Source organism: Diadema antillarum, unplaced genomic scaffold (assembly GCF_040938485.1).
Source record: "Diadema antillarum isolate AM-2024a unplaced genomic scaffold, OU_Dant_1.0 seq00000523_RagTag, whole genome shotgun sequence".
Classification (NCBI taxonomy): domain Eukaryota; kingdom Metazoa; phylum Echinodermata; class Echinoidea; order Diadematoida; family Diadematidae; genus Diadema; species Diadema antillarum.
Window position 1 is genome coordinate 1032775 of NW_027271475.1, and position 60948 is coordinate 1093722.

A 60948-nucleotide genomic window follows, 5' to 3' on the forward strand; every position below is an offset into this window, starting at 1 on the left:
AGTTGGCGAAACCTGAAATATAGGCTAAGGCGTTGGCCAAGAGATTAACCCTCCGCATGCCAAATTGATTTCTTGCCCATAGGTAAGGGAATGAAATTTGGGCACATTTGACTCATTGAAAAAGAAATGGTTAATAAGCTTTTAAGATTAAAGGGTTCTAGCTATACCTTTCATGTCGCCATTAGCAATAAGGTAAACAAAACCAAAAAATATAAGTTTAAGAAACAAACACAATTAGACACATGTATGGAAGACACGTGGCATGCTAGTGACAGAACAGATACGATTTTGATGCCTTTATTTTGCTATTTTTTTTTTATACCTGTATAGCAGGCATAAATAAAAACGAACATGACAGACATGAATGCCTAACCTACCTGGAATAGAAAACTGCAACTTTCCATCATTCAGTTTCACCATAAAGAATTTGATCACATACTTTGGTAAGGTGGGCAGAATTGAAACATAAACTGATGTTAAAGGGATGGTACAGTATTGGTGGATACGAGAATTGGGCTTTTAACTTTTTGTGAGATACCAAGAAAATATTTATGAAATACAGTAGTACCGAGCATACCATTCTAAGAGGAAATACAAATTGTAGCTTATTTGATGAAAATCTGGTTTGGAGTGGCTGAAGCATCCAAAAACAAGGTAAAATAAAGCAATCTCAGTAATATGTGGGTCCCACACTTAATTAGAATTTCTCTGTTTTGGATATCTTGGCCATTTCAAAACCATTTTTTTTTTTTTTTTTTTTGGGGGGGGGGGGGGGTCAAATGTTGAATTCCTCACGAAATGACATGCTCTTTCATACAATATTGTATATCAAAGAAAGACAAAAGAGGTTTATCATTTTCTCACCGAAAAGTGTTAGAAACATGAAATTAGGTCACAACCAAAACTATATGATCCTTTTAAACTGTTTTGAATATCTGTGAACACTCGCCATCATTTTAGCGATCGTTGCTTCATTCGTAGCACATTGACATAAATAAAAAGTTATGACACCTTTGTTGTACATCATATACAGCTTGTATATAGGTGTTTCAAAAAACATTTCCCACTTTTGATCATTAATACATGTAGTTCAATTACTATTCATCTGATGAAACTGTCGTTGATATGAATAATAGCTGAATAGTGTGCAAACTTGTTGGAGGTGATTTGAATGTGAAAGCATAAATCAGTTTTTATTAAATCTAAGATTGATTTTGAAGTAAGGTTTCAGATTTTGGTCAAATTAAACCCTCTGTACAAAATGGCCTCTGACAATGGCCCTGAACAATGGACATGCCTGAACCACCTGCTGACTAGGCGTCAGTCTCGCGCTCCCAGGCACATAAATGCTTAAAGGACAAGTTCACCTTCATAAACATAAGGATTGAGAGAATGTAGCAATATTAGTAGAACACATCATTGAAAGTTTGAGGAAAATCAGACAATCCGTTAAAAAGTTATGAATTTTTGAAGTTTTTGTGCAGTACCCGCTGGATGAGAAGACTACTGCAGTGTATGAATAACTTAGATGTCACATGCGTACAACAATATAAGGAAAATATAAAGAGAATTTCACAAAATTCCATCTTTTGAAAAAAGTACACATTCCCCTGACTCGTTACCGACAAATGTTATGGGTAATATTATTCCCCCTGCCTTTAGAAAGAGGCAAGTCAAGTGCTCTTTTATTATGCGAAAAAAGTGAAAATATGTTGAATTTTCTTTTACATTTTCTTTATACTGTTGTACGCATATGACTCACAAGCTGTAGTAGTCTCCTCATCCAGCGGTTCCAACACAAAAATTTAAAAAATTCATAACTTCTGCATCGATTGTCCAATTTTCCTCAAACTTTCACTGATGTGTTCTACTAATATTGTTGCATTTTCTCAATCCTTATGTTTATGAAGGTGAACTTGTCCTTTAATCAATAATTCATGTGGATTGCCCTGGGCACTGCTAGTCTGAATTCATGCACCGTAGAGGGTAAAATGCATGCACATGGAAAAAGTAAGCACATGTTTCCATGTGCTTGCAAACACCACATTTCATTCCAGCTGGCAATCATTTTCAAATTTTGTATCACTAAATTTGGGATATAAATCAGCATAATTGATCTATTAAAAGTTCTTCATTTTACAACAACTGTCTACTAATAATCTGACAAATTTGTTGCTTTTTCGTTGAAAAGAGATAATTTTTGGTAAAGAGTTCAGCAGAATTTTTAATACATTTTTCATTGGGGCGATTTGTTTCACAGTAGATTTATTTAAGGCTCCATATTATACACAAGTGTATACTCTAATTGATTTTCTTTGCTTCCTGTCACCATGTTTACGATAGAACAGAAGGTATTCATTGTAATTTTGTTTTTCAGAAGTAGGGAGAGCACTGTCGCGACTCACCGACAGTATCGGCAGGCATTTGACTTTACACAGATACTGCCAGAGGCTGAATAAAGACTAGTTGTGATAGTGGAAAAACTCATGAGTAAATAATTAAGCACTCAAACCCTGGCCATAGTTTAGGACCATTATCAAGGTGTTAACCACACACTCCCATACACACCCATTGACCCCTGTTGAAAGTTTTGTACAGAGGGTTGAAAACAGCAAAATCTGGAACTTAACTGTGATATTAATCAGCATGGATATCATGAAACTGATTTATACTTTCATATTCAAACCATCTCCAACAAAATTGTACATTATTCAGCTATCATTCATGTCAATGACAGTGGTAGCTGATATATAGTTTTTGAATTATTAAGAATCGAAAGTGGGAAATATTTTTGAAACACCTAATAATCATACTTTATATATATATATGTATATATATATATATATATATATATATATATATATATAATACTTAATAGCAATTGATATGATTTATATAGCGCCAAATCCACTCTGCAGAGTGCTCTAGGCGCGGAAGGAAGAGAAAGTGAAGGAGATAAAGAACATACAAATATCAAAATACATGTAATGAGTAATCAAATAAAGGCCTTTAACAGGTGAGTTTTTAGACTGCTTTTAAAGGAGTCTGATGAAGAACAATTTTTATGGCTGAAGGTAAGTTATTCCATAAGGTGGGAGCAGCATGGCCAAAGGCACGTGTGCCCCATGTTGTAGTGAATCTTGGAATTATAAGAGAACCGGAGTTGGATGAGCGTAGAGATCTAGCAGGGATGTACTTATGGAGTAAGTCAATGTTATACTGAGGATCAGCGCCCTGAATACAATGGAAAGTCAGAAGTAAAATCTTAAAAATAATGCGATCTTTAACTGGTAACCAATGAAGTGATCTCAAAATAGGGGTGATGTGAGTGTGCTTCTTGGATAGTGTAATGATGCGTGCTGCCGCATTTTGAAGCCTCTGTAGCATGGAGAGCTGAGTTTGTGGTAAGTTAATAAGCAAGACGGAGTTTCCAAAATCGAGCCTAGAGGATATATCAAAGCATGGACTAATTTTTAAGTAGAAGAACAGTTCAATGATATATATATATATATATATATATATATATATATATATATATATATATATACACACATTTGTCAAGTACATAATTTCATTGACTTCAGTGAAAATCTACCTCTATATAGTTCTTGACGGTATGATACACATAAGCTTGATCTATGTACAGTACCTTTTTTCGGGATCGGACTGTAAAAAAAGGTTTTGTTTTGGGGGTTTCTGTGCAATCAGCAGAGCTTACGTATAGGTCGCATAAAAAATGTTGGGGTCTACAATTGTATTACCATTTTGGTCGCAGTGGATTTTTTTTTTTCATGTGGAATTATGAGATAAGCCGAAGTAATGTCTTAAAAAAAACACACACACAAAGCAAAATAATGCTTCGGACTAGCATCAGCATTTTCCACTAAGTTATACGATTTTCATCATTTTTTTCCCTCCAAGACACCACCGGTTGATCACTTTGACTCCAGGCAGGTTGTATCTATGTGATTACAATAATAATGATAGTGATGATGATAATAATGATGATGATAATAATGATGATAATAATAGTAATAAATGTGCAATCAAAATGCGCTGTACCTATCATTAGGGTACCTACTTACTCTCGGAGAATGAGAGCCTGTAAGATGCCACACATTCAGTGTACACATAAACAGATAAAAATCAATAGTAAAAGTACAACCCTTCGAATCCAATCCATATGCATAAAGATAATTCCCAAGATTCTCGTCTGCACATACTATAGTTTGTCATATCAAAATTGTCCAAACAGTACAAAGCAACGCGCTGAATTTCTACAACTTCCTTATACCGGGGGACTAGTCCTTTCTTTCAGGCTGTAATCAGATAATCAGTAATGTATAGTGAGGATCGAGCTACCTAGCGTCCCTCTCTGAGACCCCGTTTAGGCCTACAGTGCGAGGCTCGGCCGCGGCCGAGCCCACCTTCATTTCAGTGTAAACGTGCAAAAGGCCAAATGCGAGGCCTCGCATTTTGCCACGCTGTGTGTAGTACATTTCATCACAGGTCTGTGTAGTACATTTTGTACACTATGTCATGAATTGTTTGTGTCTTGTATGCGATGATATTGTTCATTTGTCAAGATCATTTTACTTTTTTCATTTCCTATTCTTCTTGCAACAAGTATAAAATGCAGAAACACATGGAGAGAGAAATATTTTCTGAAATAAACAGTATTTTTTTCTTACTTAAGGTTTCAGCAAATTAACTATTGTACTTAAGATGTTTCACTTTCATTTTCTAGAGCATGATAATAAAAACATCAACACATATACAATATGACTCTAATAGTGGAGGAGGTATGCAAATATCAACAGATGTCTCGGCCGCGGCCGCAGAGCCCGGCCTTTCCTCAGTGTAAACGCAAACTGGGCCAAATGCGCGGCCAATTTTAGTCTGGCTTCCAAACCCTCTGCCTGTACAATTTGATCGCTATTCAGGATATTAACCCTCTCAACGTCGAAAACTAGTATAGTTTAAGGTGGTTTTGTCCTGCAAAGGATTTTTTCCTTCGGCAAAGGCCTTTGCCCGAACGGCGACTTCGTCGCCACGGAATTCAGTTGGCAAAGAGTATCTCAAAACCAGACAATACCAAATTGCGTTTGTTAATACAAGCAGAGCGCCACTACGACAAAATGCTGTATTGAAAGGTTTGAATCAAAAGCGCGGCCGCCGAGCCCGACAGTGTATAAACGGACAAAATTTGCGGGGCTCGGCCCAGCACTGTAAACGGGGTCATACATGTATGATACTAGGAATACAGATTCCAAATCAACGTTGCCAAATCTGGCATGATTATGCTTTCTGGTATAATTTGTGACGCGTCAGCATTATGCCAGGCACAAATACGTTTTTTGTTTTTGTTTTTGTTTTTGTTTTTGTTTTTGTTTTTTAGCATAGAGCCAACATAATTTGCACAGAAATGGAATCAGTCGGTCTGCGCTATATAGGTCTACTGTACTGTTTCGTTTTTTCCCATAGTTTAGGTTGTCAACTATAGCGTACAGCAGGGTGGTGGTCTTTTTGTTTCATGTGCCGTCCGATTTGGCGAGATAATTGGAGTTAGAAAATGTTAGGAGAAAAGGACTCCCTTTTTAGGTGTGTGTGGCTTGTCAGCCGAATTGGCAATGGAATTTGGAGGATAAAAATACAGGGACCCCCGCTCCCCTTTTTTTCTTGGAGGGGGGGGGGGGGGGGGGGGCTTGTCTGCGCATTTGCCGGGAACTAAACTAAGAAATCGCAATTTTTCCGTTTTACTTTATTATGATGTAGCATATTTTCATGCCTATTTAGCATAATTTAGGGCCACCTAAACCAGAAATCAGATTTTTCACGCTGGCCACACTCAAACAGCAACTACAGTTTGGAGGTTGTGTACATGAACTAAATGCCCTACCTTTATTAGATTTGCTTTGTTGGGAAAGTATCTCTTTGATTGAAAAATTAAACATTACAAAGTGGGCAAAACTGGGACAACCTCTTGCCAGACTTGAGATTGGTACGAACGACAGACTGCCTTTTGCCTTTAATATTTGACATTAATATTAAGATGCGGGCACCAAGCAGGGCTATCATAGTTATATGTCGTTAGGGTCTGTATTCGCAGACGTACCCATACTGGTCTGAACAATATATATTATGTAATCCGCCTTGAACGATGCCAACACAGCGTTCGCCATAAATATCATCAGGCTGACCCGGTGTCCACAGCGGGCTATTCCATGGCAATGTACCGCCAAATCCATCCCACACGTAGGTCTCAACGACGGCCTCATCGTTGAGTCCAGTCCAAATTCGTGGCATGCTTGTAAGGCCGGACTGATAAGAAATGAAATTTAGCACGGTGGCAAGTTCGGCTGTCGTCTCGGTGGCTACCAAATGTGCACCCTCTCCAACACAACCGTCTCGTGCAGTCCACCAAGAGACCATCTCGGAGCGATAAAGGTAGCACGAATCGTCTGCGGATTCCCGCATTGGCCAGCTGCTTGGGCAGGCGGCTGGTTGCGGAGAATGTTAGAGGTTAAGATATTATGAATGTCATTCAACAGACAAAACGTAAGTCTGCAACTGCCCTTCTTTCATAAAATATACAGTGTGTTCCTGGAAAAAAAAAGAAGGTAACCGAAGTTCAAAGGTCAGCTATGTAAAAAATACACGGTTTATTCTTGTGAAATGTTTACTAAAATATAAAGTTCAAATTCATGACTTTTTTTTTCCATTGAGGTGTTTTCATTGCAACTGATTGATAAATTGCCCTACATCGACGTAAATTTTGCAATTGGCAAATTTGTAAATTCCAAATCTACAAATATGATTTGTAATAGATACATTTTTATGCTGAACGATACATAAACCGATGTAGGGCCTAACGTATGCCCCGCTTGCCCCTGTACGCATTGTATGTATAAGATGTATATACAGTAAACCTCGGATAAGTCGACGTCGAGTGAGTCGAAAATCACTTAACTCGAAGCAAAATAAAAAGTCCCGATTTTTCCCTATGCATTTTCTCTAAGAAATATTTGGATAAGCCGAAGTACGAGAGTCGAATTTCGGCTGTGTCGAAGTAAAACATTCAGTCCCTTTTGTACAAAATACACGTAGTTTACATCACTTGAGCCGAAGAAGATTTGTCTGGCATTCTCATGACATTTAGAGGAGAACAAAAAAATCGGCATGTCGCAGAACCCCGTCCCTGGCCTGCATGCTGCAGGTAAGCATGCACACTCACCGTACCGGTATGCACGCATGTCGAATACGTACACATGTATACATGTAGGGTATACACACAGCACATCGATCCATATACTTTATCCATACACACAGCACATCCATACTTTATCCATGTCAAGCCAGAACTCCTTGGTCAACCAATCGCTGCTTTAATATTTTAGTGACAGGCCAAGTGGGCGGAGCTTGTTTGTGCGTGCCCGGCTGGCTGTATAGTTTTGTTCAGTGGAGGTGGGATGGGCCTGGGAGAGTGTTTGTCTCAGGGTAGGTTGACAGAGATGGCTACCTACATTGTATGTTGCACCATAGACATAGCATATGCACATTGCCACATTAGCGCAGACATTCTCAGAACTACGTTTAACTACTAGTATTGATACAAATTCCATGTTCAATTTAGAACAAAATAAGAACATTTTCTTCAAGAACATACAAATTTGAATGCAAACACACACACGCACGCACACACACACACACACACACACACACACGTGCATGCAAATGTACTATAATACATGTACATAACTGTGAGTCGAAAAAAAATCGACTCTCGCGAGAGTCGAATTTCACTTAAGTCGACGCATTTTTGCCAGTCCCGAGAGCTTCGACTCATGCGAGGTTTACTGTAATTGATTATTGTGATTATCATGATAAAGTGGATCCGATGATTTAGAAGCAATGACAATCGAATAATCTTGTACAATGATTAAAATGCACACACGCACAAAGGTATACTGTGCGCGGAGGATGATAAACCCGATTAAATCCATAAGAGCCATTGGTTATTTGACAGCAAAATATAATAAGCATTTCAGTGGTACACTGTGTTTACTAACCAAAAATATAAACAAAGGTCATTTTGCATGCGATGCCCATGCACGTCTTTATGGAGCATATTCACATTCATTCGATTTCAAGGAAACAAACTCAATTACAAGTAAAAATATATCGCTTACATGTTTCGCATATTTTTCCAACAAAGGCAACCGGACATTGACATTCGAAGTCTTCAAGAGTTTCCGAACAGATTCCTCCATTCACACACGGGTCGGGTGTACATGCTGCTTTCAGAAATATGAATATAAAGTGAATGGAATTGATAAAAATGAATATCATGAGAGAACGATAAAGAGATGGACACAGATAATAAATTCAATTATACTCCACACGATAAGAATCTTGCTAGAGGATTGGTCAAGAGCTGATCACGTGATAAAGCGTATAGTTTTGCACGTCACATCACCTGAGAAGAAAAGTTCGTTACACTCTATGATGAAGTCATTTTGTTTCGCTGATCTCTCTTAGTCCACACAGTCCTAACGCGTGATATACTTAGTAATTTACAATTTTAAATATGCGCGAAATAAAAGTGTGTTGCACTGTCGTCTATCATTATTGACCTGGGTCAAGTAACAGTACAACGCACTTTTATTTCGGTGCCACGCACGGGGCCCGGAGCAAATTCGTTGTTTGTCATCGACGCGCATGTCTACAGTAAACTACGTAGCTAAGCCCTGAGGATACAAAACAGTTTCAAATGTGGAATAAAATGGGAATATCTAGGACCCTAGATGTGGAATATAAAGCAAATAATCAACTTTTAGTTTCAGGCAATGAGACAAACTATCACTTCCTCGGCGATCTGAATGTGTACGCTTTCTTTCCTCAGCTGCGCTTCGGAAAGATAGCTACATCCAGATCGCCTCGGAAGTGATTGTTTGTCTCATCACCTTCACCAACGTTGATTATTTGCTTACTATCATTAATTTTCTCTCTCCCTCTTTGCCTATACTGTAAGTAATGCGGCTTGGAGGAAAAGAAAAACATGATGAGCATTGTATTTTATATTAATGTTTCTATGTATTTTTAATAGATACGTTAGAATGATCTTTTGTAAGGTGTGGGTTTTTTTTTATTACCAGCAACATATTGTAAATTTGTCATGAAATGCTCTAACTGTATATAAAATTGATAAATCAAGATATTGCACATGATTTTGGCATTTTGCTTTTCCAAGTGACCTTTACAAGCTCCGCTTTTCACTAGGTCACGCTTTTTCATCAGTTTATTTACCTTTTTTTTTCTGCAACCACTGCATGCAAACTATATAGGCATTGTTTGTTCATAATATATATATATATATATATATATATATATATATATATATATAATTATATAAATATATATATATATAATTATATATATATATATATATATATTATATGTGTGTATATGTGTATATATGTATATATACAGCTGTATGATGTTTATAACATTTATATGGCATATAAAAATTATGATTTGTAATGCTTACAATATTTATATCAATTATATATATCAATTAAATGATTCATACATGTATACTTTGGGTTTTTTTTTTTACCTTTCTGGTGGATATCAATTAATGCTCAATTGAATTATAAGAGAAAAACAGACAGCAGGCGATAAGTGCTATATCAAAATAACAACCATAAGGTAAGGGAGGGACAGCTAAACGATCTTTCAGAAAAACCTCTATTCCTCCCAGTAATTGGTTTGGCTGAAATTAGCTACCGAAGATTTTCTTCCTTGAATTTTCCAACTGGGTCCAGGGATATTATGAACATGTCGAAATGTTGGCAAGATGCAATAATCAGGGCCTACTTTGCGTTTAAAATGCATAACATGCCAAATGGATCAATGCGATGATCAAAGTCATATCGAAAAATTATTCAATTTTCTATAGATAACCTCCCCCAAGAAAAACAACAACAATAGCAATCCCAAAACAGCAACAAAAACAACAACACGCAAAACAAAAAACCAAACCAAAACAAAACAAAACAAAACAAAATAAGACTCATGTTTTCTAATACTCGAATGAAACAAAGTGAGGTGCCGAACACTGCATTACGGTGAGATTTCAAAGGATATTACCGAACAGATGAAACACCTGCACATTGAATGGTGCAACAGAGTTTATTTATGTTATTTGATTTCTTTTTAAATGATCCATTGATCTCAGCTTTTCTTTACGAATGTGCGTTATTTCTTTGAATCTATTCAGGTGCTTTCTCTGTACCATGTTCTTTCGTTTACGTAAATGCTAAGGCTGCAAGTATAGTTTCTGACACAACAACTTATCATCTTCTCTGTTATGTTTTAATCCTTATCCTTCTTCACGTTTCTGTATTTTCTATACTATCATTACAGTTGCCGTCGTGCCATTTTTATTTTTATAGGGTGTGTCCCCACGCGCGGTTGTATATATTTTTCTATAAGTGGAATATGATCTTTTACAGATCCATAGTATATTCAAGGGGGATTTGATTGCATATGCCCGTATTTTCTAGTAGATACTTGTATTGACTAGTTAGATTTATCATAACTGATTTACTGTCATCGATGTTGAAGAGAGAAATTATTGCATTACTTGAAAATTATTATTTCTCAATTGTATTTGTATTTATTTTTTTTTATTTAATGCCCAGAATGGGTTATTTCATTCACACATGTTTGATTTGCTTGAAATCAATAGAGATCGGGGAAAACAAAAGTGAGTGTTTGCGTACTTCTTTAAATCGTTTCACTAACCAGTACTTCAGCTATTGTGGTTTTGGTTATGACATCGAATAACAACGAAGTATGATAATATACTCACCCGGATAGGTACAATAGAGGTTCGTTAACCCCCTGGCCTCTTCCGGAACCATTGCGTCGTATTGGGTGTGGTCAGATGGTATGTACTTCGGAGTTAACTTGACGTTTTCACCGGTAATGGGGGACACGCGGTACGGGCACATCTCCTTCATATCTTGGGGAGCATGCGAACAGGTGTCTGCGTTTGCGCCTTCATGAGTGTAAAGCAGGAAGGTGGTAAAAGTGTTCATTCCTCAGTGGAAGAGCCACAGTACGACATAACCATGATATCCCCCACTGAGAAGGATGCACTAATTGATTGGATCACTTCTATCCTCCAATGAGCGTCTGTACATGCTTTGTCGTTTCAAGTTGGCCTATTTCATTTCAGTAAGCATGGTCTGCACGTTTTCAGAGTAACTAACCTTCTGAATATATAGCGCCACAAATTTTCGGATAAATGAACCCCTTTTCACTATTGGATTAGCGAACATTTATATTGGGAAAAGGGAAATTGCGTGTTTGGGAATAATGAATCTTCGGAATAACGAACATTATTTCATTTAAAGAACCTTCGCAATAACGAACACTACCCCCCCCCCCCCCCCAAAAAAAAAAAAAAAAAAGAAGAAGAAGAAATGATGATAACCATCTGCAGTATCATATAATCTCTGATAACTTATGATTAGTCACTATAGACCCAAAATGTACCTGATTCTCTGGGTGAGGCGAGGAAAACGGCGTACAGCGCAACAAGTAGCTGATGGGAGAAAGTGCAGGGATAAAATGAATAAAACAGAATTAATAATTATAAAATACACTATATATCAATGATTCGTGGTGGTCGGAATTTAGTTAGCAACTGGTTGGCGACCAAAAATTTTCAGGCCAAGGACTAGAAACATCTGAAACCAAGTCATAAAGAGGTTGGCGACCAGCCAACAACCGCGGTTGCTGACCTCTTGTGGACCAAATCCTTTTGTTGACCATTTTGTTGGATAAACGTTGTCGATGTTGGATAAACGTTTTCGATGCAGCATCGAACAACCTTTGGCCGGTTGCCGACCAGTCACTGGTCGCTGACAACCATTAGCCGCGTCATCCGATTTTTTTTTGTTGGTATATCAGTGCATATAAACCTTTCTTTTTGCACGGTCCCTTTCATACCATAAAAAGACCAGAGAATATTTTTGAATAAAAGTTGCGTGTTTCTGTTTGTGAAATTTAATGCCTTTGGTAATTTTTACTTTTTCTGATTACTTGCCCCAGCTTTTCTAAAACTAACACGAACAATTATGGAGACAGGAGGTCCACCTGCCTAGGCCATCGCTTGATATATAGAAAGCATTAATAGAAAGTCTTGCGTTCAGTTCACGACTGCCGATGTCTACATTTTATAACCCCTGAAGAGAACAAATAGAAAAAAAAAATCCAAACATATCTAAAACCTAAAATAAAAATTATCGACCAACAGAATATCTAAATTTTGTATTTTTGTATCAACTTTCACGTCAAATCCACCTGTAGGACTACAAGGCAATAATCTAACGGCTTCTCCTTTATTCTGTATCTAATATCAAGACCCTACTTTTTCTCTTGTGATCCATGGATGCCATTACAAATAAACCTTATAAAATCTAAAAATTTGGTGGCCCGTAGAAAAATGTCACGGCCCTATATAAGATTAAACTTAAAGGTCATGTTTACCTTTTGGAACAATGATTTGAAAAACTTTGAAGATATGACATTTAATGCATATTTGTAGGTCTATACACTAAACATTCTACCATATAAAACTTTAGCGATAAAGCCTGGATTTTTTTTTTATGATTAAGAGTATACGCGTACTTGATGTACTTTGTGTAGTTGCTTGTCTTTCAGTTATGTATACATATATATTTATTTTCCTTTATATGTGAAATTTTGAAATGGAGACTGTTGAGAAGATTTTTATGCCTAATTAGTGTATGATAATGAATGATTTGAATCTTGAACCTTACATTTATGGAGATGCACGTATCTATATTTTTCTCAATAAACCGTAACTGTTAGACGGTTTAGTCTATTTTTTTCATAACTATTGTTCACATTTTGTATATTTAACAATACTTATCATTTATTTTACCGATTCAAATTTTTACAGTGATTGTTTCTATCCTTAATTCACATTTTAGAACTATTTAATGCTAGGTTTTTGTTTCATCTTTAAATGGTAAACAATTCCTTTAAAGGGATGGTACAGTATTTGTTGAGATCGGAATTGGGCTTTTACCTTTTTGCGAGATACCAAGAAAACACTTATGAAATAGTACAGAGCATACCATTTTAAGAGGAATTCAAAGTTTATTTGATGAAAATCAGGTTTGGAATGACTGAAACATCCAAAAACAAAGGAAAACAAAGCGATCGTAATAAAATGTGGCTCCCACACTTAATTTGAATCGCTCCGTTTTTGGATATCTCAGCCATTTCAATACCAATTTCATCAAATAAGCGTTGAATTCCTCATGGAATTACATGCTCTTTCATATTCCATAAAAGGTTTCTCATTATCTCACAAAAAAAAACAATGTTAGAAACCTGAAATTAGGTCTCAACCAAAACCAACTATACGATCCCTCTAACATTTCATATTGAATCCTATTTGCCCCATCGAGTCACAAAAACATAAACTGTTTAAAAAATCTGGCGGCCCGACATCGATTCATGATAGTGGCCCCCGTCAACTGGGTCACCACTAATGTCGAGCCCTGCATGTATAAAATGATCTGGTACATATTATTTAATTGGGAAACGCATATCGAACTATCTCTTAACGAATACGAACGCAAAACCACTCTTACCATTTTTTAGGTAATGGCGACGCAGTATTACCCCAAAGATGAAAATGATATACCCGAGGGACCAGTCCACTCTTCAGATTATTCTGTCCGGATTGCAAGAAGGATGTCGCCTTCTCAGTAAAACTTTGTCACTTGGGGAAACATGTCGATTGCGATTAGGTTGCAGGAGATGTGTGATCGATCCAGACGAAGTCTGTAAAGAAATATGGGTTGCTGGCGCCTCTCTTTAATATTGTCCTGATCAGACGCGATCTGATGCATGGAAACGAATAGACATTGTCAGCGCACCAATCTGTTTAAAACACTGCGTTAGCAGTAGAGTTTTCCTGACACTGTCGGGTTTTTTAATGTGATCTATCATTGATTTGTGATATATCGCGCTGTTTTCTATCATTATGAATTTCATCACTTTTGTTTTTGTTTTGACCCTCACAAACAGATGACAGATACCATAAATATTTATTTTTCTTCTTTTTTATGATGAAAGTTTTCCATATTCCACCAACCATATCGCTGAATTTAAATTCCACTCGATGCAAAAGCTCCACCTTGTGGGAGGATGGGCTCCTGACCACGCCCTCATACGGCCCGAATAATGAACATACATGTAATTATCCCCCCCCCCCCCCCACGAGTCTTGCGTACGCCCATGCATGTGTTAAGTCCTCGGTCGCTATTTCCCCCCGCGAGGATTGAATAATTTTGCATTCTTTGTTCCCCGCCGATGTTACTTACTATAATATAGCAAAATGTATGTGCTCTTTCATGGTTTTGTTGTTGTTGTTGTTGTTATTGTTGTTGTTATTGTTGTTGTTGTAATTTTATTGCTCCTCGCGACTGCGGCCTCGGTTAAATAAAACTGCACTTTGGCTAATTGGACATCAGTTATGCATATAATCTGGTAAAGTACAAGCAAGATCACGTGCTATTGCCGCGTGAGAAGAAGAAGGACACATGCGATTGACGAGGCTTGGTTTCAAAGTCGTTTATTCACAAAACTTTCGGTCTTTCCTTCAGACCTTATCCATGGCTGTGCAAGAACGACTCAATGATATCGAACTTTCAGGTCAACCGCAGCTGATTATAATTATCGTTGAAGGCGAACAACCGCAACAAGAAAACATAAGGGGGTATCTCACCGGGCTAGAAACTAGTCCGCGACTCTAGATTGCAGAGACATCTCCGCGACGTCTCCGAGACGTCTCCTGAAAATCACAGAGTCTCCGATTAGTCGCCAGTTAGTCGCAAGAAATTTGAACATGTTCGATTTTTCGCGAAGTCTCCGCGGCGTCTTCGAGACGTCTCCATCAGTCGCGGAGTCGTTGCGGAGACTAATCATATCCACGACGTCTCCGCGATATCTCAGAGACGTCTCAGAGACGTCGCCGAGACCTGAAATGGAGACCAGAAAAACTGGTGATAGGTCGCGGAGCCGTCGTGGTCGCGGAGACGTCTCCACGACGTCTCCGCGACCCTATTTGACGCTGTTTGATCTATACTTAAAAACCGCGTGACCTATCTGCGTGCTGACATACTGCCTAGATCAAGTCAGGTGATCCTGCAACGGCTCCCTCATATTTGAAATTTGTTGGCCCCTGCCATAACTCGTCTCAGATACATCTTCTTGGTGAGACCGCAAGACATTTTTATGTTGGAGACGTCTCCGCGACTCATAAGTTCGAGACGTCGCGGAGACGTCTCCGTTGGTGAGATACCATAGCTGAAGCTCTCACCAAGGAGATGTCTCTGAGACGAGTTATGGCAGGTGTCAAAAAATTTCAAATAAATAGAGGAGCTATTGCAGGATCACCTGACTTGATCTAGGCAGGATGTCAGCGCGCAGATGGGTCACGTGGTTTCTACAGTAGGTCAAACAGCGTCAAATAGAGTCACGGAGACGTCTCCGCGACCTCTCACCAGTTTTTCTGGTCTCCAGCAGGTCTCGGCGACGTCTCGGAGACGTCGCGGAGACATCGCGGAGACGTCTCAGCAGTCGCAGATGATTATGATTAGTCTCCGCGACGTCTCCGCAACTGATGGAGACGTCTCGGAGACGTCGTGGAGACTTCGCGAAAAATCGAACATGTTTAAATTTCTCGCGACTAATCGGAGTCTCTGCTTTTCAGGAGACGTCTCTGCAACTAGCAAAATCTGGAGTTGGGAATCAGTCGTGAACTAGTTTCAAGCCCGGTGAGATACCCCCTTTAATTGGGGATTGCGGGTTGATGATGTAGGCCTACAATTCTAACGGCCACAGCCTAGACCACTCATAAAGCATGAGACGCTTTATGGGATCATTAGAATTCCGGACATCACAGATGAAAATCAATACAAACTATTCCTTGTTGGCACCATCTACTCCGCGTTGCCTCCGTATTCCTTCCTTGTAGGCACCGGCTCTCTATTCCGTGTTGCCTTCGTACTCATTCCGGGACAATCCGTAAAGACATAGGGACGTCTGTATTAGCATTGGCTCCATCCGGGATGAAAATTCGTGTATTTTGCCAATTGTAGTACAAGCTCATCAAGTCACTGAAATTTGCTCACAACTTCCCAAATCAGTGTACAGCCATCAATCCCTCATACTGTACACTCGTTTAGTGGTCGTCTGAGAAGTTTGAGTGACCCACACACAAATCATGGTTTTCAAAAAAAAATGAGAGTTTGAAACAGAGAGATTTGCCTTTATGGTGTCGAAAAGTGGAGAAGTGTGTAGGCTGCTGAAAATTTTCTGATGTGCTTGTTGTACATAGCTCTAGAGGCATGCCGCCCGAGAATGATAGAGTAAATGATAGAGTATCAAAAGCAAAAGCAAAAGTCATCTGTAAATTACATTTTGGGGATATCCGTGTTAGGACCGCGAAGGGACCCACTTGCATCCTTGCTCTTCCTTGATATCTGTGTTAGTTCCGTATCTTTCCCGCTGTGCAAGTCCGCGTTCATTCCTTTCTGTCAGTGTAGGCGCCGTACTTGTCCGTGTAGCCTCCGTACTTGTCCGTGTAGACACCCAGTTGGGATCGTATTCACACCGACATTGAGAGGAATTTTGCTTGCCGGAACACCATGGATGACGATCCGTGGTCATCCGTGTAGCAATCCGTGAAAGTGTAAAAGGGGCTTGTGGTTTTTTCAAAGACCTTCTAGCGTGGATAGACATGAGTGGTCTGATAAAATCGATCTTCATTCGCAGCCCACTAATTTAGCGCCAATCTGCGAATTATGCATAGAAGCGCGTATACGCTCATCGGGAACGATCGACGCGAGTCGAGAATCTTCGGCTGTGTGTGTACTTACATAGAGATCAGTGATAAAGTTGTACACAATTTGTTACGGGGATTCTCGAGTATCCTAGCCGAGTGCAGCCGGGAGCAGCCTTCTCACTCTCTGGTGTCCCCACTCTACCGGGCAGTTAACGGGCCTTGAAAAGTTTCAAACGGATTTCCGGGGTCATCCTACGATCGAGCTAGGCACCCACGAGTCATTATACTGTCCACAAGCTAGCTCGTGGGCTGTATGCTCGTAACGTGCACTTGGATTTGCGATCTGGGATTGCGCGCAACCTTCCTCTTCTAACAACGAGGGCCTGATATTCAATAATCTAGCAATCTCAAAGCTATTTAGCAGAGTTTATTCTGAACAAGGCATATCTTCTGAAAGATTAATCTTTCTGCGTTTTAGGCGGGTCACAATTCCTTTCAAAACTGAACGTAAATGCCTGCCATGACTTATAGGCTGAAGGGTTGAAAGGCTGATTTTTTGTTTTTGCCTATTTTCATTAGAATTTTTTATTTTCATGTCATCAAACATTGATTCCCCTCGTGCCCTTTTGTTGCCTTCCAGTAACTGTTGCTTTCATCTCACAATGCATCTGTTGCCAGTGTGCCTTGAGCAAAATTGTGCAATATAAATTGTAACTAGAAATATCACTGTTACCATGGCAGTTGAATGCCTTGTCGGGTACAAACACAAAGTGTGTCTTGAATAACTACACCTATAGATCATCATACACTTGTACATAAATTTGAAATAAATTGCTTAAACACTATGGAAGTAGTTTGCTTCACATGGTTTGGGGAAAATGTGGTTACCATGGCAACGCTTTCTCCGACAAAGGTTAACACAAAATGTCTTGCACATCTACACCTCAATGTCATTATGTACACCAAATTTGAGTTCAATTGCTCAAAATTGTGGAAGTAGATCACTCCTCAAGATTTTCAAGAAAATATACTGTTACCATGGCAATGCCCGGTTGGGTACAAACACAACGTTTGCTTTGCATAACTAAACGTATAGATCATTATACAACATGCCACATTTGAAATAAATTGCTTCAATACTGTTGAAGTAGTTCACTCAACACGGTTCTGGGAAAATTTTGGTTACCATGGCTCATTAATTGCTTTCTCCGGCAAACATATACACACACACGCACACACACACACACACACACACACACACACACATACACACACACACACACATACACACACACACAAAACAAAACACCACATGACTTGCACATCTACACCTCAATGTGATCATGTTACCCCAAGTTTCATCAAAATTGCTTCAAAACTGTAGCAGGAGTTCGCGACGCGAGATTTGCAACGGACTGACCGTCCGACCACACGCTGATTCCTATATATACCCCCCTTATACACTTCGTGTATGCGGGGTATATAATTATCATCATCACCATTGTTACTATCATCATTATCAGAACTGCACCTCGTATTTTATGCACCGAGAACTTATTTGTAGTCATACACGTGTCCCATGGTAATTTGATTACTAGCATAAATGTACACACACCAATGGCGGATCCAGGAATTATGTAAAGGGGACGCAAAGCAGTTTATACCTTTATTTTTAGTGCAATTTCCAGGTGTAAAGGCATACTTTACCATTTGCAGATGAAATAAAAACCCAGCTTCAAAATAGGTCTAAAATGTGAGTTAGGGATAGAAACATTCAATGTAAAAAATTTGAATTAGTATCATTAATGTTAAGTATTGTTAAATAGACAAAATATGAACAACGGTTTTATAATAAAAATGTTTCCAGACTACACCACCTAAAGCTACGGTTTATTGAGAAAAAATAGTCACATCTCCTTATATTTTAGGTTCTATTGCAAAGTTTTTATATGGTAGGATGTTTTGTGATACAACTGACCTACATATATGCATCAAACGTAATATCTTGAACATTTTTAAAATCACTGTTCCCAAAGGTAAGCAAGACCTTGAATCAGCTGACAGGCGAAAACAAGAACAAATACAAAACATTAACACAAACAAACAAACAAACAAACAAACAAACAAACAAACAAACAAACAAAGACCATCACAGGAATTTCCTCATACCACATTCACTTGCCGACAAGCAAAAAAAAAAAATAAATAAATAAATAAATAAAAAAAAATAAATAAAAGTTTTCAATTTTCTGGTGCCACTACAATCTGCTGACAAGGGAGGTCTCCTCCCTCCCACGGCATGTATAGGGAGATTTTTTTTTTTTTTTTTTTTTAAATCTATTATATCGTTATCATACCCCCGCCACACATAGTGTGAAGGGGGTATATAGGAATCACCGTGATGTTGGTCGGGCGGGCGGTCGGTCTGGCGGTCGGTCTGGCGGTCGGTTGGTCTGTTGCAAAATCTTGCGTCGCGAACTCCTCCTACAGTTTTGAAAGCAATTTAAATGAAACTTAGGGTAAATGATGATACCAGTATTGAGGTACAGATGTGCAAGACATGTTTTTTATGTTTGTCAGACAATGCGTTGCCATGGTAACCATAATTTTACCAAAACCTTGTAATGTGGATTGAATAACTTCCATAGTATTTAAGCGATCAATTTCAAAATTGGTATCTATGATGATCTATAGGTGTAGTTATGCAAGACACTCTTTGTGTTTGTACTTGACAAAGAGTTGCCATGGTAACTGCATGTTTTCTTCGAAATCTTGTGGAGTGAACAACTTCCACAGTTTTGAAGCAATTGAAATCATATTTGGTAGGCATTATGGCCTTGAGGCATAGATGTGGAACACATAATTTTTGTGTTTGTCGGACAAAGCGTTGCCATGGTAACCATAATTTTACCAAAACCTTGTGGATTGAATAACTTCCACATAATTCAAGCAATTAAGGTCAAATTTAGTATGTATGATGATCGGGAGGTGTAGTTATGCAAGACACCAATGTGTTAATATAAGAAAAATGTGTGGCCATGGTAACCACTCTTTTTTGTATCAAATTGAACCATTTAATCTATGAAGGTGAAATTTGGTGTGTATGTACTCTTTAAAGGGGAAGGCTAGTAACTGATCAGTGGAAATCAGTGCGAATGCTGGGGGATGATTGTTCCAATTCCTGTGGGATTCATTTAAGAGTACATTATATATCTATTGTTGTGTGAAAATTATTTGCTCCAGAACGGTCTCATATTCAAGTAATGTGCAGCTTAATGCCCCGTCACTGACCAGGCATGCTAACCTGGAAACATTAAACTGCACATTACTTGAATATGAGACCATTCTGAAGCAAATAATTTTCACACAACAATAGATATATAATGTACTCTTGAATTAATCCCATACGGATTGGAACAATCATCTCCCAGCATTTCCACTGATTCCCACTGATCAGTTACTAGCCTTCCCCTTTAAGTGTAGTTTTGCAAAATGTCCTTTCTATTTGTATCAAACAATGCGTTGCCATGGTAACGACATTTTTTTTTTAAATCCTGTGGAGTGAACTTCTTCCACAGTTTTCAAGTGATAGAAACCAAATTTGTTAGGCATTATGGCCCTGAGGTATAGATGTGGAACACATAATTTTTGTGTTTGTCACACAAATCGTTGCCATGGTAACCACAATTTTACCAAAACCTTGCAGATCGAATAACTTTTCCATCATTCAAGCAATTAAAGTCAAATTTAGTATATATCATGATCTAGAAGTGTATTTTTGCAAGACACTGTGTTAGTTTAAGGAAAATGTGTTGCCCTGGTAACCACTCATTTTTTGTATCAAAATAAAACATTCAAGCTATGAAGGTCAAATTTGGTGGGTATGATGGTCTTTAAGTGTAGTGATGCTGGGGGAAAGCATGTTTCCATTTGCTGTAAGTTTTATACAGTCAACTCTGTAATTGTACTGTAAACTAAAATTATTCTGTTTCCAATTCGACAAGTGCACAAACTTGGTATTAACGTCATTGCCCTCATGACATCACATACTATAAAGCAACACCGGGGGCAGGGGTATTAGTCACCTTCAGTGATAATTCTAGTTCAATAAAAAAAAAAAGCCCACAAAATTAAAGGGGGTGCATGCTCAGTGCCTCCCCCGTTCCCCCCCCCCCCCCATCCGCCGCTGCATACCACTCTGTAATGTGACTGATCTTCAGACCTTGAAAGGATACACTACAAATGAAAGAACGTAAAGAAAATGAAGTGAAGACAGAAAAAGGAAATTATTGTCAGAAAAAAAAAATAACTTGGTGGCAGTTGCAGAAAAGTGTGGTAGTCCTACATTTCCACATGGAGTTGCCAGTTGCTCACACAATAATACCAGGTACATACCCATTACATTTGCAGCAAGGTACTAGCACCTTGTCATTGCACACACATCTATTCTAAATCTTTAGCAGTTATGATATACATACCCATTACATTTGCATATCAACCACCACAATCACACTGACTTACATATGCATCGCCAATGACAAACAGGTTCACACCAGGATTTTCACAAAGAAAACAATCCCATATTTAATTGGCAGTATATCCTCCCATTCTATAGGTCACTTCAAAACTTTATACATTACAGACATATCATTCAAGGTCAAATAAACACTACCCTCATTCTGTTGTTGTCATTTTTCATTTTACAACATAAATGAGAAATCCACAAAACACAAAGCATTTGAGTATTTACCACATTACTTACTTGCATACATCTGCCAAAGATCTGAGTATATACAAAATCATCTCCAATTCTACGAGAGCATAATAACATAATTATTCTTGTATACCAGAGTATGTCTACTTCTTCTCCCCCCCCCCCCCCCAATCTTCCGTTTTCATGATCAACAAATAATACACTCAAAATCAATCATGTGGCTCATATATTTTGCCTGACTTTGCCTATATAGGGTAACCAAAATCTCTTTTTGAGAACAGGCAATGGCAAGGCACAGCAAGTCTGTGAAAATTTGAAAGTAAAAATCCTGCTGGCTCATGAAATGAGAGTGTATGACCTGCGGTTGAGCTTGCTGTCACAGAGAATCACCGTACACGCATTGAACAGGAAAAAAACTAATTCAATCTGAGGATATCTCGATAAGTCGACGTACAAAGACTAGTGGGGGAGAAATACAGGTGTAAAACAAGCGAGAAAAAAAATGACAGACATTAGAGTAAACAGACAAGAGAGAACAAAAGAAAATCAATAAACATGGAAAGAAAGCATGAAAGAAAGCAAGAATGAAAGAAGGAAGGGAAAAAAGAAAGATAGAATGAAAGAATGAAGAATCTCCAGACTGTGTCTTGTGAGTTCAGCTACCTTAATGGGCATCCCACTCAATATAAGGTCCACAGATTGAGATACTACCCTTTACACTGGTACATATCACCTTTTTCTCCTGAATCATACCACCATGTCTGGCTGACACTCACTTGTGCAAACATCAAAACAATATCGCCCTTGCTGCACAATAGAGTAACACTGTCCTCCATTTATTGCTCTACCTACGTACAATGTATTCTTCATCACAACAACTTGGTAATCTAGCTAATGACTGGCTGAACAATGTCTAGGTGGATGGGGATGATGTGTGCACACAAAAGGGTTGGTCAAAAACAAGGCATGAAAAATTGATGAGCTCACAGATAATAGAGAAGAAAGAGGGGATGAGAAGGATAGAAAGAAAAAGATAATAAAAAAGAGAGATAGACAAACAATGGAGTGTGAAGGATCAGATATAAAACCCCACGTCTATTTTTAAGCACTCTTCCCCGATTATTACATACACAGTTGCACAACACAGCAGCTTGCAACTTTATAGGTGAAATCATGGTGTTTTCAAGCTTAATGAAAAGTCCTGTAAAACATATTGATTACAACTGTTGAAAAACAAAACAAACACACAAAACTGTAACAGAAACACATGTACAGTATGTGTCAGATGAACCATCAAAAAGAAGAAAGAAAAGAAAGAAAATGTGTGGATAACTCATTTTATCACAAGATGTCGTAGTATACATGCTCTACATCCATCATATCATATTACACTGTGATAGCAAGTAATGTATTTACATGAATTTCATCTAAATTTCAGAGATGCTCTGTGTGCCCAAAAGTTATTTAAAAAATAAAGAGAAAAAAATATATATAAATTATGACAGACCATTCACGGATAATATGATAGTAAGCTTTCTGAATCATACTGGAAATACACGTAACTTCTTTGAAGTCCGAATATCTCCACTCTTGAAACAAAAAGAGTAGTGAGAAATTGTTTTGTAACTTGAAGAGTCCCACACATACACTCACAATTGTATTGCAATCTTGCAGTTGATTACAAAACACACATTACAATGTAATATCAGATACAGTACAAAAAATTTGATTACCAGGTAATCACACTTTGTTGCTTGACTTAATTTGAGTGTTTCTGGATTGAGGACTCAAGTGAGGACTTCTCAATTAAAAAACAAAAAATCAACTGATAAATACAGGTCTCCTTAAACCCATATAAATTACAAGCATTACACTAGTCAGCTGTTACTTCGTAAGCATCATAAGCAATCGACTGCATGATTCCATCCACACCGTGTTGACAAATGAATTTGCCTGGCCAACAATAAACTCGTAATACATCGATTACAAGATGCGAGATTAATGATTTATACTGCAAACAGAGCTCAATCTCAACACACTCGATCAAACTATTTGCTAATTGCACAGTATCTGTTTTTCTTTCAACCTGAAACTCAATATCTTTTTCCCTACCCTTTTAATCATACATTTTGCCTACGGAGAAGAAAAGAAAAGAAAAGAAGAAGACAAAATCAAGGTTTGAAATAATAAAATCACATGATTTTCCTAATTGAAAAATACACCCCTGCTACATACTCCTGTAACATTTTTTTTCTTCTTTTTCAAAATTTTCCTTTTCTGCCTAAAGTACTGTGACTGCAAGATTTCTTTTAGAAAAGTAGAAAAGTGTCACATACATTGCGGGTCACATTTAAACTCACAGCATGAACAGAAACATTGATCTTCTCTCATGTACAAAGAAAACACCTCCAATGTTACACACCGTAGGTCATATTTAAACTCACAGCATGTATATAAACTTTATCTATTCCCCTGTACATAGAAAAAAAAACCTCCAACATCTTTGTGAAAGAAGCAAGGCACTTGTTTTCCTGCATTGAAGAGGTATTGATAGAGATAGTTGATAAGAAATAACACGATTCTCACTCGCAATGAGACAGACCATCTATTTTCACCACATATTCTGTTGAACTTGTTCAATCTTTTCAACTTCACTTTGTTCTTAAAACATATTCAGGATCACAGCTACATTCCATCAAATCCTGTTCTGTTGATGGGACTCGGTTCTGCAGCTGCCACCTTGGTATAATATCACTTGTCATCACACTTTTCTTCTTTTGCTAACATGACTACAACAACTGCATTTTTCAAGCTACAGTACCTCACATGATTACTAGGGTCAATTGTATATCTATGATAACACATCAAACATTAAAATCAAACATAAGTCTTAAATACTTGATTCTGACTGGCCAAAAGTAAGTTATGACTGACTTCATGTTTGATATCAAACACAGCTTTTTTTTTATGCAACAGGCCATTGGGGATACTTATAACAGGTGGTTTTTTACAACACTATAACGAGGACATCCCTTCCCAAGCAAATCAATGGTTGGAAGATACATACAACAGCCGTGAACCTGCCATCACCAGGGGCAACCTGTTCATAAACAATGTCATTGGCATTTTGAGATCTGTTGGTCCTGGAATGGTTCACTGGACTCCTGCCTTCTAATACATGTCTGAATAGCGATGAGAGGAACGTCTTGTCAATGAAAACAAAAATCTGATTGTCTGCAAACGAGTTAAGCAACTGCTGTTGTCATTCGCGAGTGCACCAAACTTACAAGTACATACATATCCCCACAGAGTGCATGATTGTGACTAGCTGCCTACTATAAGAGCCAAGTCAAGAACACCACTACTGATGTCAATGGGGTAAAAATTCCCGTGACATGACGATGATTAATATGAAAGCAACAATATCAATGCAAAATAGCTGATGACAACAACATGACCAAAACACCTGAATTGCAAAGGAGAACAGGTACATTTGTACTCTGTACTGGTCACAGCCATACCCCCCCCCCCCCCTAACAGCCATTCCAGCCATGTTTCTTTTTTCTCTAGAGAGGAACTATGTGAGTAGCATACACTCTTATAGTCCTGCAACTTCTACAAAAATAAATGACATGGCTTCTGCATGGCTTTTCATTTTATGATACGATTTCAAATATTCATGATCTGTCTTTTCTGATCAGCAATGTCACATAAAGTTTGGGAGTGCTGCATTATAAAATTTAAATAAGTCAAAGCGAGTTTGGGATTCACACGAGGAGGTTTTCAGTTATACCAGTTTTTGCAACCTCTCCATGAAATTATACATGCTGTATTTTTTTTTTAAATCTCATCAGTTTTTTAGGCCAGGAAACTGGGCAATCTTTAAGTCAACTGCAGAAAATCAAAACCTACCACACGTCTTGTACACAAAAATGAAGTCCAGTAGCTCATTGTGACTAGACATTGGACAAATAGCAAGACTACAAAAAATGTTTAATAACATGTTGGTAAGAGTTTCAACTTGTTTGTTTGGTTATTTTTTGGTTTTGGTTTTTTTTTTTTTTCAAGACTTGGGGCAAAAATAGAAGAGCAAAGAAGCATCTTCATCATGGTCTCCTAGCAGTCCAGATTCTAATTTTTTTAATTCTTATTTTTTTTTTCATTTATTCATTTAGTTTGTTGTTGTAGTTGTTTTGTTTTGTTTTTTGGCATGAGAGGTCTAAATGGAATCATTGGAGGTCATCCCACCATTTTTTGTCCTTTGTTTGCATTGCATCTAAAAAGTTGCATTGTGAAGCATAATATACATTTGTCACAGAATCAGAACTTGTGGCTGAATCCAAATAAAATACCTCAGCAAATTTTAGATTACAAAGACAGAAAAGACACAAATAGTGACATCCACTTTATACACCTTATTTCCTTAAAGACGGACGGACAAGATTCTACATGTATGCTTCCAAATTTCAAGTCATGCCAATCTTCTTGAGGCAAGAGTAGTAAATTTTCATGTATGTATCTAATATGTCATTTACATGGATTGCCATTTTCTATAAAGACATGTGTTGATGCTTTGTTGTAGACCAGCTCTGCAAAATGCAAAGCATCTTCAAAGGAGACAATCATCACTGACATACAGATAATGGTGAAAATAGTCACAAGCTGTTTCAAACTTAGGGGACGCACTTGTTACAAACTTAAGTATCTAGGTTACGAGTCCCATGATTACAGAGGGTGCAAGCAGTAAAGAACATCATAAACTGTTGCTTAAAACACTGACAAACCCACCAACTGTGAAGAAAGACAAAGAAATATCAATGATTATTCTTAATCACAAGCTCCCCCTTTCTCCTGAACTGTCCAGTTCCCCTTGAATTTGGTCGGGGCAGCACATCAGCTGGTGAATAGCCATTACCTCACCCAACTCCAGACCTGTCACTGATTCCCTTGTCTTTATCTTCATGACCTTTCATCAATACTGCATAGATATCGGCTACTGATAAACTCTCGATTGCACCCGAAATGTTAAGCACACACACTGACTTGCGTGTCTTCCAATGGCACCACGTGTATCAAAACCTTTTCCACACCACAAGAAAGTTCTCTTGCTCTGCTTCCAAAGGATAGGCCTACCTCACATGATCTGTTTCGATTATGCCATTTCATTTGCATGTTAGCTTGACAAGATGTAATAACAGAAGGTTAGAAGTGGAGGAATATCAAATTTTATGTACAAAGAAATTTCAGGCGTCATCTTACTACAAACTAATTGGCGAGATGGGAGAAATCTGATGATTGACTTCTGTCATATCATCCATTAACATTACTCATATGTCAAGAAATAACGAGTTGCTATACTGTTTTTCCAACACTGAACACAACCAATATACAACATATATGTACTTCTGGCATAAATCAAATCTTCAAATTCAGTATAACCAAATCAGAATTATGAAAGAGAGAGAGATAGGAAACACAGTTAAAGAAAGTGATGCTCTCCTCTTATGTCATATTTCCGAAGTCAAGATATCAAAGAAATTTAAATCAACTCCAGAAAATGATAGGGTACTTAAGCAGCAGCTGTTAATTTTCTAATATCTCCATAAAAAGCTGTTTGTCTTTGTCTACAGCTTTCTTAAACTCTTCAAAGAGTCTTGTACAGAAGAAAGCTTTGACTGTTACTGTTGAGAAAACACCGTTCTTATTTCTCCAGCCATATCCAAAGAGTCTCTGTATATCTACATTCTCCACTTGCAGGGGTGCAGGTAGACAAAGAACCCTCAGAATGAGACGGATCTATGATTCACATTCATTTGCAAGGGGTTCTGCACTCCTGGGCAAGTCATTCTCCGTGAGATCTTTATTCTCCTCACCCTCCCCCGCTATCTTCTCTTCTTTCTCCTTCTTCTCCTCCTCCTTCTCCTCCTCCTCCACCTCCTCCTCCACATCCAATGCTTCATCTCCCTCCACATCTTTGTCTATTGTCTCCCCTGCATCACCCTGTGGCTCTCTCGGCAGTTCACTCGCAGCTCGACCTTCCGCCTCGGCTGCTTCCACCTCATTTGCATAGATGACTGCCTCGCTGCCCGCGTTGCCCTCCTCCGTCAAGCCGCCTGGCGACGAGTCCTCCGTGGGACTGGGATTACTCTCGGGTGAGGCTTTGGGTAGGATTTCGCCGTTACAGGTCGGCGGAGGTGCAGAGGTCAGATCAAGCAGCACATTTGGAGGGGCAGGAGGGGTCGACAAGCCATCTGAAGAATGAAGTGAATTGCTTCAAATTACTTCAGTTTCAGCACATCACATACATCATCTTTCAATGGTGCATAAGTCTACCTGGGATCATCTGACCAATCAAGACATCCTGACTAAGGGAATATGACTTAATAATAATAATTCTTTTTTTTCTAACACTCTGAATGCAATTGAAAATAATGAAAAGTAATACAGTCAGCCTTGCTTAAGTCGACCTCACATAAGTTGTCCTCTTCTCTTTATATTCTATTGATTCAATCCCTCATAAGTCAAATTTTCCCTAAGTCGAAGCCATTTCTTCAGTCCATATAGATTCGACTTCGGCAAGATTGACTGTATGTCTACCAGAACATTATGAAATCTTTAAAGGTTTCCATGTCGGTAGAATGTTGAGTGGTAGAAAGTTTAATGGTGCACCTTACATTCTTCCCTCCATTCTCTTGAGAACGGCAAGAACATGCTTGCTGAAACGTCAGGAGTGGATAGGGTAGGCCCTTTTCAGGGCCACATACATACCCAGAAAGAATATGTGGTGCACCATTAAGCCTTCTACCAGACTATCACTATACACTGACAGGGAAGTCTCCAAGACTTTCACCTAGTATTTTACTTAGCTTTCTACACTAAACTTAATCTACACAGGTCCTATGTTTGGGGAAACTGTCCCTCCAACATAGTCCTTATGAAATTTCCCAATTTCCTTTGAATATTCATGTATCGGATTCTCTTACCTTGTGCTGATCTGGCCTTTCCTATCAAGGCGTTCCTCTCAGCCTGCAGGGCACGACACAGCTTCTCTAGTCTCGTAATCTTCACCTGTTTCTCTAGCATCTCCTTTTCATGACGACCTTTCTGTGATGGGAGCAAAACCGAAGAAGGTAAATGAATGAGCAAGTAAGAATAACTGATATTCAAAAGGTTTACGTTTTAACTACTTCATGTCCAAATTTGAAGGTTTAGACCGATTTTCCCCCCCTTTTTTCCCCAAACATTAGCATTTTTAATTTGTCAGAAGCATGTTCTCTCACTCCTCAAGAGTATGACCCGCCACTGGATGAATACCATACAACAGAAAAATTGTATGGTATTGACATCCGATCAGTCCACAAATATTTCAGCACATATAGCTGTAATCACAGCCCTGGAAGGACTGCATCAATTGATGCCCGCTTTGTGATGATTATTATCAGGGCCCTGTTTTATGAAGACTTAAAATTGATTATTATAGTTGATTTCAAATGTAAGTCTATGGCAGCCTGTATGGTAAAGAAATTTAAAATCGATTTTATCTTTTGATAAAACGGGGCCCTGGGGAGTTATATTGACACCACCACTCTACATTCCTCAGCCATTATCAACATATTATGTAATTCTCTCTCTTTACCATCCAAACTGAAGAGCTGATTTTCTGAACACCACATTCCTCCAGTAGCTAGCATTCTTACTATTGTTCTGGTTGGATCACACACATGAAATGAGACAAGACAAAAACTTGGGGTACAAAGAACTAAATAAAACAAACAAACAAACAATAACAGCACCATCACAAGAAAACTGATGGGCATCAACTGTGTCAGGCTTTTATGATGACAGGTCATTAAGGCACTGGCTGGTCTGGTAAGAAGTAGAGTAATCTCCAGAACTACATATTACTGTATGCCTGGCGAAAAATGCCAGCAACTAATACTGTAAAAGTGGATATTTTTGCATGACTAATTTTTCGAGCTCGGCCCGGTAAGCAGAGTTTCGCGTGTTTTTAATTCCGCGGAATCAAGACAGAAAGTACTAGAACATATAGCAAGCAAATATGTTTGAGTGCTTTTTTTTTGCGCTAGTTTCTGGTTTCATGAAAATTTCAACACCGCAAAAATTTCCACTTTTACAGTATTGCTGGATATTATTTGCTGTACGAGTTGCGTTATATTTGTATATCTCACCTCCTCTGCCATTTGAAGAAGTGACTTATTGCTGTTTTCCCATCTCACTCTCCACATGTTGGTCTCCTTTTCCAGCTTCTTAATCTTCTTTGTCATCTGTGGGGGAATAGGAAGGGGAGGAAAAAGGCGTGAATATATTTTTCGATTTAAATACTGTATAAGCCGATATTTTCGCATACAGATATTTTCGCGAATGAGGAGGTCGCGGACATTTTCACGATATGTTGTTTTCTATTGTCCTTGTATTGTATTGTATTCTACTGTATTGTATTTTTAAGTGTACTATTATCCCAGCGCATAGCGACATTTCTGCATGTTGTTAAATTCGCAGTCCAAGAGTGATTCGCGAAATTCATGAAAATTAAACCCTCGAGAAAATAACAGCTTTAAATACAGCATTCAAAATTTGAGCTCAAAGTTCATGCTCTGTAAAAAGACAGTAAGGAAAGAAAAAAGTGAGTGTGTGTATCACATGACTCAATGATCATCCTTCGTAGACACAGAACATACAATGTAGACTACACAGATATAGTTTTCCAATTCTCGACTGACAGGAAATACCATCACGCTGTATCACATTGAAGGCAGCTGGAAGAACAATCGCCAAATGTGACATTATAAATTTGTAATGATGTATGTGTTTACTGTATTGTGAGTATAATTTCAATATGCTTGTATAAATGTGTATATATTGAAAATTGTATTTATTTATATGTGTATATGTACATGAATATATGTATGTATGTATGTGGGATATGTATGTATGAAGATATTCCTATGTGTACGCCCATATATGCCAACATTTCCTAAATGGACAATAAATCAATCTGAATCTGAATCTGAATCTGGGCATTGCTATGCATAGTGCCTACAAACAGAAAGACAATAAAGAGAAAATGGAAGAGAAAAGACGCAAGTTAATAAATGTGGGGGTGGGGGAATTAAATATGTCACTGGCTAGTGCTTTGAATGAATACCAGTTTTTGTGCTCAATGCTCAAACATGATACTGTAATAATCTTCCTACACAGAGGAGATTGAGTGTGTGTCACTGTATCAAATGGCAATGAGTTGTATGACATGACTTAGCATTGCAGTTACTTTTATCTCTGAAAGGTAGGAGCATGTTTCACTGCGAGTGCACAATCAGCATATGATGCCTTTGCCTAGAAAGGCCAACTGGAAATAAGTTATGACATTGCAAGGCCCCGTGCTTCCCTTTCACTTTCCTTTCTTTTCCCCCACTTACCTTGTCCATCTCTTGTTTGAAAGTTTGGAAGACTTCATTGCTCTTTGTTAAGGTGCTCTGGAACTCCTCAAATTTCTCTGTGTAGACTGCAAGCTGTAAAGATGATACAGAACATGATGACAGAGAAACATTTTACTTGAACAAGAACAAACATGTACCAAGCTGATATACAAGTTTTGTGGCAACATGTAAGTTTGACATTATACCTGAGATTCTGCATGAATAACCTATCTATCCCTCATTGTTCTCCGTGATCAATTAGGTTTACATTCTCAATAACTCGATTTTTATAGGTCAAATTGACCACTTTTGTCAACGATCAATTACTTGTTTCTGAGACATGGGTTTGAGTTCAGCACTCAAACCTGACAAGGCAATGACCCTAGTTTGTGTATTGTGAGGCATACGTGTCTTTACTAGTGATTTGGGCTTTTGAGCTCATTTGATTACTTTACATTCTCTTCAAACCCACACTAGTGTTGTGCTTAGGTGCACTTCCTGGGGCATTTCCTGGGGTTACATTCACAAAGTATGAAAATTACTCAAACTGTTCAACTTTTTTTCTGCCATGCATGGAAGAGGAAACCTCCATAACTTCACTGGTTTGAAGAGAGTGTATGTCAAGGACTTTGTTGCATAGGTCAAATCTGGCTTCATCTTTTGTAATAACTGACAGTTGGTAATGGTGCTTTGCTCAATTTGCCTTCACACTTTAGATGAATGTGAGTTCCCATTACTGACAAGACTCAAAGATACTTCTTTAAATATGATGTGGCATTAAACCCACGCAAAACGTCAGAATATTGGAAAGATGAATTATAAAGATATACATTACATTGATTCAAGATTCTGGGCTTTGTATGAAAAAAAGAAGACATTCTTCATCTAGCATGCACAAATCAAACCTCATCATAACATGAAGTGGGAAAGTTTATTAAACTTTATTGATATAAATAAAACAGCAGATATCTGGATGGAGAAAAAATGCTATTCAATAGGCTTGTACCAACAATTACTGATACATATCAGAGTATTGAGTTCTAAATCTGAACGTTTACGAAGAAATCTCGAGAGTCAATGGCCAACAGTTTGATAGAGTTATCAAAGCATATTTCACAATCTCAAATATAACTCGGTATCAAGTAGAGGTTAAATGTTCAAGATCATATCTACTTCACATGCTGAAGGACACATACAATTTTATGGAATCATGTCTTTCAGCAACCACTGAAAAGACCAAGATTCTGGGGAGAAAACATTTGTCATATTTACCTGGGCCTTGAGTTGTGCCTCTTGCTTTGTTAACATTTCCAGTTTCCTCTTGGAATCTACGGACTCTGTCAACAGCTACGGAAGAACAAAAAAAAACAACAACAAAGTAGCGTTTACTTTCCCCAAATTTCCCATGAAAATGCTGCAGCTGCATTTCTTTGAATAACTGAGAAAAAAGGCCCAACATTTGTTAATTGTTCTTGTACACAAAAGCTGATCAGTATGTATACATGTAATATACTATTGTACTGAGGAGGAAACAACACCCCCCCCCCTTTACTCCTCCTTTAAAAATATGATATAAAACAATGTTAGTGAGAAAGCAGTTACACAAATCAAAACATGTAAAAAATAATATATCACTTCCTCTGCCCGTCAAAGTTTTTTTTTGTGTGTGTGTGTGTGTGTGTGTACATGTTTGCCAGCATTGGTTTGTTTGTCAGTTTGTTTGCAAAATAACTCAAAAAGTTATCAATGGCAGGAAGTTGATAATGACACGAGGAAAAGATAATTAAATCTTGGTAGTGATCCAGATCACTGTCTTGATCCAGGATTTTGTTCAAATTTTTGGAAGGATTCGTAATCACTGGGAAATACTGCCATTTTCTGCATAATATGTGTATACTAGTACATAACATCACAATGAGTAGCCAGATTACTTGGCATTGCCATCTCTCTTTTGTACACTCTATCATGATGACGAAAATTAATTGATTTTCATCATGCAGTGTTTTTCTTTTTTCCATGTTGCTACTGTAGATGCAGCAGACAGTGGGGGAATTCCAAAGCAGGAAATATGCGGTGGGGAAAACCCATCAATTTGCATATTGCTGCTGTAGACATAGCAGACAATAGGAGGAAATCCAAAGCGGAAATCACAGACAGCAGTTTATTGCAATGTTGCTTTTGTGAATAGCTATAATTAAACTGACAGAGATACTGGTGTGATCCCAAATGCTACAATTGTATGAATGTTTTGACGGCCAAAGGCTCCAACCATGCAGATACATGTAGTATGAATGCAGGACTATAATATACATTGCAGGCTGGCAATCACAAAATGGGTGGGTTGCTGCTTAGCAGAGGTCTGTGTTTTCTAGTTGTGATCTGTTATAGTATTATCAAGTATTCACTGAGCTTACTCAATGCTGTACGTATTGAATTAGAGTTGGGTATGCTCTTACATGCCATGGAAAGTTCAACACTTTTAAGTGTATGGTATTTCTCTTATTCATAACACTCATTAAGAAAGTGATGTCTTTTGCACAATACCCAAAGGTCCTTTGACTTTCTATGAGAGTGAAAATTCACTATTTTCCTAGTACATGGTCATAGTGCAAATGTACTGTGGGAATAAATTATCCATAATCTAAAATGGGTAAAAGCAAAACATTTCAATAATAATTTTATGGTGTATTTGGAGAAGTCAAACACTAGTCAAGTTCTTTTTATACTTATTCTTTGTAAGTGTATATACCTATAAATATTCTAATGCCATGAATTTAAATTTTGCAATAACATGGCATTAATATTGTTCATTGTGCTGGTTGGCATATTTGTGTTGTCTTCACAAGGCCAGAATCTGCTGCTAGAGTGATTCATATTTCATCACACTACTTAATACATTTATCTACATTCATAGCGATGAATACACCTGTATATCATGGGAAAGTAATATTACGGTACCCATGTACGTCCACAGGGTTGGGACAATCTTTAGACATACCACCACAACATATCTCATTAAAATCAGGCTAACATCTGCAAATTATGACTACAGAAAAAAAAAACACCTGAATTTCACCAATTTTATTTCTCAAGAATCATGGTGTATTGCAGTTTCACACCTGAAATTGATTGCCAATGTTATGCAAATGCGTTGTCCATGTAACAATGGTAAGACTTTGTATTTGTACTGCAGCAACTCTGCGAAAAATCCCTGTACATGCATATATAACATCACAATGACTAGCCAGATTACTTGGCATTGCTAACTCTGTTTTGGCACATCAAAACCTAACCACATGTGATTTGATCTTCATTGTAAGATGAACTAGATATATCGCTACGGCTACTGATATGCCTCCGCCATAATGCATGGTTCTCCTAATAGGTCTATAGTACAATGTCTTGACAATGTGTGATGACAGTTTCACACAATTGGCAAAATATTAAAATGACAGGTTTGACACAAATGTGCTGAATGTTCACTTTCCTAGAACTAGGTTCAATTGGATGAATGATTGAAATGTCAGAGTGCAGGTATATGGGGAACTGATGATTTTTACTTGACTTTTGACCCTTTTATAAGTTTATGCATTGAGTAATTTTCAAGGTATTGAGAAAAAGTATAATTTCAGTATCAAATGGGAAAATAGCATTATCTAAACCTGGCCTTTGACCTTTGACCTCATAGTTCCAAAGAGAATCACTGTTAGGTTGAACATGCATAAATATGTAAGTTTCATGATACCTTGAGTTACTTTCGAGATATGGAGGAAAGAGTGCAATTTAGCACTTTCACTTGACCTTTTACCTTTTGACCTTTGACCTTTTGGCAAGAAACTTCCCCAAAAATATATATTGGGTAATACATGCCATACATCAAGTTTTAAAAAAAAAAACCTTCAGCCTATTGCATTTTAAGGAAAGGAGTGATATTTTGAGGAGTTGACCTTGACCTTTGACCCCCCTGACCTTTGACCCATGACCCCCAACTTCCCTAGATAATCACTGCCCATCGGTACAAGCATATATACTAAGTTCCATGAAGATACCTTGAACCATTTGCGAGATATGGAGAAAAACATGAAATTTCAAATTTTTTTTTCACAAAATAAACCCGTGACCTTTGACCTTTGACCCTGTGACCCTAAAATCCACACAAAGTATTATCCCCCAAGGATATACCCTCATACCAAGTTTGATGTAAAACCACCACACGGTTCTTGAGACATCGACAAAAACAAAACGGGACGGACGGACGTACGGACGGACGGACGGACGGACAGACAGACGGACGGACGGACGGACGGACGGACGGACGGACGACCCGAAAACATAATGCCTCCGGCCACTTCGTTGCGGAGGCATAAAAATTTGATATGACACTGTCACATCGACGGCACATAATTTTGTAGCCCCAACCCTATGGAATAACCCATTGCGAACTCATTGCAACTGATTGACAAATTGCCCTACATCAACAAAAATAAGCACTGAATTGATCAGTGTTTTAGTCATAGCCATGACAAAAGAAATCATGGGCATACATACTCGGAGCAGGATTTGAACCTACGACCTCCTGATCACTGGACAGGCGTCTAATCCACTAGATCACTGAGCTTCTGCCCGACAGCCAATGCCAGTTCTAATCCTTATAGCGTTCAGTGGGCTGGGTACTGCGTAATTATTCAAATCGGTGAAATTCTTGTGCCGAGTTGTTTTCATTGCAACTGATCGACAAATTGCCCTACATCGACGTAAATAAGCACTGAATTTCATAAATTTGAACCCAATTAGAAGTTGACACACTGCAGGGTGGACTCACTACTTCCTTCTCTCTCTTGTTTCTCTCCTTCTCCTCGGCCAGTGCCAGGTTGGACTGCTGCAGTTTGGCATCGTACAGCTGTGACTCTAGGTCCTTGTGTTTGAACAGCTTCTCTATATGCTGGGGGTGTAGGGAGGGGGAAGCGGGAGAAGCAACAAAGGAGTGACAAAACTAGTACACTAGCTCTTTCTAGCAGATCAACTTCTGGCATCATGAACAGCATGGAGATAGATATGCACCAGAAGGACAGCTCTTTGAATTGCAAACTTCAATAAATTGACATAAAAGAAAACAGGAAATAGAGTGTAAATTCACCACCTGTGCATCCTGGTCAAACCTCCTCTACATCAAAGGACTGAGCAGCTGGACCAACCTTAGTGCAAAAATATTCAATCTATCCATTCTCTGCTCGTGGTGGACTCTTTCTATTTTCTCAAACTAATGACCTCAGAAAATGCCATCTTTATTCAAAACACTTCACACAAATGTCATCACAATTTATTGTGACATGTTTCTCTTTGATGACATTGTCATTTATATGTCTTTTTTTCTGAGTTTCCTTCTCGTCAAATACAAAGCATACTTGGTAACTGCATGCACCATTGATTTTGGGGTGTCTTAGTTTTTCAACTTTAAGTGTAAACTGGTACTTGCAAAAATCATCAAGGTGCCAAAAAAAATTCAATATATTCAAACTGAAATAAGGTTGGAATTCATTAATTTTCCTTCTTGACGAGTGATAGCTCTAATTTCTCATTGCTTCACTCCAGATTTGAGGAACATATTTGTGAAACATATGAAATGTGCAGCATTTCACATCCGAGGAAAGCTGTTCACCATGACTTGGGAATAGCAAAGCAGGCAAAGGTCACAGGTCAAAGGTCAGACGATGATCTTACCTCTTCCCTCCTCTCATACTGCTCCACAAGGTTCTTGAGCTTGGATGCCAGCTCGATGTTCTCTTCCTTCAGCTTGATGTTGCGGGTGTGGTTATCCTGCATCTGGGTGGTGATCTCATTGATGGTTTGCTGATGGACGGCACAAGACAGACCAAAGAACAAGTGATTCATTAGTATAGATAGAGCTGATACAGTGCATCATCACAATAAAATATAGGCAGTACGATAATCAGAACTTGGACATCCTTGAATTATACACATACAGACACACATAAAAGAAAACAAACTGAACAATATGTCACCAGACTAGAACAAAACAAAACTTACTTCCCGTAAGTGAAGTGAACTGCGATAATGGTCATGCTGGAAAATGAACATTGGTTGGATTAGTGAAAGACTAATAGCTAACAATTAGACTAAATGTAGTTAATAAAAAGAAATACTCCTGCAAACACAATTCCACCATAACCACCTCGCGTAAACAAAAGAAAACACTTGAAAATCATAAGTTTGAACTGTCATAAGAAGGTAGCTTTTGAGGATTTTTTCCCCCCTTTTTTTCACCCAATATGATTAAGCTGCAATAAACCCATCCTGCACTCGGGGAGAGAAGGCATTGGTTTCTTGTGCAGAGCCACACACTTGCCTCAGATGCTTGCCCGGAGGTGGGCATGTCAACTATTTCAAGGCATGAACCAACTCATTTTCTACCTCTCAATGAGGTTGTGCAAGTGACTGTGTGGTGTCTCTGAAATCTCACCTGAAACTTATTGGACACCTCCTTCCTCTTCTCATCTTCTTCTCTCGCTCTCTGCAAACTCTCCTCCTGTATGGAATGAAAACAAAGAACGACTAGACATGATAATCACTGAAGCCAGCATTTATTCTGAGGACAGCAGTGGACTTTTGGTATTCTTTCACTATGACACCCTTCTTGATTTCAAATAAAAAAGAAAAAAGAAAAAAAATTGATGTACTCAGTGTGTTCTGGATATAGTATTGCATTTTATACAAAGATCATCATGTTGCTTGCTTGCCCTCTCTATCCATTTTTTTTTGATATTCAGTATCTCTAAGTATAGAGGAACAATTTATGTAACACAAAGAGGGATATGTATTGAAATCAAATGTCTCAACAGTGTAGTTCACAACGGCATTTTGAAGGGATATCTTCGAGGGGGAAGAAGTGAGAGGACATACAAGTACAGAGGGGAGTTTCTTTATAGTCCAGAATTACATATTTTGACAAGAGCTAGGTAGCTAAAGCATGCAGCAACCATGCCTCGCAAGCATTATTAATCATCACCAACTGTTATCAAATACAATAAACAACATAAAGCAAAACCAAATGGTGTACATGACTACTGAGACAAAGATCACCGCACTGGACATCATTTTCTTCCATAACTACTACTTGTTCATATGTATATTGTACAATGCACTCCCATTATAACAAACATGTTATAATGAAAATCTTGTGACAACAAAGTATTACATTCAGGTTCAAAAATTTTCATCTATATAATCATCGCTAGAACACTTTACTGCTCTGCTGTAAGTATAAAGTCAGTATAAAGGAAGAAAACGGATGGTTGCAAGGATTTTTTTTCGAACCACATTTGCCTGAATTGGTAAATTACCCCCACCCCCCCCAAAAAAAAAAAGAAAGGAAGGAAAAAAGAATCTTGCCTTGATTGTCTTGTTGTGTCGCTGTAGCTCTCGACACAGACTCTCCAGTTTGCTCTTGGCCAACAGCGCCCTCCCGTGCTCACTCTGGAGGTGGTCCCGCTCACGCTGTATCTGGGAGAGCTGCTTCGCCTGGGACTTGCTCTCTCGCTGTAAGGACTTGTGCTCCCCGAGCTTCATGTGAACAACAACAAAGGCAGGAGGATAACAACTTCCAAATGCGACTTCTGACTACATATCACTCCCATACACATACAGGTTCAAATTGACTTTGTATAATGGTTCCTATTCATATTTGAAAGAGACTGTGCTATTTGAATGTCCCAAATTGCCAATCAGACAAAAAACATTGGGTTCGTGACTATATGCATGAGACTGAACAATTGGCAGGTAACAGTTTTAACCATTTAATCACCAAATGGGGAGTCAGAACAATCTCATTAATGATAGCCCCACTGTTGCAATGAGCTATGCTTCTCTCTTTGTAAAATTTCACTTATTTTGTCCTTATATCCAAGCATAAATCCTGACTCTGCTAAATACAGGATATGGCAATATAATTTTCCCCTAAAGACAGACGAAAAGTAGGCGAAATCAAGTATTTGGTCTCAAATTCATGCACAAACAAATGAGGCACTTAAATGCAAGCAATGTGAGGTCATGTGAGCAGATCCCTCTCTGAGGTCCAAACAGGCATGATTTTTAAAAATGCCTCAGATGACTATGACAAATTCAGAGTAAAAATGTCAAATTCAATGCTTACCAGCTCAGCGTATTTCTTGCACAATGCAGCTATCTTCTCTTCAGGAGTCTCTAATCCATTCAAGGCTTGCATGATGGCACGACTCATATGCTCAGCATCTTTTCCTGACAACCAAAGTGATGGTAAAACTTGTCATCAGCAATAGAGTACTTATGTGAGAGTTCTTCAGGTGGGAAAACTGACTTCAAACATCAACACAAACTGCATGACCATTTGGCATTGATGGCCTAGCTATCACAGGAGTAATCTTGAAATATCACTTTTTGAGTGAATGGTTGCAATGTTCTTGTATTCTCCTGAGACCCCTGACAGTACCATCAGAGCACAATCCACATCAGAGCTTCAAGTGTCACAATATTCACTTTGAAATGTCTTCCAATGCCCACTCATTTCTATGTTAACCTTTTCACAAGTCACATAAATCTGCAAATTCAGAGTGCCTAAAGAACTTTTGTAAACTCGAAATTTTCGAAAATTGCCTCCGACATTCAATGCATATAGTGTAGACAAGAACTTTTGTGTACATTTTAATTTTGCGAATCTTGGCTCTCGCAAATTGAAAGTGCATAATCTGACCATTCTTTGTTTTACAGTACTTTGAAAGGATAAGTCAACTATTTATAAAAGACTCTGGGTCGAATGAAATGAACAGGCTGACATGAGGAGGGTCAGGATGGATGTTGAAGGCATCCCTTTGTGATAGAAAGAATAGTGAAGACCTCCGCCAGTCAGTGGGCCTGGTAAGGATAGGGCAGGTGATAAGGAAGAGCACACCGAGATGGTATGGATGTGTGGCTAGGAGAGTAGAAACTCAATGGATCCAAAAAATATTACATTTCCCAGTTGCTGGAAAAAATCCACATGGGAGACCCCACAAAACATTGGATTCAACAATCAAAGAAAGCTGTAGATAGTCTGATGCTACACACAATTTGGAAGTAGTAAGCAAATAATCAACGTTGATGAAGGTGATGGGGCAAACTATCACTTCCAAGGCGATCTGGATGTAGCTATCTTTCCGAAGTGCAGCTGAGGAAAGATAGCGTACACATTCAGATCGCCGAGGACGTGATAGTTTGTCTCATTGCCTGAAACTAAAAGTTGATTATTTGCTTTATATTCCACATATGGGTCCTACAAATTCCCATTTTATTCCACATCTGAAACCGTTTTAGCTGTCTTTATGTATCCTTAGGGCTTAGGCTACGTGTGCGTGTAGATGACAAAACAATGAATTTGCTGCGCGCACCGCGCGGCACCGAAGTGAAAGTGCGTTGCACTCATCTTGCGTTAAGACTGTGTGGACTGTGTGGAGATCAGCGAAACAAAAGGGACTATCAACATAGAGTGTAACGAACTTTTCTTCTCAGGTGATGTGATGGGCAAAACTATGCTTCATCACGTGATCAGCTCTGGACCAATCCTATTGCAACATTCTCAGTATGTGGAATATAATTAAAGATATTTTTACCTTTCTTGGACTTTTTCCCTTCCTTCTTGGTCTCCCTTGCCGTTTTCCCCTCCACCTGCTCTCCCGGAGTGGCTCCTTTCGCTGGAACCGTGGCACTGTCGCCACTCGCCATCAAGTCCACGGCGGGCAGCTCTCCGTTCTCCTGACTGCCTGGCTCGCTTCCAGAAGCAGCTGCGCCTCCATCATCTGTAGGGTCATCCCCACTCACAAAGTCTTCTTGAATAGTATCTACAATCAAAAAAGATAAAATATCATCATGCTTGATAATGGCACTGAAATCTGTTGACACTACCAAATTGATAATACAGAGAGAGAGAGAGAGAAAGAAAAAAAAAATCGGTGAGAACACTTTGTGGGTGGAGAAACACACAAAACAAAGCAGGTTTGTACATGTATGCGCTCATATCAATTCTACATGAAAGCTAATTCATGTTTGGTTTCATTCCTTTTCACTTTTGTGTTAGAGGAAAACTAGGGTATGAATTCTGTAAACTGGTTCCTTATAATGAACTGTTGTTTTGAAATTGCACTTGAAATTATACAGAAATTAACATCCAAGTCTTATGGAATTTCAAGTTTCTGTCACTGAGGCTGGTTCCTTGGTCTCCTTTTCAGAGAGAAATGCTTCCGCACACATACAAGTGTTAGCCCATTGAAGACTAGTCCCGAGTTTACTTGGGCAGGTGTCAACGGGAAATGTGTGTCTTTCATAGCAAAATCATCTCGTCCTCAACGGGTTTAGTTAAGAGATCAGCCCACCTTCTTGCGTGCTCAGTGCATCTGAGAAACTTTCTGCCACATTCTCCACGGAAGCAGACTCCTCAGGAGGCAGGTCTGGGGCATCCCTCTCGCTGGACAGGTCCTCGCTGGTCAGTTCCGCCGAGCTGGACTGGAGTGGGGTCGTCTCACCTGTTTCTTCCATTTCCAAACTCTCCGTCTCCTGCTGGTTGTTACCCTGTGTAAACTGCGCATCATTTGTTGCACGCCAATAAAAGTACATGTGTTTTCATGAGTGAACCAGAGTGGTGACAACTTTACACTGTGATGTTACTTGTTTTGCTACTGCATAGCTACAATCGTGGCCTTTTTTTTTTTTTCAAAGTGCATCAGTGCAAGGGACTTTCGAGATTTGAGAATACAGTAAGCTTATCTTTAATGATATGGGAGAAAGCTCAAACTGCTCCTACTGAATACTTGATACGTGGTACGTCATTCATTTTGATCAGGTGAGCTGCTGATTTGTTCAAAGGGTACAGGCTATCAATGCGAAAGTAAGATGCATTAAACAGAGCTCTGCTGATTTACCTTTTTTTTTTCATTTTTCGCCACCAAAAGATGGTAGCAGAGTTTGGTTCATATTCAAAGCTGCAAGTTAGTACTGGTAATAGGAAAGAAGATAGCTCTCCAAAGACGTTCTTATTCTTTAATAGGGCTTGCATCATGATGGTGGCTTAACTTTATCTTTAATGCATGTGTGACGACCCTCAGCTCACTTCACTTGCTAATATTGTGACAGCAAAGAGGCCCTTGACAAATAACTGGCTGGGAAGCTACATAATTTTATACAAGTTGGAGATGTTTTCACTCTAATATTCTTATCTGGGGATTGTTCTCATACTTTTGGTGAGTTTTACTTGACCTGTGGCTGAGCATAAATTCATGTTTTTTTTTTCCCTTTTTCTTTATTTGAAATACAATTTTTGTTTATACAGTGGTGCCTACCTGTTGTAGTTTGATGAAAAAACAAAATATACTGTGGTACAGTGCACACTGCGCAGCTTAATTTCATCAGTCAAATTTCAGACTTTTTGACTTCTTGAAACAGGTTTAATGCTCATTTTCCATTAGAGTTTTGGTAGATTTCTATACATTTCCTTTGTTGGAGAAATTGAGTATTTCACTTTTGTTAATAATGAATTGAAACTGCAGACACAGTGATTGACCACTGACCCCAATCTTTGACACACTGTTTCCATTACCTTAATTTTGAACAAAGTATGGGTTCTGGCTTCCTACTTCTTCCTACGCATAAGTAGGGAATGGAATGCACTCAAGGAGGATTCGGCTGACTTCTCATAATTCTATGCCTTCCAAAAGGCAGTATAGGAAGTCAAACTGTACCGGTGGCAAGTATTCCTACAATTAATTTTTAACTGCACCTCACTGCAAAAAAGTCCGCCGAAAAACCTATGATCTGTGCTCACAGTTCGTTTGAGTGCACACCACTCTGCAGTGTGATTAATCTTCAGATCCTGAAAGGATACACTACAAACGTATTATAAAGAAGAAGAAATTGCCGAATCACACCGAGTAGTTCATCTTTGACTTTGTATCATCAGATCAGAGAAAACATGGATCTATATTTTGAATGGAACGGGGAGGTGCTTGAATCATCATGTACCAAAGAGACAGCAACCTTGATGAATGTATAATAGATCACTTCGAATCAAAAGTCCTGCATCTCTACTGGCACAGAACAAACTGTTATGCATGCATCATTGACGGTAAATGACATGTAAAAACTGGCACAGCCACAAGTCTAGGCAATTCTGCAACAGCAAATTATTGTGTTTTGAGATTAAAATCAAATGTAAAATAGACTTGCAATTTACTCATATCCAGAGACTCCAACTCTCCCGCCGAAAGCCCATTTTTGCAGAATCTCCTGTTCTCCAGCTTGAGATTTAATTTTTCCCCCTTGAAATTATTTCTTACTTGATTTCATTGTAGATCAATATCTAAATGTTGAAAAATAAGCCTAAGCTAGCACGAGAGAGCATCTAGAACCTTAACCCTAGACCGAAAGGAACTTCGTGCTCGTGATGTGCGCGCTTCGCGCACATCAAGTTGGAGTCTCCCGTTTGCTAAGAAGGGGTTTCAGGGGGGAGAATCTCCCGATCAGAAGTTCAAAGTTGACCGAAAGATCGCTCTGTATCTGGTCGAGGAAATGTTCCATGGAGACTGCGTCTGGCTTCACGGATCCCCTCCTTATACGGAGGAGAGCGATAACGTCAAAAATATAAAAGACTCCTCCGGACAGACGGATCTTTCTGTCTAACAGAAGGTGCTTATTTGGAGTCTCTGCATATCAAAGCGACAAAGGGTGCACTGCTGCACTGTGCAAGCTGTGCTGTAGCTGTGTGTGTGTCAGTCACAAACTTGGTGCGTGTGTGTAAATTATGTCTGAACCTCTTTACTTACTGCTTAGAAATCTGAAGAAAAAAAAAAAGAATCTCGAATTAGTGAGAGAACATTTTATCTTTTCTTTTAGGAGAACGGGCTTAAAAAGTTTGAACAATGCGATTTGATCGTTCAGCAAACGCAACGACGATGAGCGAGAATAGATACGGCAGCATGGCAGTGCAATCGCAATGGTGTGTGTGGTGCATGGCATGGTGAGAGCTTGGCTGCGCTCGACGCATCGAGCACAGGATGTAAAATCACGCCAAAACGGTCCCGACTATATTTGGCTATGCTATGCTATGTGTTATTCGCGCAGTCGAGGACAGTGAGCTTTCATTGAAGTCATGGACATTATATGAAAGAAAACGTTCACTTACCAGACGATTTCGCCTATTGATCGTGATCAACATCCACCGTAGCTTTTACCGAAATTGTTAGTTATGTACAATACGTAACGTTATACATACGATACCGTTTTCAACGAATGCGCAAAAACTACAAGGTGAAATACGGGGAAACTTACGTGCGAGAGGATGCTTCCCATGCTCTCCGCCATCGCAATTTTCATCCTGTCTGCACACTGCCCTCTCCGTTCAATATTGGTGCATGAGAGCGCGGTGTTGTTGATTGGGTGGATGGGCACATGCTCGACTTTGCTACTGAGTGAGTTGTTTACAAGTACTTCGTAGTAATTACAACGTGATATCTGTCTTGCATATACTGTCATTTTCCGCATAAAGCCTTTACATGACAAAAACTGCTTTGAAAGTTGTAATTTTCAGTTATTTTTAAATAGTATTAATGTGTCGTAATTTGTTAAAACTTTGTGTGTGAATGGAATCCAACGCCAAATTGAACGAGCGGGACTATCCTATCGATCCTATTTTAAGCAAAGTTCTATTTTAACTTCGATTGACAGATTGCTGAGGTGAGCTGAACGAGACGAGCTGAGCCGAGACGTAGACCAACAGCCACCCCGCAGTCGCCGGCCTGCTTCTAGGTCCTACTCCTAGACGTTGTCATTCTGATAGTGCATTTTACGAAATCTACTTGCTTCAAGTTCAAAATTGTTTGCGAAAAGCGTCTTGAGACGCTATTAACATGGGAGAAGACAAGTCCACCAAAAGCGACAGTTCAGTTGGTTCAAACAGCATTGAGGAACCAGAATACGGCAATCAGCTCAAGATTCTGAGGCGCAACAATCAAATCCACGAACTTCAAACTCTGATAAGAGATAAGTAAGTTACCAACTACTTTTATACCACCTACCGGCCAACTACGGTGGTATTTAGGCTAACTAAGCAAGCGTCATGTTTGAACGTCATCTACGTCAAGTCAGACAGACCCCAGAAATACCAGGGGAGGGAGTGGGCTGTGGGGGCACTGTGCCTTTACAAAATAATAGAGGGGGGCACACGTGCCCCGCTCCATTTTTCTTTTTATTTCTCTTGTTTTTAAAAAAAAAAGGTTGGCATGCGTGTGCTCCTGGTGCTCTCCAGCTCCCTCCTCCGTTCCGGATCCGCCAAAGAATGCAGTGGTACTGTGAAAGTCCCTCAAAACTGTTGCATACTAGAGTCTACCTGTAGTTGAATAATCTATTCTTAATAGATTCCTCACATAGACATTTTCACATAGTCATAAAGGCTAGAGACAGCCCTGGGCTAGTCTTTTGCAAAGGCAGCTCGCAATTTTTTGTGGACGTGCACAGTCACAGCGAGTGTAACAACTTATACCTCACAAAAGTAGCCTCATTTTTGGTGGCTTGATTCTGTCTAGAGAATGTGAAAACCCTCTGTGGGTACAGTGAGAGGACATTAGACCAAGGAGATCACAAAATAAGATTGCAAATGTTCCTTCCCATCTAATAAAGGATACAATGAAAGATTGCAAATCTGCAATGATTGTACAGTAAAACTCCTTATTCATCTATTCAGTATGTACAGTGTAATGTCTAGAAAAAGTATTGTGAGGTTCTATGACTGTCTTCTGCATTGTGAAGAAGAAACCGATGAAAACCTGAGATAAAGAAGAAAGAGAATTTCAAGAAGAAGGAGGTGGTGGCTGAGCTGAATTGAATTATAGATGTCTAAAATATTAATTGATCCTGTGATTCCATCTTTTCTTTTCCAATACAGGACTACATCCAGGGGAGATTTTGTCTTCTATGCTAACAGATTGGTAAGAAATGTGCTCATCCAAATTTCTTTACAAGAAGATACAATTCTGATTATCCTAAAGATACACTGTAGCTATTGAATACACAACTTCTACAATCACAAGATAGACATACACATGTTCGTACTGTATTGCAGAGTACTTTTACTGTATATTGTATTTTAAAAAGTATGTGTGATACATGAAATAAAACTAATTAAGTACCCTAATAAGTATTCCTATTGATGGAACATCCAGTGAAACTGTCTTCTTCTGCTTTGTTTCCTCTTAAATCTTCAGTTGAAAAGTCACCTATGACTAGGAATGTTGTTTTTCTTTTCTTTTTAACCTGCATGTTATCGTTAAACCCAGATGCAGCTTTTGAAAAGTGTGAAATGTACATAAAAAGACACCCTGAATAATCCACAGCTTCCTTGAGAAAATGATTAGCTTGGTAAACTGGATGGAATAATTGATCCTCAACCATTGTTTTTGTTGTTTGGTTTTACTGTGTTTCACATTATGGCATGCCTTAATGCCAACTGTAACAGCATGTGTTCTGCGTTCAATAGATCAGGCTGGTGGTGGAGGAGGGATTAAACCAGTTGCCATACAAGACATGTGAGGTTGTCACGCCAACAGGCCACTCCTTCGAAGGGGTGGAGTTTATCCATGGCAACTGTGGGGTCAGCATCATGAGAAGTGGTAAGGTCATCACTCTTGCATCATTGATTTATTTGTTCTTCTCTGAATGAATTTGCATAATGTAGTTATGATGATGATTATTACTTGATGAATACTTCACTTTACACTACAGTACCAGTCTTATGAATGTGATCATCATTGTTGTGTAAAACTGTTATTACATGTATTTTGTTGCTATTATCACAATTTTATTTAATAAGAATTGTGATCATCATTCTTGTTTAAAACTGTTATTACATGTATTGCTATTTTGTTGCTATTATCACAATTTTTATTAGCTCACCTGAGCCAAAGGCTCAAGTGAGCTATTGCGATCGCCCTTCGTCCGGCGTCCGTCGTGCGTCGTGCGTCGTGCGTCGTGCGTCGTGCGTCGTCCGTCGTCCGTCGTGCGTCGTCCGTCGTCCGTCGTGCGTCGTGCGTAAACTTTTTACATTTTCATCTTCTTCTTGAAAACCCCATGACCGATTTTCATCAAACTTGGCAGGTAGCATCCCTAGGGGGTTAGGAACTCAATTTGTTAAAATGGGCACCATGCCCCACCCAGGGGGCCCCCAGGGGGGCCCAAACCCCCCAAAATTAAGGAATCTGTAAAAATCTTCTTCTCTAGAACCAGAAGTGATAGAGCTAAGTTAATACTATGAGTTAGTACATTGATGACTGTAGTTTCAAGTTTGTTCATGGCAGAATCAGGGGTGCCCCCCTTGGGACCCACGGGAGGGGGTGGGGAGGGGTTCTAATGGGGCCTAAATTGTACATTTTCATCTTCTTCTTAAGAACCCCATGACCCATTTTCACCAAACTTGGCAGGTAGCATCCCTAGGGGGTTAGGAACTCAATTTGTTAAAATGGGCACCATGCCCCACCCAGGGGGCCCCCAGGGGGCCCAAACCCCCCAAAATTAAGGAATCTGTAAAAATCTTCTTCTCTAGAACCAGAAGTGATAGAGCTAAGTTAATACTATGAGTTAGTACATTAATGACTGTAGTTTCAAGTTTGTTCATGGCAGAATCAGGGGTGCCCCCCTTGGGACCCAGGGGAGGGGAGTGAGGAGGGTCCTAATGGGGCCTAAATTGTACATTTTTATCTTCTTCTTGAGAACCCCATGACCCATTTTCACCAAACTTGGCAGGTAGCATCCCTGAGGGGTTAGGATCTCAATTTGTTAAAATGGGCGCCATGCCCCACCCAGGGGGCCCCCAGGGGGTCCCACACCCCCAAAATGAAGGAATCTTTAAAGATCTTCTCTAGAGTCAGAAGTTATAGAGCTAAGATAATACTATTAGTGAGTACATTAATGACTGTAGTTTCAAGTTTGTTCATAGGAGATCCAGGGGTGCCCCTCTTGGGAGCAGGGGTGGGGGGGGGGGGTGGTTGGGAAGGTCCAAATGGGGGCCTGAATTGTACATTTTCATCTTCTTCCTTAAAACCTCATGATGGATTTTCGTCAAACTTGGCAAGTAGCATCCCTAGGGGGTCAGGATCTCAATTTATCAAAATGGGCACCATGCCCCACCCAGAGGGCCCCAGGGGGCCCCAATCCCCCCAAATTAAGGAGTCTTTAAAAATTTGCCCTTATTGTACATTTTCATCTTCTACTTTAGAATGCCTGGTCAAATTTTGGTAGAGCTGTGAATAATTTAGATTAGTGACTGCGTGAAAGGTGAACTTGCGATACTCAGGTGAGCGCTAGACCCGCGGGTCTCTTGTTTAATAAGAATTGTGATAATAGTAACTGCTCTTACATCTACCATTGCTCTTTATTGCAATTGTCATCTTTATTTCATACTCTTTGAAATTGTTGTTTTAACAGTTGAATTACGAAATTCTGTTCTTATTGTCCGTAGGGCTATAAAAGAAAAACAAAGAAACAAACAAAAACTTTCCAAAAACTTGGTAAAGACAATTTGTTTGTACTGAAAAGGGGCAATTCTGATTAGTGGTATTCGTGACATGACCGGCACAATTAATTTGTATTCTTCAGTGCAAATGCTGTGACAGGAAATGAAAACGTGTCGGTGATTATCAAACCTGATTTCTGGGGAGTTTCGTGTTTGAACTTTACTTGCACACATGATAAACAATGTCTTTGTGCGTTTGTGTGGAAAGGCTACTAAGGTGAACAATTTTCCCACAATGATTACCTATAGTCCAAGAGTATTAGTTTTAACCTGGACATTTTTGGTAACAAGCTGATTTTTTCAGGATAAGTCCAGAAAAATGTCTAGAATAACATACTAAAAGTCCTCATAAATCCTCCTTGAGCGTTTTCCGCAATCCAAGATGGCGTCCAAAATGGCCGCCATTTCCAGAAATTCTTGTAACTTTTCAACCAGAGAACCCAAATACAAAATCTAAATGTCTAAATATATGTTTTAAAGCATGAAGAACTCAATAAAATACATATGAAGAGATGTTGATGCACGCAAGTACCGAAATCCAAGATGGCGTCCAAAATGGCCGCCATTTTCTGAAATTCTTATAGCTTTTCAGTCAGGTAACCCAAATACGAAATTTAAATGTCTAAATATATGTTTTGAAGCATGAAGAACTCATTGAAACACATATCAAGAGATTTTGATGCATGCACGCAAGTACCGTAATCCATGATGGCGTCCAAAATGGCTGCCATTTTCTGAAATTCTTATAACTTTTCAGCCAGGTAGCCTAAATACAAAATTTAAATGTCTACATATATGTTCTGAAGGATGAAGAACTCAATAAAGTACGTATTAAGAGTTGTTGAAGCTCACAAGTACCGTAATCCAAGATGGCGTCCAAAATGGCCGCCATTTCCTGATTTTTTTTTTCATAATTTTGCAAGTAGATGTCAACTGTACACACTTGAAATGTCGAAATATACGTTTTGAGTCTCAAGGAACCAAATACTTATTCAGAGATTTTGAAACACAAATAAAGCACTTGAGCACTTCCAGAAATCCAAAGTGGTGTCCAAAATGGCTGCCATTTCCTGTTTTTCTCATAACCCTGCAACTACGTAATTGCGATACGCACTTAAATGTATAAATATATATTTTAAGACATAAGGAACCCAACGAAATACTTATTTAGAGATCATGAAGCACATAAGTACAAATAAAATCACGTGAGTTCTTCCCGAAAACCAAATGTTGCCCAAAATGGCCGCCATTTGTTCATCAAAATTGGCTGTTTTTAGCCTGAGACAAGAGACAAAGAAATTCAACATAATGTTCGAGATTCAACAACTCAGAAGGTCCAGTGGAATCTTTCCCGTAAATGTGCACAAAACGGGTATAGGTTGGGTTGGATGCACCCCCCCCCCCCCTCCTCCTTGGGGAAGGTGGTGGCCTGTACAATCATTATTTTCCAAATATTACCTGAAGTATTTGCACTTTGTCATTCAGTTGCAATCATAAAAATGCTAAATGTTCCTCGCTCGGCCCCTTTTTATAGACTTTGTACACTTTTGAGATTAACAAATTTCCGAATCTGTCATCAAAAAGTGTGCTCTAGATCTTTCACTTACAAAATGCAAGTTAGTTCCCTCATATTGAAGGGTAATTTGCCCTAACTCTTCAACCGCTCACTTCCCCCAATATATATTAAATTTCCCTTTTGATTAACAATTCCCAAATATTCTATCAAATGTGTGTAAATGATATAATTATTTCATTTCTATTCAAGTGTAAAAGCTCCTTCTTTTCTATGGGGGATGGGGATAATGAGACTATTATTATCTACTCTTCGAGAATGGATAATTTTCTCCATATAACACCAAGGGTGCATTAGGCCGTTTAATGACGATCATCGAAATGGAAAACTCCCTCCAGTCGAAAGTGACCCCCCCCCCCCCATCATCTACTAGCTCATTGCCTTGAATATACCAGTCTTTATTCTACTTACACTTTTTATTAGAAACAAAAATCTAGTGTTTCATCAACAGAGCGCACCATAAAACTCGTAACCTGAAAAAAAACAACAAATCTCCATTTTGTTGGAAGGTGCATCACCTCATACGCCTCCCCCGCATATTTCCATAAGTATTAATTTCTTACTTTTAGGACAAAAACAAATCTCAGATATTTCACCAAAGAGTGTGCTAAATCTCTGAATTTCAAATTGGAAAATACAAAAATTTCTGAGGTATGGGAAGGAGTATTCTCCTTTCACACTTCTCCCTCCCCGACACTTTCCTGAATATATATTTTTCCTCACGTTTTCAAATAGAAAACAAATATCGGGTATTTCATCAAATGGATGCAACAGCTCTGTGAAAATACGAAATTTTCCCTCGTGTGGGAGCAGGCAACCCTGTAACCGCGCACTTCCATGATTGTATATCTTTTTTTTCCTTTTTTGATGGAAACAAAAATCTAATATTTCACCAATAGGGTGCATCAGGATGTCTGAATATCAGGTCTGAAAATGCAAAATCTCCCTCATGTTGGGGGGGGGGGGGGAGAGGGGGAGGGGACCCCCCCCCCCCCACACCCTTCCATAATCATATTGCCCACTTCCCTGAATACTACTTTATATCCAATTTCCTACTCTTTGATGGAAATAATTCAATATCTTACCAAACGCTTGCACTATGTATTTCACTTTCGAGTAAAAAAAAGGAAGAAAAAAAGGTCCCTCGTATGGTGGAGGAGTATCCCCCCTCCATGCACAAATAACTTTACTTTTCAAAGAATTGTTTTTATTTCGCAAGTGATAACTGACAGTTTCAACTGGAACTCACCTCATGGTAGACATCAAATGCATTGGTAATAAAAAGGGGCTAGCACTAAATTTTCATCTCATGTGCTTAAGGTGACGAAAATAGACCATGTGGTAAACGGATACTGCCTTCTAGTATAGGCTTTATGTTTAGCAACAAATCTGTTGGTGAAATATTTCTCTCGTAACAAGGACACACTCCTTGACGTTAACATGCAAATGCTTTTATTTGTATACTTTACACATAAGAACTATATTTTAAATAAAAAGTTTCTTATAAAATGTATTGACATTTATTTACATAATTGTGAGATAAAATTGGTTGCACCCCATTTTCCATATAAGGAAGAGCTCGAGCGTTAAAATCAGCACATTCGTGCGTCTAAATATCTTAATATGTATTTTCTTGAGTTATTCATGTTTCGAAACGTGTAAAGACACTTAAACTGTGTATTGGGTTCTCTAGTTGAAAGGTTATAAAAATTTCAGGAAATGGCGGCCATTTTGGTTGCATATTGGATTACGGTACTTGTGTGCGTCCAACATCTCTTAAAATGTATTTTATTGAGTTCTTCATTCTTCAAAACATATATCTAGACACTTAAATTTTGTATTTAGGTTACCTGGCTGAAAAGCTATAACAATTTCAGAAAATGGCAGCCATTTTGGACGCCATCTTGGATTTCGGTACTTGCGTGCATCAAAATCTCTTGATATGTGTTTCAATGAGTTCTTCATGCTTCAAAACATATATTTAGACATATAAATTTCGTATTTGGGTTACCTGACTGAAAAGCTATAAGAATTTCAAAAAATGGCGGCCATTTTGGACGTCATCTTGGATTTCGGTACTTGCGTGCATCAACATCTCTTGATATGTGTTTTATTGAGTTCTTCATGCTTCAAAACATATATTTAGACATTTTAATTTTGTATTTGGGTTCTCTGGTTGAAAAGTTATAAGAAATTCTGGAAATGGCGGCCATTTTGGACGCCATCTTGGATTGCGGAAAACGCTCAAGGAGGATTCATGAGGACTTTTAGTATGTTATTCTAGACATTTTTCTGGACCTATCCTGAAAAAATCAGCTTGTTACCAAAAATGTCCAGGTTTAGGCCTTTTTTGACCTAATGCTCTTGGACTACTAGAAATCTCAGCTTGCAATATATGTAGGCGTATAATTGTAACAACTTACTGACATCAATATTAATTTCCCCCCTTTTTCATACAATAGCAAACTACAAAATGTAGCATTGTTTCCACACTCATAGTAGCCTGTTTCCTCAATCCAGAATATTAGCCCTCCAGTGTATCAATATTAGTATGTCAATTTTAATAGTCCTGAAAGATACCAAGCAGCAGATGACACATTGTCCAAATAGTTTATGATTTGTATACATGTAACTGTACCATGTTTAGAATAGTGTATCAACCAGTGAGAATATCCCTTTTCATGAAGACTTCCAATTTACTTTCCCATTGAATTCAAATGTGTTGCAATCCCTTTAATTACTACTACATACGCCACTCTGGCACTGTTGAGTCCCATAGGCCCGGTGTTGTAGCTTCTCCTTTGTTGGGAGAGGCTGCAGTGCCAGGGTGGTGCATGTACAAATAGTAGTCTTGGCGCAGACTCCTTTACGACCAACAAGGGTTTGTGCCTGCAAACTAGGCAACTCCCATTACAACAAAGTCCCTCGGACAGGCAGTTTTCTTTGGTTATCAAAATCTTGTTACAGCCAAACATATCAAGTACCAAGGTATATGAATATACGTATAGATAATAATTTAGGGACCCGACTTTTCACTGCAAAATGTTGTTGTTACCATGTTCATGGTAATGGGAGCACACTGTGTTATATTCTTTTTCATGTTGTGATGTCTTTTTAACTTGCTTTTCATGTAATATGCCATTTAGTGACCATCTTCCTCTCAACAACATTATCTCACAGGGGAAGCAATGGAGCATGGGCTCAGGGATTGCTGCCGGTTATATTCTTTTTCATGTTGTGATGTCTTTTTAACTTGCTTTTCATGTAATATGCCATTTAGTGACCATCTTCCTCTCAACAACATTATCTCACAGGGGAAGCAATGGAGCATGGGCTCAGGGATTGCTGCCGATCGATACGCATCGGGAAGATCCTTGTGAAGACCAACGAGGAGACGGACGAGGCCAAGGTCTACTACGCAAAGTTCCCGCCCGACATCAGCAGGAGGAGGGTCCTTCTCATGTATCCAATCCTCAGTGAGTAGGGCATACATTGTATACCCCAAATACCATATCCACATTATGCAGGGTGCTACTTACCTTCATGCCAACTTGCCCAGGGTTTCCGCCACTCATGTTTGGACATGTAAAAATGAATTGGCGCAATTACATATACCAGACACTTGTCCAAATGCTTATTATGGTAAATAGGAAGAATTTGGTTAAATGCCCTGTGTCATAATGACTATGAAAATCTTTTCATTTCCACATAAAATGAAAAATCTATGCCTTGCACGATTAGCTGCATTAATATATTGCTGTATCAACTGGAATTACATGAATTGATTATGCATGACAATGAGATAAGCACTATGCAAATGTCTAATATTTCCTTGATCAGTTTCATTCCCCTCTGACCATGTAATTGAAAGTTGAAAGTAGATGTCATTCTATCATCCGATATACAAAGGCAACTTTTACATGGATGAGCATTTAATAAGCATATTTTTTCTGACGCAAACAATAAAACGTATGTTGAATAGATGCCAATTTTGTCAAAAGGGAGTTTACTTTTTGATAGCAAGACTATCATAGAATAGATTTGATCAGAGGAAATGTGGCTGCTTGTTTTGTAAACTTTTTAATAATAAAGGGCAATTGTGGTGACTGTTAACAAAGATTCAAATGAATGATGTGAACCTGTTGCTAACAAGCGTGACATTTCTTCTTATGAACATATCTCTTCTTCGGATTCATAGACTCTGGAAATACTGTGATCCAGGCAGTAAAAGTCCTTCAGGAGCATGGTGTAGTGGACAAAAGCATTCTGCTCCTGACATTGTTCTGCACTCCCAATGGTAAGAATTGATTACCCCCTGCACACTCGTGCTCATCTTCATCATCCTTTTACGTGTACATGCTGTTTAATAGTAAGGTGCTTCACGTGTGAAAGCGGTATCCTGTCTGTGTTGGGGTACTGTATATGTGTGTGTGTGTGTGTGTGTGTGTGTGTGTGTGTGTGTGTGTGTGTGAGTGAAGAGAGTCAGTTTCACTCCACCTACCTCTAACACACACACACACACACACACACACACACCCCACCACAGACATGACACTGCTTTTGAACTACGACAGCATGCAAGTAAAATGGGGGGTGGGAGGAGAAATCAAAGTAAAAACCAACAAAAAGTTGAAGGGGTCAGTGCAATATAGTGCTAACCCACACAATAGTCATTTTGAGATAAACGCTGTTGAATGTTTGGAAAGTCCATACATTGTACATTATAAGACATGAATGCATGCATTTTTTACCATCTTATTGGTTGAATTCAAATATGATATTTTCACAGAGGTTAGAGTGAAGGATAATGATTATGAAAATGCATGCAACTCAATTTTGACAGAAGTGTGGGTTAGCACTATATTGCACCGACCCCTTCAGTTGCATGTGCTGATTTCATACGAGGACTCAAAATAGGTGGAACGGTCAACCTAGTCTATCATGAGTTTTTTTTTTTATATTTTCTGATAGAGCAATTCTCCTATATTATTGTAAAGTTTGGGATCATTAAACAAATAGGAAGTTGTTTTTTAGCAGTTTTTCTAGAACAATCTCTTTTTGTAGAATAGTGTGATTAGGTGTGTCTTTATAGAGACCCCTTTTCATTTCTTAAAAATCCTTGACACAATCTTCACTTTCAACTCTAATAACTTTTGAAAGGATGGTGCTACTGCTTTGAAAGTTGGTGTTAGTCAGGGATAGAATGGGTTTAGAGCATGCTCAATTTCATCTTAATCTGATAATCCCTTCATTGTTGTTGCTATGGTTTCTTACATCCTGTTTCTTGTCCCATTCATTGCACAGCTACATTCAGTGTGTAGCAGGGCTTGTTAAGATTAAGTGCCTGAATAGAACCTACACTTCAGAGCCTCTTTTCCAAGCACACAATTTTCCAGGTTGTGTGCTTTCTTTTCAATATTCAGATAGGTTAGAAAAGTCTATTTGAATTGAGTTTACTACACATCATTTTAAAGCTAAAAGTTTGCTCTTTCAGAATCTGCCCTGAACGAAAAATCCATGTCTGGCGACTTTTTGTTGGTTTTGTGATGCAGGGTCACATATGTGGCACTGACGGTAACTGGAAGAGAGAAAAAAAAAGGGCAAAGTTATGAAATGAAATATTGTTGGCTGGTTCCATGAGTCTGAGGACCAAGTGCAAGACTGATAGTACTGTTACATGTATTGGTATCACATTGAATCGCATTCTGATGTCAGTAGTAACAGAGATAGACATGTAATGAGATTGCTGCAATGTGCATCACATTTTGTAGTACTGATTGTTTGAAATCCTCTTCCCCCCCCCCACCCCCCCCCCCCACCACACCTTTTGCTAGGCGTTCAGTCAGTCATCAAGGAATTCCCCAACATCACTGTTCTCACCTCAGAGGTCAACCCAGTCCCGCCCAATCACTTTGGACAGAAATACTTTGGCACAGACTGAGTCATGGAGACAGTGGCAGTGACAAGTGATGTGTGCTTTGAACTGTTTCGTGATGGAATGCATTCGCGAGGACTATGCCAGACCAGGATCTGGAAAGTTTAGAAGAATTCATGTGGTCCAGAGAGGAACCCCTCATTGCCAAACGCCTGTCAATGGACCTCAAGTGCTGCAGAGCTTCCCTGCCAACGAACACGTTATGATAGTTATTTCTTGTGGGATTATTGGGTTACAATACAAATTTAGTAATCATGGTGGAAACTGAAGATGTACATCCCATTGTTACGGTTTTTATTTTCAACTGCCTGTGAAATGAATTTCACTAAACCCAGACAAGAGCACTTTCCAAGATAAGTCTTGACAAATAAAAGCATAGTGTGGAGATTTAGGAGAATCCTGTCATATCAAGGTTGTGGGGTCCAGCCAGTTTACTTGGTACACTTGGAACACACCCAAAAATTTACACTGTATGTACATGTTCTGCTCTGATATGGTTACATACATACAGTGCCAGCAGTATTCATGAAGAGGAAAAGGGAAATTCGACAGGAAATGAGATGGGAAAGAAATCTATGTAACACTCTAAACCATGTTGTCAAATGCTCTCTTCGTTTTGGGGCCCAGATATATCCCAAAATAAAAGAAACCATGAATTCCCATATGTTATTAGAGGTAAAAAGCACACCCCCCAAATTTACACTGTATGTACATGTTCTGCTCTGATATGGTTATATACATACAGTGCAGTATTCATGAACGGGAAATGGAAAATCTTACAGGAAATGAGACGGGAAAGAAATCTATTATTTTTGACATATTTGTCAAAGGCCTTTCTTCATTTTGGGGCCCAAAGCTGTCCCAAAATAAAAGAAACCATGAATTCCCATATGTTAAGAGGTAAAGGTTAGTTGGGATGTGATGATTTGCTTCGCTAAAATTAAGTTTTCTTTATCTCACCCCCCCCCCCCCCCCACCCCGTACAAGCATATGGATATCATGTTTGCTAGTGTAATCTTTGTGCATGTATTCAAAACAGGATAATCTCTTGGAGTGGGATCACACTATTTTTGTGTATGTACTTACTTGGTTTGTGAAATTTTATGAGCATAACTCTATGGAATAGGTACATTTATATGCACATTACTAATTATTATATAAAGTAATAGGTACAAACTAAGTTGCAAAATTTACATTAGCTTTGTTTAAACATCCTAAATTGATGTCCTAACTACCTCCTGTCAAATTTCAGAGTCTGTGAATGAAAGTTTGCACACTTTTTTTCCCTTTGCAGCTCATTGCTATACATGTATTGCTTTGATTTAACCTCTAGTAATTTCCTGAATGCTTGTATGTCAGCATCCAAACTTTCAAAGGCCATCATCTCCAAACTCAGTCTATCTGGCAGCTGGCTTTCATACCACTGTTTTGGAAGGTGTTTGAAAATAGAGTGGGACAAAGAAAATACCACAAGAACAAACTTGCCAACCACATTTGGTGGTGGACTGCCATTTTTGAGAGATTTCACTAGCATTCAAGCTAGCGCTACTTGTGTAGGCAGCCTAGATTCTACCATTTTCTCAAATGGAAATGTTGGAAAGTATGCAAGCTCAGAGTCTGGAAAATATGAATTCATCAAAATCAGCAAACTGAAGTTTGGTCCTGTGACATACAACTTTTTTCTATCATTTAGTTGCCCTGTAGGAAATACATCCATATTTTAGAAAGCACAAAAAGAATACATGTTTTATGTTTTATTATGCTAGGATGTAAGAGCATTGTAATAAAGAAGACCACTTCATTAGTTATGAAATAATGTGGATAAACACATTGTATTTATGGACTTTTTAATAGTGGCTGAATTTAATGGGTTCTACATTAAAAGAAAAAAAAGAAAATTCCATTTATATTGTTACTTGTGTGTTTGACTGTGCATGAAATGTGAGTGGGTTAATGTGCATGTGTTTGAGTGTGTGTTGGCCTAAAAACAAAATACAAGTGTATGTTATTGCAGCATGGGGTCAGATCTAACAAGCTGCCATTGATGAGAATCAAATGAGTGATTGTACATGTATTTTATAGCTATAATAAAATTTTGATGTCGGAAGAAAACAGCTGGTCCAAAGGACAGCGTCACAATAAAGTCGCTTGTATAGATCAGGCTTTCAAGTGATCCTACTTTTCCTACTTTTTCCTACTTTTTTACTGCTTGTCCTACTTTTCCTACTTTTTTGCTCAAAATCCTACTTTTTCCTACTTTTTCCTACTTTTTTGGTGAAAAACCCCGCAAAAAAAAAAAATGTGCATGGCTACTTGAATAGTTGATATTCAGAAATGATGAGTAGACTCTAGTTGCAGATTCTTACCGATGGGAAGAGCCTCTATCGTCAACATGAAAGAGGGATAACACAAACCAATCAACCACAAGACTGCTGCCAGCCTCAGCTTTTGCTCCTGTGAAGACCTTTTTGTGAATGATACCACTGATACTGTTGCAATCTAGGACTTGGAGCAGTGCTTTACCAGCTCTCATCATTGCTCAAAATTACCAGGTAAGCTTGCCATATACTTAAAGGTAGAATTTGACATGTGACTTCCAAAGAATACAACTGTGGGAAAAAATGCCACCTACAGCCAGTTTTAATTGATGTAGCGTTCAAGCATATTATGTCTCATTCATGTGCTGGCATGCAAATCCTCAGAAACCAGAAATTTCCGTTGCTAAAATATGATTTACCAGGTAAATCGTAAAGGTCATATTAAAAAAAGAAACAACACCTTCAGATTCCCTTTGCCTGAAATCCTTCAATACTATATGTTTTGATAATAATTAACAATGACAAACTTAATTGAAAGTAAGTTTTTCACCACAGGAGCTAGATCTGGTTGATGTGAGGATGAGTAGTGCCCAAGAAAGCATGAATTGATAGGGACCCATTTGCATGAAACTTGCTTATTACTGAGGCTAAGTAAAAAGCACTCTGGTAACATCAGTTTGATCTTTTGGTAAGAGTTCAAGAAAAGAAAATGTAAGTTGCCAAATTTGTCAAAAGTCAAAACTCTGAAGACTTATGAGCTTTAACATGAGACATGACTTGTGATATCCATTTGAATCAGGGACAGGTGGTAGATTTACGACTACTAGAAATCTTGCTTGATTCACCTGAAGTTAAGTAGTTGAGGAAAGTTAGTTGCTGAAAAATCAGATGAACAGGGAGAAATGTGTATTTAACAGATCCCACAAATTGTGAACAAGGAATGAGAACAACGGTAATTACTTAGCCATCTTGAAAGATATAGACTAATAGGAGAGCAGAAACCTCTTTATGGACAATCTTAAAAGTTGATGGCTTTTTACATCTTACAAGTATTGTTGAAGAGGTTGAATTGTATCACATGTAAGACATACATTACCTCGAAGAACTTAGAAGAAAGCAGGAAATGGAGGAACTTCATGGAAAACAAACACAAAAACAATATTTAAGCATTGTTTAAAGCGATTGAAGTTGAAACCATGAGACGTTGAAGTCCATTTCCTAAAGACACAGAACTATCAGAAATATATAGAGAGAAAAGCCATCGAAAGCATACCTGAAAAAACCTCAAACAATCAGGAAAGCTAATGAATGTTAATTCTACAAATAATAGCAAGTGTGTGAATGTTGAATTTGAATCGCCAAGAACAGTTTGTTAAGTTTGGAGGAAACAACTGGCAGAAAAATTAATGGAACAAAAAAAAAACAACAACATTGGAGAATATCAAAATTGAAAGGGCACAAATACACTGTATTTAAGGGAGGGGGATGAGAACTGCATGGTAAATATATGAATACAGATCATCTAGTGTGTATTTGCTTAAATGGCCAAAAAAGTTTGTTAATTGGAATTTTCTGAGAAATCAGAGAAGCTAGCAAGGACTTAAATGATAATGACAGTCACCGTTTATTCCGCAGATCTTGTAAAGAGTAGTTTATAAAATTGACAAGCTGAAATACTGAGCCAGCAAAATATCTGGAGAATAAACAGCAGAACCTCAGCCTTGTAAAATTTCAAAGGCTGAAGGATATGATATTCTCAAAATTATATGAAGAAATTTGATTTCAAGAATATTGAATTAGCTTAAAGTGCCTGGAATAATATTGCAAAATGGAGAAACTTCCTGAAAAGATCAAAAAGTTGTATGTATATTCAACAAAAAGGTTCATGATGAGATGAAATGAAGTTGAATGTAAAGAATTATTAACTATCTGCGGTGAATTTGGCAAAAATTGCAAACAGTAAGAAGTCATTGGAAAGTATAGAATGATAAGTTTCTACCATTCTTTCTAGATTAACAAATGTAAGTTCATTCAAGAATACATGGAATCTAGCATCTACAGAACACCATAAAAATGAAAACTGATTTATTTTTGTTATCTACAGAAAATTATCAAAAATAGTCATTTTTGCTGCCTATAAAGTCAGTAAGACTACAGACAATAAGGAACCAAAAACATGTGCATATATGCTCCTCACATTTTGTAAAGTGGAGTCATTTGGTTATATTAGTCTTCTGTTACTCTACATGTGACAATACTACATTTCCCTGATTGATACTGAAATGTAAAGTATTTGTTTGTTTGTTTTTTTCTCTCTCTCTCTCTCTCTCTTTGGATGTTTTGTGTTCTATTGGTTAAAGTGTTTCAAATTGAGCTTGCCTTATGTTTCCATCTATATCATATGATAATACCAAGGTAATCTATATCTCTGGAAATTCAGTGGTGGACACTGTGCCATAAACTCACAGTATTTGAGTGTGTAGATTTGTAGTGGGC

At 38.5% G+C, this 60948-nt stretch overlaps 2 protein-coding genes across 2 annotated transcripts; one reads left to right on the forward strand and one right to left on the reverse strand.

Moving 5' to 3' along the window:
• Positions 1 to 6090: 6090 nt before the first annotated feature.
• LOC139734361 (uncharacterized) lies at positions 6091 to 44437 on the reverse strand. The gene is made up of 16 exons (XM_071645152.1): positions 44393 to 44437; positions 41446 to 41650; positions 40687 to 40914; positions 39216 to 39319; positions 38456 to 38626; positions 37527 to 37592; positions 36767 to 36895; positions 35868 to 35987; positions 32318 to 32392; positions 31046 to 31138; positions 29798 to 29893; positions 28592 to 28712; positions 27543 to 27859; positions 11563 to 11611; positions 10874 to 11062; positions 6091 to 6500 (listed from the first exon to the last, which is right to left on the reverse strand). The coding sequence occupies exons 1-16, from the start codon at positions 44435 to 44437 to the stop codon at positions 6091 to 6093; spliced, it is 2418 nt and encodes an 805-aa protein (XP_071501253.1).
• A 446-nt stretch (positions 44438 to 44883) lies between these two features.
• Positions 44884 to 56438, forward strand: LOC139734304 (uracil phosphoribosyltransferase homolog). The gene is made up of 6 exons (XM_071645099.1): positions 44884 to 45107; positions 46005 to 46047; positions 46596 to 46728; positions 53514 to 53675; positions 54398 to 54496; positions 56034 to 56438. Exons 1-6 carry the CDS (start codon positions 44971 to 44973, stop codon positions 56138 to 56140), a joined length of 681 nt encoding a protein of 226 aa, XP_071501200.1. The 5' UTR covers positions 44884 to 44970; the 3' UTR covers positions 56141 to 56438.
• The last annotated feature ends 4510 nt before the right edge of the window (positions 56439 to 60948 follow it).

What these genes read in the sequence shown, in the direction of transcription:
- LOC139734361 (XM_071645152.1), bottom strand. Translation starts at nt 44,437, where the DNA reads ATGAAAATTGCGATGGCGGAGAGCATGGGAAGCATCCTCTCGCAC. An exon ending in AGTATGAGAGGAGGGAAGAG is followed by an intron (nt 35,988 to 36,766) that starts GTAAGATCATCG and finishes CTACACCCCCAG; the next exon opens with CATATAGAGAAGCTGTTCAA. An exon ending in ACAAGAGAGAGAAGGAAGTA is followed by an intron (nt 32,393 to 35,867) that starts GTGAGTCCACCC and finishes GTTCTTCCGTAG; the next exon opens with CTGTTGACAGAGTCCGTAGA.
- LOC139734304 (XM_071645099.1), top strand. Translation starts at nt 44,971, where the DNA reads ATGGGAGAAGACAAGTCCACCAAAAGCGACAGTTCAGTTGGTTCAAAC. An exon ending in CAAACTCTGATAAGAGATAA is followed by an intron (nt 45,108 to 46,004) that starts GTAAGTTACCAA and finishes TTTCCAATACAG; the next exon opens with GACTACATCCAGGGGAGATT. An exon ending in TCTCATGTATCCAATCCTCA is followed by an intron (nt 53,676 to 54,397) that starts GTGAGTAGGGCA and finishes TCGGATTCATAG; the next exon opens with ACTCTGGAAATACTGTGATC.